The following is a 72,089-nucleotide window of genomic DNA, read 5'->3' on the forward strand; positions in this document are numbered from 1 at the left end:
GTTAGCACTACCCATGACACTCTCCTCACTTTTGGGGACTGCTGTGAGTCTCAGATGACTCGTCATCCTGCTGTGGGGGCCAGAGCCCCTGCTTTGGGGTCATATCCCTGCTTGAAGTGTGCCTCTGGCATATACACGCTGAGGGACACTGGAAGATGTCTGAACCCCCCTGAGTCTCTGGTTTTTCTTTTGGAAAGTGGAGCCGGTACTCTGCGTGATGAAGAGCCGTGGGGAGATCACACCTAACATGTGCAAAGCGCTCCGCATGGCACCTGGCACGCAGTAGGTGTTTTCAGCACAGGACAGTGTGAATTATGAGAGCGCCGTTTGGTGCATAGCAAATGCTCAGGAAATGGTGACAAAGTTGGATTGGACGGAAGGAGCCGAAGTGCCTTCTGGAGTCAGAGTCCCAGGGATGCTGTGAGTGTTTAGGGCAGGCTCCCTGAGGGGTGTTTTCCAGAGAGCCCTGTACTTGGCCCTTCTCGTGCCGCGAGCTCAAGCGGGGATGGGAGACCAGGCCCTTTGGACGGCTGGAGCCACGGGCCCTGGGTGCACCCCTGCATGCCCGTCTCAGGCAGCATCCCAGGACTCTGGCGGTGCAGTATGAGGCGGCCAGGACTTTCTCATCACAACGGATTGTGTCCTCTGGGCCGGCTGAGCCGCTAACGTGTCACCGCAGGCTGGGGCCTTGGGCGCGCGGCCGGTCGCTTCGCTTTGGAGCAGCGTGGCAGAAGGAGTGGCCTCTTAAATATTGAATCACCCCTCCCTGGCTCCACTCCTGCTGATTTGACTAAGGGCTCCAAGCCTTAAGTTTGTTTAATAACCTCCTGACACTAAACAAACAACCTTGCAAAAGGAGTAATTTGCGAGGCAGAAAGAAAACAAATAAGTTGCAAGGACACGGGAGCGCGGCGGCCAGGCTGATTACATTCCGGGGGCCACCTAAGTCCAACAGCAACCGAGAGCGTATAGATCTTGGCTCCTCTCCACTCTGGGAAGTCTTCAAAAACACGGGCAGGGGAAACTTTGCATTAGGCCTACGGAGACGGCGCGTCATTAGAATTCTGGGGGCATATTAAATGCCATCTAGTTGCTAACACGATGCATCATTTTCTGCTAAATAATTGATCACGGTGCAGAGATTGTGTTTGTGGAGTTTAAAAAAGTGATTAGAGCAGGGAACATTTCTGGGAAGCAAGTTGCATCTGTAACCTGGAGCCTGCTCTGTGCACCTTCGCGGGGAGAGGGGGGCTCGGGCATTGGGGATTCTTGCCACACCGGAGCTGGGGTGCTGACACAGCGGGATGGGGGCGGCGGTGGGCAGTGGGGATGGCTCGGTGGAAGACTGGCTAGGATGGGGTGGGAGCAGAGCCCTTACAGTGGCCCAGGGGGCTTTGCCAACCTTTGACCCTGGTGGAGGCACCGGAGGAAGGCAAGAAGCCTGCTCAGGGAGAACGCACCCCTTCCACAGCCCACGCCCGTGCAGTGTCTCCCCAGGTGCCGAAGGCCAGGTCTGGTCCTGAGAACAGCTTGTCTCAGGACACACCGTGTTTTCCCCTTCTGCCCTCCTCTCCCCCAGAGGTAATAATCTCTTTCTCCTTCCCCTTCTCCTGGGCAAGATTTTGGGACTCTCCACTCTCACCCCTGAGTAAAGGTGTGCTGTCGGGCTTAGGATGCGTATGAAAAGACTTTGGTTTTGATGGGTGGGAGGGCATTGCAGAAGCTGTTGGCGGGGAGAAGTTTTAGGAGTGGGCTGTGGGTGCATTTGGGAGGGGGGGATGGTGGGGCTTTAGCACGTCATCGAAGTAGCTCGAAAATGGAAAGATCTGGTACACTGTAAAGCACAACAGTATTTTTCAAATGAATGACACAGCCCTGAATGAAGAGTCTGGGTTCACACATTACCGACTGGCTGCGTACCCTTGAGCAGATCTGTGATCCTCAGTTTCCCTACTTGAAAATACATGCCTCTGTGTGTGTGTGTGTGTGTGTTTTTGGGGGGGGGGGCAGGTAATTTTTAAGGGCCCTCTGGCCTTTATTCTGTGCTTCTAAATCAGTTATTCTTATCCCTGGCTGCACATTAGAATCTCCTGGGGACATTTAAAAATACAGATGCTGGGGCCCGACCCCTAGAGGTTCTGATTCAGTTGGTCCGGGGCAGGGGCAGGTACTCTTAAGACCTTCCCCAGTGACTCTGACATGCAGCCAGGGATAAGAACTCTTATCTCGAGACGGGAGTGAGTGAGATAGGAAAGGCAGGCACAGACCTGGGCCAGCTTCCCCTGGCCATGTGTGAAGGTCCCTAACTATGGACCAAGAAAGGAAAGGTTGGCTGCTGTGGAAATGGCTTCAAATACCCAGCTGTTATGGGGTGCGGGACAGATGAAAACCACTGCCCTTCAGCAGATGCGAACCGCAGGGTTCAGTGGGCAGTCCCCCCGGGGACTGGTTGAGAACACTGGGGAAGGGGCTGCAGGGAGGCCGCCTTCAGTGCTTTTTGTAAAGGAAAAGCTTTTTCTGCGGAGAGGCTGGGTCGAAGCTGCAGGGAGAAACCATTTTCCTGGCTCACGTCCCATATGGTCCTAGAATGGTTCATCCTTTCTTCCTAATGGCCCAGAGCATACGCAGAGGGCTTTGAGATGGTCCCACCAGTCAAGTGTTTGTCCTCGGCTCTGTGTCTTTGTCCCTAAGTGACCCCTTTTCCCCCAAGCTGACCAAGAGCTCCCCGGCCCGGGGCAAGGGTTCCAAATACCCCTGTGCTGAGTTCTCACCACACACGTACAAGGGAGGTTGAGCTGTCCACAGGTCCCTCCCCAACAGCGGGGGGAGCTCCCTGAAGGCCCAGACCAGTTCTCTCACCTTCTTAGCATGACAAAATGTTAGATGCTCTTGTGAGTTCATTCAGACTCACGGGTCACGGTACTGGCTTCCAACCCAGCTCGGCCACCACTCCCGCCATGTACCCCAGGCAAGTTTCCTTCCCTGCTTCCAACTGCTATTTCCTCATCTGAAAACAGAATGGGCCAGGCCCCTACCGACTGATGGCAGCGGCTTCTGGAACTCTGAGGGGTAGACAGAGATGACCACTGCTAGCTCTATTTTACCAGCGGGATAACTGAGCCTTAGAAACGACTTGACTTCATCAAAGGCATTCAGCCAGTAGGTGGGGAAGCCATGGCCCCTGAATGCCAGGCCAAGATGGTCTACAACTGTAGAAAGAAATATGGAGTTCAAGATCATGGGGACCTTCCCCAATCCCCAGTCTGAGGAGGAAATTAGTTTCTCTTAGAAGACAAGCACTTACTTTGAGATGAGCCTTCTCATTCTCTCCACACAATCTGATTCATTCCCTGCCACTGTCTGGACGTTTCTGGGCTTTGTCTGGGCCTTTGACCTGTCAGCTGCCTCGCGCCCCTGAGGGCGATGGCCTGAGCCACACCTCCAGTCCTGCTTTGCCCTGTCATGCATTGCCCTTGTCAGTGGGGCTGAGCCACCCGCAGAGTGTCTGAGGGAGATTGGTTTTTAGCTAAAGGTCACAGCAAATTGCCCAAGGATCCCTGGGGAGGTTCCTGTGGCTGCTCATGCTGGCCCTGCCCACGAGGGGGCGAGCGAGGCCTCGTGTCCTGGGCCACAAGGGCAGGATGAGGGGTGACGGTTGGTGTCGAGGCAGGGTCAGAAGGCATGCCCGGTACGCCTAGGCACGGAGGGTGCCTCTGACGACTTCCAGCTGCCACCCCAATTTGCTCCCATAGCGTGTGGGGTGTTGGTTAAGCATCAAAGGCCAAGCCTGCAGAGCACAGCAGGGTGACTTTGGGAGAATTATCCTCGGACGCCTATCAGTTTGAGATGGAGAATTGTGGACTGGGAGAAGGGATATGGGGACTCCTCTCCTTTCCTCCCTTCTGCCCATCGGAGCCAAAGTCCTCTAACCTGGTCTTTCCTATGTCCCTTATGTTCTAGTCTCTTCCTCAAAGGCAATGTGCTTCAACCCAGCACACCAACATCTGTGAGCAGCAGAATCACTGGGGACCTGCTGAAACACCGATCCGTGGGCCCCACCCTTGGGGTTTCGATACAGGTGCTCTGGGGACCACACTTTAAGGATCATGGGTCTAGCCTCCTCCCACTCAGTTCCTGGCCTCCCTGGAGGGGTTTCCTGGAAGTGGGGGCATTGACTATCGATTCAGACAGACTTAGTTAGGCTCCTGACTCTGCTGCCGTCTGGCTGTGTGACTCTGGGTGAGTCTCTTGCCCTCTATGAACCAAGATTTCTTGAAATGTAAGGAAAGCAATGCTCAGGCATTGGGTGAGGTCTGGGTGAGGTCTGAACGGGATGACTGAACGTTTGGGAGGCCTCTGTTACAGACAGGCACTCCAAAAATATTCCTTTCTAGAAGGGGAATTGTGGCAGAAGCGGGAAGTGCAGAGATCCAGCTGGAGCCAGGATGGGGACATCTGCCAGTGTTTGTCCCCCCTCCAGCCAGGGGGAGGCCACGGCCCACAGCCCAGGGGGCAGCGCTGCCCCTCAGTCACCTGAGCAAATGTTGGTGTTAAAAGCTGCTTCTCCCCACCACCCCCCACCCTTCTCCCACCCCCAGCACCCTGTGCAGGCTGTCACTCACCAAGGCCGCTGAGTCACCACTTTACTGACAGGCCACCTCCTCCCTCCTCCCTCCTGACAACCTCCTGCCTTCACTGGTTCTGCTGGGGCCGGGAGCAGGTGAGACGTGGGGTTCAGGGCTTACTCCCCACTTTCTGCAGGTGCACAGAGGCTAGACAGGGACGTTCATGCAGGAGTGGACCACCCGCGTCTCTGTGCACACATCCTGTAGCTCTCTGTTGCCTGTGGCCGCATTTCCTGTATGTCTTAGACGTGGACCATCCCCTCATGCCTCCCCTACCTCCAACATCTAGAGGAGGCCTGTTTGGACTCCCCTCAAGGTGCCCCCGGAGCAGGGGCCACTGGCTGCCTCTCTGTCTTTATTTCCCACAACACCCTGTCAGGCCCCGGTCTCAAGGTGAGTTCTGGTCCCTTAGAAAGAGAAGTCCTTCTGTATCTTCTAACCTCAGTTTGCTCATCTGTGAAATGGGAGGCCACAGGAGCCCTCGCGCATCTCTCCTCCTCAGAAGCCCTGTCCTGATGGCTGATCACACGAGCACGGGTTGGAGCCCAGGACCCTCGCTTGGAGAGAAGGGAGGTGGCCTCTAGGAGGGCCATATGTACACGTTTGGGGCTAAGTTCTACCTGACTTCCTTCTCCTGATACAGATCAGAATAGCCTGACTGGACGAACAGTCCTCCTCATCATTCCTCTGTGCCTTTGCTCACAGACCCCCTCGTCCTGGCTCCCGCTCACCCTGGCGAGCTCCTGCTCGCATCTCAAGACGAGCGGGTCTCCTCTCTGAAGTGGTTCCTCTGGTGACCCTCCCACCCAGCATCACCCCTCATTTGTTTACTTGTCTCTCTCTGCTAAACTGGGCGCCCCGAGGGCAGGGCCTGTGACTAGGGGCCGATGATGTTCCCCAGAGTTCCATCACGGGTAGGGCCAGGGTAGGCGCCCAGCACAGGCGCTTAGTGAGCCTGCACCCCGGGAGAGGATGTCTGGCTTTTCTTCCTCCCGGGGCTTCTCGTCAGAGAGGAGCTCAGCAAGCGTGCCTCTGTGTGCTCAATGAAGGGACTCTCTGTCCCAGGGGCCTCTCGTATCTTCCGTCTTGCATCATTTATTAAGGTGGAGAGAGGTTGGGGGGGGCAACGAACCCAGATATCCAACTTTTGGAGACAAGGGTTTCTGTTTGAGGTACGAGCCGAGGTAGAGACAGGACTTGTTCGCCCCAACCCCAAGTGCTCACCTCCCACCCACTCATCCTCCTTGCCCTGGCCCCGGACACTTCCCAGGGGCACCCACCATCTACGCACATGCACGAGGGAGAGCTGTTACACCCATGGGCGTGTGCCGAGTCTTTCCAGCGTGCCCTCCGTTAGTCCCCTCCAAGAAGGACCCTGGGTTATGCCTTTGCCAGTCTCCATCATCCTTATTCCAGCCTTCAGCTCTTCGAATCCTCCAAAGACCCTCCAGTGTTTAGCTCAAAGGAACCCTTTGATGTCCTAAATGACAAAGTCGGGCATCATGGAGGCTGCGTGGCGACAGCTCCCTGCAGACACCCGGGAGGGGCAGCTGCCGGCTGTCAGCGCTTCTGGCCGTCGTCTGAAGTGTTCCGTTTCAGCCCCACACGGCCGTCTTTGTTGTCAGAGCAGCCTCTGCGCGGCCGCTTTTGGGTTTCCTTGGGGAAGGGTACAGCCTGCCGGGCCAGCCTGGCCCAGCTGTGCACGTGGAGAGACCTGGCTTGGGTCTGCCCCTGCTGTGCCCCGGGAAGCGGGAGCCCTGCTTTGCCCAAGGCTGCCCCGGGCTCCCCGTCACCCTGCCTGCCTTCTCTGCTACTCAGCCACCTGATTACCGAGGCGGCCAGGGGGGTTGCTTCCAGGACCTTTGCACACGCTGGTTCTCATCTCACCCTGTGGGCAAGTCTCCGTTTTCTCATCTGTACGTGGGGATGATAAAATGAATACCTACCCCGGAAGACTGGATGGCACACACACCCTGGCAAAGCCCCAGGCACTTGTGGGCTCTCAATAAATACCAACCCCCATCTCCTTTCTTCTCCGTTCTGTTTTATAACTTACTGGTTCTAGTTATTCATTTAAACGGCGTGAGGGGCATTTCCAATGTACCAATGCCCAATCTCCACCCCCCACTAAGGACAGGGGAGCGCCAAGGGTGAGGCTTGCTTCTTTACTTTTGAAACACTCCCCAGATGATTCTAAGAATCAGGCAAGGGACACAACTCCAGACCCCGCTCTGACCAGATCCCAGCCCTCCTGACATGCATGTCCAAGAGGGTAGTCACGAAACGCATGCAACTATTTAAATGGAAATTCATTAAACTGACCTGAAATTAAAACTTCACTTCCTCAATCACACTAACCAATTTTTGAGTGACAACACGGGTCTAGGACATTTCCTGCATTTCAGGGAGTTCTTCCGGAGACAGCCACAACACCGGAGCTGTCCCATGGAAATACAGTGTAAGCCACATGTGTAATTTATGTAATTAAAATTCTTCTAATAGGGGCGTCTGGGTGGCTCAGTTAGTTGAGCATTCGGCTCTTGGTTTCGGCTCAGGTCATGATCTCACAGTTCATGAGTTCGAGCCTCTTCGTCGGGCTCTGTGCTGATGCTCCGAGCCTCCCTGGAACTGTCTCTCTCCCTTTCTCTCTACCCCTCCCTAGCTCATGCTGTCTCTGTCTCTGTCTCTCTCAAAATAAATACATAAAAACTTAGTACACCTTGTATGCTATTGTTGTAGTTCCTGCGTCAGTGAGTATCTGCGCCTGGACAAGTGCAGTTGTGTTGGCCAAATAAACTGGTCATCAGCTGGGGACATCCCTATTCCTGTTTTGCCCACCTTACCTGTGATGTTTCCTTCACCAGCCCACCAGTCCATGGAGAAGACGTAACTTGAATGGAGCTCGAGGGTTTCTTCCACTCGAACACATGGGGCCAGAGGGTTCCATCACCATTCACTCTTTCCTGCTAAAGAATCTATCCACCATCGCCCCCAATATACCGTGATGTGTTTCCAGGGAAGGTTTATGCAGCCACCTATGTTGATTAGTCACGCTGGTTCATAGTAGAGCATGGCCAATCATGAATGGGACAGATGACAGCTCAATTATGATAAAAGGATGTGGAACAAAGGGCCGGGAGCACAGAGCTCTATCCAGGATGAGAGAAGGAGTCAGTGATAGGGCAGGCGAGGAAGTCAGGGGCCAAGGCAGAGAGCTCTGGCAGCAGGAGATGGGCGAGGGCAGAAAGCCACGCCCACTCGGACAATGTCAGTGGGGAGCCCCACCTCAGCTCCCGCAGAGGTGTGGCCCTGGTGGCTGGTGCTGAAGGGGACTGGGTGAAAGTCACATCAGAGCCTTCAGTGGGTATGCGAGGTGGGGTCCTGCTCTTTTCAGATTTTCATCTTACAGGTTTCAGCTTCCTGTGGGAGTCCAGCAGATAGTGAAGCTCTCAGGGTCTCAGGGGTCCAGCTCCTGGCCTTGAATGAGCCCAACTCTCGGCGGTTCCTGTAAGCGGTGAGACCATCCCTGAGGTATACAGCTGGCACCACACAGGAGCTGATCTCTGATACCTTCACTTTCCCTGTGTTTCCTCTGATCTGCTTTCCCAGCCCCTCTCCCCAACCTGCCCCTGACCGTCCCGGGCTCATGTGACTTACTTTCAAATTACTTCCCACTGGAGGCCCCATACTAACCCTTGGAGAGGTGCACCCTGATATGTCTCTGGTCTCTAACCTTTTCTCTTATGCTCAGGCCCCACCCCCACCTCCCCACCATGATCCCCAGCTCTAGCCTCTCTATACCACCACCCTCGGGGTGCAGACCTTGGCCCAGCCCACTTGGATGTCAGCCCCTCTAGCTTCTCCCAGACCCCACTGGTGGGACAAGAAGACTGGACTCTAGGTCTCTCCTCTAATTACTTTAGCCAGAGTGATCCTGGCAGGGATAGTGATGTATTGCAGGCACATGGCACCTAGTCAAATCCAGAGACAGCGTCCTGGGCCGAGCTGTTTTTTGTTGTTCATCCTACAAACGCTCGCTGTGCACCAAATCCAGACCCCATCCTACCCGAGGGCCTCCCATCTGACTGGCTGTGCCTGCACGGATTGGCTTTGGATAATGGATTAATGAGTCAGGATCATCCAAATGGTTTTCTCTTGCACCACGGTGTCCCCATGCCAGGCAGCTCTGTTCATGGACTCGGCGGGTAATGATCCCTCCCAGAAAATCATAATCCATCAATCTCTCCTCTCAAGACCATCAATCAATGTTCCAGAATCCACGGCTGCGTTCTCATTCCAGGAGTTTTCAATCACTTCCCTTTTCCCTCGTGTGTGCAGAACAATGCAGTGACACTAGGAAATTGTGTTTTGACATGAAATCATTACGTGTTTTAAAACCTCTCCTTCAATGTTGGTCTTTTGCTGCCTCCTGCTCTCCCCGGGCCCATCTCCTGTTATGAACTGCAGCGCCAGCCCCGTTCCTTTGTTCCGTTATCCGGCACAGGTGAGGGATGCAGTCCAAAAGGAAGAAACATGGCAAAGAAAGAAGCTGCCCGTTTCATTCCAGCACTACCACACTGTAATTAAATTGTCTCCTCCAATCGGAGCCCTTCCAGTCTATTTCCTCCCGCAGAGGTGTTGGAGGGGCTGGTGTGTGCATGTGCAGGGGTGGGGGTGGGGGGACTGGGGCAGGTGTGTGTGGAGTGAAGTAGCATCATAATCAGGTGCATTTAACGTGAAGTTTAACTATATGTGTTCAGCCGTCAATCAATCAGTCAGGGGGTGCAGTAGGTGCAGGGGGAGTGCAGGGACTAACCCAGCTGTTCATGGCCTGGCGATTCTGCCCATCGACCCCCCCCCCCCCCAACTCACAGCAGCCCGGAGTGAAGGCGAGACAGGAGGTACGTGCAGGCTGCTCCCTAACTGTGTCCCCGTCCCTGCTCGCCTCCCGCGGTAGGAGCATCTCTCTTTGCTGATGCTGATTCCAGTGTTTAGAGACATGTATTTTTTGTACAATGAGCCCCTAAGGGCATGCCAATTACCTATCTGGTGCTCAGCCAAAGACGAGCGCTGGAGGAGAAATGGACAGCGTCGGACTTTCCAGGAAAGCGGGGCACATCTACCCCGTCTCTTTCCCAACGCCTTCTCACGGGATATTTTGATTCTTTGCAATTCTCAATAGGCCTGCTAGCTCTAGACCCTAAGCCCCCTAAGGTTGGGCTCCAGCCATATTTGGGACGCTTAGCACAGCAGCAAGACGTTAGTCGTCCAGTCTGTGGGGACACAGGCTTAACGCGCACCCTACCCAGCAGTGTCTTCTTGAGCAGGTGGCGGAACCGGTCTGAGCCTCAGTGTTCTCATCTGGAAGTGGGGGGCAGTGATATCTTCCTTGCAGGGGTCTGACGTGCGAGTTAAAGATAAAATATGCTTCCCTAGGACCTGGCGGGTGTGTAGCATATGGTGGGTCTCAGTATCATTACGGATAAATGAGTTCCTGCTGAGGGACGCTGAGCTGCTGGTGTCACCGAGGTGCTTCATTTAAAAAAGAAACGACATTGTTAAGTTAGTTTCTGCAGAACGACAATAACTTACGCCGTAAATAATTGATGCGGTGAGCAGACTTCCCGGGTTCACATCCAGGTAAGGTTTAGGAAGGATGGCTCCACATTCTAAATCCCTCATCTTTCCTTTCTTGAATAAATGGAGTCTCTGTTGGAGGTCAGAATAAAAGTCACACAAGTGTGACTTCCAAAGAAAACGCCACGGGGGGAGGCTGCGGCTTGCTCCCACATTACTGGGCAGGGAAACCCCCGGCTGCCCCTCCATGCAGTTATGAGGCCGGCACGATTTGAATCCAGCACTCAAAGCCTCCCCTTTCGGGGGCCCTCCCTTCCTCCTGACCTCTGCTATTGCAAGGGTTTTCAAGCTGCTTCTCGGTGTCGTGTCCGTGTCGCCTGCCCTTTTTTTTTAAATGTCCTCCCTTTCTTGTTGGGATGAGCACTGGGTGTTATATGGAAGCCAGTTTGACAATAAATTATATTAAAAAAAATGCCCTCCCTTCAAAGCTGCCTGTCCTGGGTCCCAACCCCTTGCGGGGCCTGACTTTGGCTAGGACCACCCCAATGGTCCCTTGGCCATTTCAGGCGGATTTGGGCATTTGGGAATGCTCGCTGTTGGATCTGGAAGTGGTTCCCTGAAGGCTGCCCCACCCCCATTTTTCAGCCAAGCCTGTTGAGGTTCCCCACCAGGAAGTGGCTTGTCAAGGCTTTATAACAACTTTGATGCTAATTCATCCATACTCAGCTCTGAGCTGTGCTGGGACCTCCATGCCAGGCAGGTGAGGAGCTGGGACTCTGAAACTGGCCATGTCACTCGCCTGTGGATGGTGGTGGCGTAAACCGAGATTCAAATACCTGTGCTGACCGGGGAAGCTGTGGACTGACTTCTCCATTTGGGGGCTGGCCTCTCTCTCAGGGAGTCTGCTTTGCGGGGGCAGGGTGGCAACAGGTGCCTGGGGGTGGAGGTGACAGGCTCAGTCAGGTGGGAGGTTGGTCCATGGTGGTGGAGACTGAGGGTCCCCCCTAAGCATCAGTGAGCCCCTCCAAATACTGAACATCGAAGAGGTGCCAGGCACACTGTTCTAAGGCTTTCCCTGTGTTAACTCTTCCGGCCCCACAAGGAACCTTGGAGGCAGGTACTGACGATTACAGATAAGTCAGCGACGTCCTGGAATGCCGTCACTTGTCCAAGATCACACATCTAGAGGGACAGCCAGGACTCTGACCCAGCTCTGCTCCTCTTTGGAGTCCCAGCCTCTCAAGTGCTCACTGTATGGCTCCAGGTCAACAGGAAGAGAGATGACAGACGGTGGAGGGGGGTGGGGGGATAGGGCAGAAGCCCCACTGAGAAGATAAGGCCAAGATGGGGTGCCTGGTGGGGGGTGGGGTGAGGTAGCCCAAGCAAGCCGGATGAGGGCCCTTGTGCAGGTGGGGGAAGGCTAGCACAGCACGTTTCCCTTGCGCGCAGAGGGGTGAGGTCAAGGGCGGATGCCACGCCAGGGGGTTTGCTTCCCAAAGTCAGGAGCTGCGACACTGCACTTAAACAGGGGGCTCCCGGAGATGCAGAGAAGGAGGCTCATGGTGAGTTTCAGGTACCCTGGCGGCTCGGCTCGCTGGCGGAACGTTCTCTGTGGGGTCCTCTGACTTACACCTCCCCCCACTGGCTGACAAAAAGACCAGCCTGAGGGAGGCCCGGCCGCCTCTCTGTTACAGGAACTGCCTGCCCCTGCATTTTAGTCAAACCGCCTGTAGGGCCACCTGCTTTCTAGTTCAATGAGGCCCCCTGGGGAAGGAACTTTAAAAAGATTTCAAATCATAACAATGCTCTCCTCTGCTCAAATCGACAAATGTTTTCCTCCCCTCCATCACAGCAAGGGCACACACAGAGAAGGATAACATTGAGAAAATGCTTTTTCTGGCTGTCAGACCAAGCAGGGACAATTAACCCTTACTTAGTCCATTTCTTCCTGCCGGGAGGAGGCATCCTTTGATAAGTGTGCCCAGAGATGATTTACGTTTCCTCCTCCCTGGCAACACCAGGTTCGCCATCCCAGGAGCCTATTTATTTTCCCTCCATCGTGTTTGTCATATCCACATCTTGCGCTGTAATCCCCAGGCGGTGACCTTGACTGCTCCCCGTCCTCCCCGCTGGATTTCTGCAGAGGCCTTGTAATGGGATTTCCCTTTCTACCCTATGCCTCCCTCCTGTAAGCTCCACTCGGCCTCAGAGTGATCTTCCTGAAGTTCAATGTCATGCAGGCTATAGTTTGCCTTCACCGGGCACCCTTTGCCACCGGGTGGGGCTGTTAATCACCGTGCCCTCCCTCAGGACGGGCACTAGGGCCCTCGATCACAGTGGCTCATCCCTCAGGCCGTGGTGCGGGACCCAAGGAGTGAGCTGGTCACAACCCTCCCTTGGAATTGGAGCTGTGCAGGCGGATGGAATCTTCTAAGAAGCGAGGTGCTACAGGCACCTGCTTCTCGGGGGCTGCTACGGCAGTGCCCTGGCTTCCAGGCCCAGTACCTGCGTGCCAGGTGACACACAGCTGCAGGGGGTTGTCCCCAGAACAGTTTTGTGGTGTGGCTGGGTGTTTGTCCCCATCCCTCTGTTCTTGCCTTAGCAGCATTCAAGTTCTGCTCTGAGACTCCGTGGAAGGTGTTGAGAGCTAACCTAATTTATTTCGGCAAACTCCTTTATACCAAACCAGCTGGAGGGGGTTCTGACTGCAACTCAGAATCCTGACCAGCACACAGAGTGACAAAGAGCGACCCCATTGGCAGCACTCGGGCCTCTAGATGCCGTTGGGTTTGTCGCCGGACGCCCCCGATCCTTCCCAGCTCCGTGAGCCAGTAAGTTCCTCCACTTTCTCATGTGTGTTTCTGACACTTGTAACCAAACGGGTCCTAAATAATATCGCCGTCCTGACACGCGGTATCATGTCACATCCCTGCTCAAGCACGGTGACTCCCATGGCACCAAGGTCAAGGGCCACTCACCGTCCACTTCGGGTCCTCCCCAGTTTCCAGGATGCTCTCCTACACGAGGCACTCTCCTCGCCGTTCCTCAAACCCACATTTCGCATTTCGTTCCCTCCTCTTGCCTCTGCCCAGGCAGCGCCCCCTGCTGGAAGGCGTTCACTCCTCCCTCCGGACTCCAAGCAACAAGGCTGGGCATTATTCCGGGGGACCGCAGGACTATCTCTGTTTTCTGAAACGCTAAAGCGTATGCAAGGCAAGCGTGCTCACGTATTCCCTTGTCAAGCTGCAGGGTAGCATATTGGACGTCGGGGTGTGACAAGGTGTGAGTGAGTGGGGGAAGAGTCGTTGGGCCACCTTCTCATCAATGCTTACAACTCACAAGGAGGAGGCATCAGCGTTGTCATTTTGTGACTGGGGACACGGAGGTCCTGGGAGGTTAGGGTACCTCCCCAAGGTCACAGAACTCTTTCAGGGCTTCCTCCCTAGATGGCTGTGTCCCTGAGTTGTGATCCTTGCTCTAAAAGGGGCAGCATTCACAACTGAGACGCAGGGCACTGTCTTAAATAGGAAAAGGGCTATTGTACTCGAGTTAGCAAACACCACTACTATATGTGACTGTGTGAGACATACAGACCGCTACTCCATGAGACTGTTGGGCTGAGGGGCAAGAGAACTGAAATAAGATTCAGTCCCTGACCTCAGGCAGTGCAGGAGAAGGGGCAGGCATTCAAGGTAACTCAGCTGGGGGGCAATAAACAGCAGCCAGAGGAGGGAAAGACTGTGACTTTGAACCGCGGACACTTTTAGCTGGGCCCCCAAGACCACTCAAGGTTAGGCAAACAGTGAAGATGATCCACCATCCATGCTGCAGGAGCTCAGGCAGGAAGCTACAATGGCCATGGGCTGGGTAGTCAGGGAGAGCTTCCTGAGGGAGGTGGGCTTTGCCTTGAGCCTCTAAGACTGGGGAGGATTGCAATAATTATACATGTTGCCCCATTCCTTCTCCCTTATGGGTATAAATGGTATGAAAAGGACCTGATAATGTTGAAAAAATTCTGCATGAAAACTCCTTCGCATTGAATGGTTCTTCTCAAGGTTCAAGTTTCTGCTCTGTGAAATGGGACTGATAAGCTAGATTGCAGGGCAGGGGTAACAATAAGGCACAGAGCCGTTTGGCATGTGAGCAGTTGCTCTGCGGATGGCAGATGATGTGGCCCCAAGTGGAAGGAAGAGAGGAACTTTCAGCTACAGATGAGGAAACTGAGGTTCCGGGAGGTCACAGGACTTTCTGGGCCTTTTGGCTTCTCACAGCAGGAGAGGGCCCTCAGGCTGGAGCTCCCCACGCTCTTCTCTCCAGACCAGGCTCTCTGGCCTTAGCAGTCAGGCTCTGTTTGAGCCAAGAAGGTGTCTGTTGAGGTCATTGGCCTGGTGATGGGGGACTCGCCTTACTGACCCCCTTTCTAGAGAAGGTTCTCAGCCTGGTGGCCCTGCAGCCTCGATGTGGGCCTAGCTGGCTGGCTGTGACTTTGCCGGTGTCATCCTGCCAGAAACTCAAGCCTGAGTCCGCTGTGTGAGGCCAGTGGTCCTGGGGGGGGGCAGATGTGGATGGCAGGGGGCCTGGTGTGGGCGCTGGGGAAGGCCTGGGGGACGGTAGTTCTCCGTCCCCTCCCAGGATGGGTGTCTGGGTCCTGTCGACAAAATGGCATGGTGCAGGGGTGTGGGGGGACGGTCTCCACAGTGAGGTTCCATGAGAGGAGGGGCGATGGGTGTCCCAGGGCGCCAGCCTTCTCCTCAAATCAGAAGGGTCATTTGGCCCTGCGGTGCACACCACAGTTATGGGGGGGGGGGGGAGGGGGGCGGGGGGGGGCGCTCAGGAAGGAAGCAAGAGCAACATTAAAAATGGCATCACCAGCAGGGGGCACTAGAGCAGAGCCTCCTTCACCCTTCTGTGTGGACCCCTGTCCAAAGGATGCCAGACCCGGAAGCGAGACGAATGATGGGCACCACAGAGAAGCTAGGAGCACCCGTCACGGGGATGCTCCTGTGGCCCCTCTGGTGACTTCCAGAAATAATGAGGGAGACTCGGGGGCTAGGCTGGAGGTCTTGGAGCAGCGGCTGCAAGAAAACCTAACCACAAAGTCCGCCTAGCGTGGTGCTGGGTGCACAGTAAGTCCCCCCAAAACACTTTGCGGTTCATGCGTTAAGTGGGGGCTCTCTCGTTGGCTGGGGCGCGCGTGCTCACTGTTCTCCGCATCCCGGCCAAATGGAAACCTGGGTGAAATGACGATCCGGGCTTCCAAGGAGGTGATGCAGGTGGCTGTGCCTCTGAACCTCCTGCAGGAGCTACTGTGCCTGCTTCCTCGGCAACCTGGGGGCGGCAGCTGCCCTCCCAGGTCCGAGCGTGGCAGCCCCTGGTTTTCTTTGCCTCCGGAGGCTCAGCTCCAGGTGAGGGCCCCCCCTCCCCCACCCCCCAGGCCCCCGCCCCGTAAGAGCGCGTGGGGCCCAGAGGGGAGACCAGGCCTCAGCAGTGTCAAGGGCTCTCTCTCTTGTTTGGTCTCCCCAAATAAAAACTTACAACAAATCCTGGGGGTGGCCTCCCCTTCCCAACGCGCCTGGTCCCCTCCACAGACGGCGGGGGCAGAGTGGGGTGGGGAGCAGAGAAGCACAGCAGGACAAAGGGACAGAGAGGAGCAGTGGGTGGTGACGGGTGAGCGGGTCCTCTCCCCTTCGCTGGGCAGGACTGCCTTTCCATCCGCTCAATTCCAGTACATTTGATTCTGAGCCACAAGTGGCTTGTTCCTCTCCAAAGAAGCATTTGAATTTTAAAAGAGAACCCCAGAGAGGAAACACTTAACCCAAAGGAATGAATATTTAATGCTGGCATTTCAGGTTCTGTCGAGGAGAGGTCTTGGAGGGGGCCGGTCCCAGTGTTCCGCAGAACACCCCCAGCTGCCTGCCTCTTCTGCTCAGGCGCAAGGCCAGCCTGCCAGGAGACCCTCAGGAGAGGCTGGGGAGAGAACAAGGCACTGGGCCGGTCTCAGATTCCAGTTAAGTCTGTGCGTCCCGGCTGCCTCCATTGCTGGGGCTTTCAAATCGGGGCTGCGCTTATTTTTAATTGGACCCGCAGGGGTGCTTCGGGTGGGGCCCGTGCTCTCCAGCTCACCAGGGTCCCTGCCATGTCTTCGTCTTCTCGTCTAGTACCCCACCCTGCCTGACTCATTGTGCCTGCTGTCCTCTTGGCGTATTTGAGTTTGAGGCCCCTGTCCTATTCATAAGTTTGTCATGGGGACCTGGGGCAAGAAGTAAGGTGCACTAGGCATGGCCGAGAGAGAGATGCCCGTTTTGATTTCGGTCTCCTGATCCTGAAACTGGGCCGGCGACCTGACACAGACCTTCGCACTTGGTTTATCCACAGCTGAGAGGACCCAGAGCCCTCCCGTGAGGGTGGAACCAGGCCCTGAATGTCACCTCCAAGCCTACCCTCTTCCTCTCACATGCAGCCCCTGAACCTTCCCTAAGACAATGACTCAAGCCCACTGGTGAGTCAGCTGATAGGGGTGAGCGGGAGCTCCTGGGTGATGCTGCTATGTGGGGAGCACCATCGGATGTGTGGCATGGCCCGACATGTGCTCTCCATGGGGTGGAGAAGGGCAAGATGGAGCCTTGACTTTTCTTTGTCCTCAGTCGGGAATTCCAAGTGCAGGGAAGGAATGCCCCCCGTTTCTGGAGAGAGGGGCCGTCATTCAATATACTCCTCGGGTCCTTCCCGATGGGGGCTTGGAAGAGGGATTCAGTATCATTTATGCCTGTTACTGTCCACTGGGGCAACAGGACTCCTCTGCACTATTTTTTAAAGTCTATTTATTTATTTTGAGACAGACAGGAGAGAGAGAGAGAAGGAGAGAACAAGTGGGGGAGGGGCAGGGAGAGACAGGGAGAGAGGACTAGAGGCGGGCTCTATGATGACAGCAGAGAGCCTGATGCGGGGCTTGAACTCACGAGCCACAAGATCATGACCTGAGTTGAAGTCAGACTGAGCCACCCAGGCGCCCCAACAGGACCCCTTTGCAAATGCCTGGCTTGCCCAAAAGTCACAGCAGTGGCTGTAGCCATGTCAGGGTTCCCAGGCTTGCAGAACTGCCCCTTTGGGTAGAAGCCCCCGACCCCACCTCCATCTACCCTGAGGAAGGGGCAACTGTAAGAGCAGTGACTTTGGTCCTGTGAGGTCTCTTCCTTTTCACTGTTTGGCCTTGGTCCCCTTCTTTTTCCTAGGGATTGTGGCTCTGGCCCTTAAGCCCTCTCCCCCTGCCTCAGACCCCGATGCCCACAACTCTATCTACTCTGCAGACGGTCTCATCAGATAGCGCTCATGGCCAGCCTGGGCTCTGTAGTCAGACCCCTGCAGGTTCAATCCTGGTTCCCTGCTTTGCCTTGTTAAACTGGGCAATGACTTCATCTCCCTGAGATGTCATTTTCTTACTTGCAAAATGGGATGATGCCTCACAATGTGTTTAGGCAGATTAAGTGTATAAAAAGATATTTTACTATATGATATGTAGATATAAATGTATTTTTATATATTACATATATATGTGTGTAATATATATAGTCGCTCTACAACTGGTGATCGTTCTACCTTGATTTTTCCTACCTTAACAGTGTATCTTGGACTATTCCATATTAGTCCATAAAGAGCCTCATCAATATTTTTATGTGTGCCTGGTATTCCTTTGTAAGGACGGACCATAATTTATTTAGCAGTTCTCTTCTGATAGACATTTAGGTTGTTTGCAATATTTTTCTATTATAAATAAGGTTGGGATAACACTTTGTATATTCATCATCTCGTACATATGCCTCTGTGGTTATGAATAGGCTGTTCCTTTTCTTAGGCATTTCCTCTCGTTGTCCTGTCTATCTGATCAGGGCACTGCTCTGATCCTTCCTCCCCACTCATCCCTTGGAGGGGGGCAGCATCAATGCTGCCTCCCCCAGGAAGTCCTCCCCGACTTTTTCCAGAGAGTCACATTGCCCTTCCCCAGCGCCTGGCTGTCCTCTCTCACATCTCTGCGACAGACTCCCGTTCTCACATTTGAATCATTTATTTGGATGTCTGTCTCCCCTAAATTGTGAACTTCTTGATGATAAGGACTGTATGCCTCTGAGAGCAGAGGCTGCAAATGTCTCTCTAGTGCCCAGCCCGGTGCTTTTCACACAGTAGGAGCTTGATAACTTTGTGTTGCATAAATGAATAAATAAACCACAGTCTCTGCCCTCAGGGAACTTATGGTCCAATGAAGGAGATAAAGTCATGCACAAAGATAATTATAATTACAATGCAAGGCAGAAAGCATTAAACGCCACCGGAGGTACAGATTAGCTATTCTATTCAGTGGTCCTCAGCCATGACTACAAATGAGAGTCACCTGGGAGCTTTTTAAAAGTACTGTGCTGGGGCCCCATCCTCAGAGAGTCTGGTTTATTTGGTCTTGTGTGGAGCCCAGCAACTGGTAATTTAGAAAGCTCTCCGAGTGATTCGACTGGTAGCCAGGGTGAGGACACAGTACTGCTCTAGTCAGTGAATCTCCTGGGGATCTTGCTAAAATGCAAATTCTGATTTAGCAGACCCAGGGCGGGGCGTGAGGTTCTACATTTCTAACGAGAGCCTGTGATGCCCCGGCTGCTGGTTTTAGGACCATACTTTGAGGAACAGTGTGCATTGGCATCCCCATTCTTGGGCTGGTCTCCAGACCACTTAAGTCAGCGTCTCAGTGAACTCAGGTGCTATAACAGAATACGACCGATTGCATAGCTTAAACAATAAACACTTGCTTCTCACCGTTCTGGGGGCTGGAAGTTCAAGCTCGGGGTGTCAGTGTGGTTGAGTTCCTGGTGAGGGTCCACTTCCCGGTAATGTCCTCACATGGCTTTTCTTGATGCGTGTTTGTAGAAAGAGCTGAGATAGACAGAGACAGAGGAGGGAGGGAGCGAGGGAGGGAGGGGGAGAGAGATTTCTAGTGTCTCCTCAGATCAGAGCACTAATCCCATTATGAAGGCTCTATCCTCGTGACCTCATCTAAACTTAACTACCTGGCAAAGGCCCCACCTCCAAATACCACTGCATTGGGGATTAGGGCTTCAACATATGGATGGGGAAGGGGATAATAACATTCAGTCCACAGTAGTCATAATCTCTGGGGTCTGGAACCTAAGTGTTAGCATTTTTTAAAGCTTCCCGGCGATTCCTATGTGGATGAAGCAGCTCTTTCTACCTGTGTGGAAAGACACATTTCTTGGAAGAGATGTCACTTGCTGAAGTGGGAAAGAGGGCATTTCACGGGAGGGAACCCGCTTCAATGACCTCCAATTGCTCTTGTGGTTCAAATATCCTATGATACCCATGGTTAGGTTGGAGGCTAGAAGACCTGGGACCCAGTTCTGGGGAAATAGCAATGAACAAGGCAGGACTGATCTCTACTCTCATGGTGCTCAGTGGATAGCAGTGAGTTCGAGCAATTCAACTAGTAATTATCATAGAGTATGATTAATGTTATGATAGGGAAAGCATAGGACAACGCTCCAGGTTCCGAGCTGATCAGATAGATGGGAGATAATGAAGTTTTCCATTTCTACTTCACAGGGCGTGATGAGCGTCAAATGGAACAATGGGTTTGGGGAAGCTGTGCAAGATTGTATAAGGTTTGAAGGAAGGTGACACTTGGGAGCTCAGAGTGTGTTTCTAATGGGACAGAGTGGATCCACTTGACAGGCAGACATCCCAACGAGGCCTTAGCCACCAGCACATGTTTTTCTGAATTGCTTTGGGTTTTTGTCAGGCAACCTGGCCTTAACCCCAGTGCTCTCCATGGCCACCAACGCCCACAGAGGCACTTAGTGGAGTGTGGTTTTCAATGGGGTTGGTTTTATATAGAATCTGCATTTATCACAGCCCTCGAGATGACAGAGTTCTTCTGGAAGAGTGACCCTGGAAGAGCAGCGGAGAGAGATGTGGGCCACCCCACCTGCCAGCTGCTTGGGACCCTCCCACCACCTTCAGCACTCTTAGCTGGAGCTGCACTCAGCTGGAGGTGCATCTGGAACCCCAGGTGGTCCTAGACCCAAGATGCTTTGTGAAGTGACACGCAGTTGACAGCCTCAGTGTTCAGGTGAAAAAGGGTGACCTCTGTCATTTCTCTTCATCTTCCAAAGCATCTGACATCCCTTCCAGCTAGAATGCCCCACTGGAGACCACGAGATGCTGTGGGAAAGGGAATGAGAAAAATGTAGCCTTCCTCAGGGGAGATTTTGGCTGTTTGTTCTTTGTTATTCTCGATTTGGCCAACTTGACTGGTCTATGGCATTGGTCTGCCCACTGTGGATGTTTCTCATCGCTTCTCCACTGCCATCTCCTGAACCTAGGACCCCCATCCCCTCAGTTCTGACTCCAATGAGGAGCCTTCTGGCTCGTGTACCTGCCTCCAGGATTAGCGCTCCCATTGGCCTTCCATGTTGCTGACGGGATGTTTCCAAAGCACACACTTTAATTCCATGCATCTTGGTAATTCCCTGTTTTCTACTGTGTCAATCCCAAACTGCCCTGCCTGCTTCTGAAACCCTCCACCATCTCTTCCCCCTTAAACCTTAGCTCAAAATGTCTGGCAAAATACATCCCTGTTGTAGACTGTCAGTGCCTTCCTTTCTCCATCCACCCTCTCTATCTTCAGCCACACATGCACCCACATGCATGCACACACACCATCACAAACACAATCTTGCACATATTTGTGGACATGGAGAATGCTATTGTCTTACTCAGAATATTTTACCTTCCCTTCTCCTTATCTAAATTTTATTTACTCTTCAAGGATCACTTTCCTCTCACCATGTACACATTTACTGCACTTGTATTGCTCACATAAAGTATGGTATCACTTGCTCATTATCCGTGTCACGTGTCACACGTCTTCCCAGAAGACTGTGCATTCCTTGAGAGCAGGAAGTGTGGCAGTCATCTTTGGGCCTGCTTCCATTTGGCATGGTGCTGGGCATACAGGAGGGTCAATGAATTAACTGATTAGTAAATCCTTACTAATAGACCAATGAGATCAGCCAACGGGGCCAGTGCTCCATGCAGGGATGACAGAAACCTGGATAGGAAAAAGAGAACACCTATAGAAGTCAAGCAATAGCAGGGTGAGACAAGCTCCTAGTGTGTTATTAAAGTGAGAAGAAAAATTAATCCATAGAACAGGCATTTAATGAGCACCTACTATAGTCAGGATAAATAATAGCTACCCCCTGCTCCAAAGGAACTCAAGGCTTAGCTAGAGAGGGAAATGTACAAGCAGCCAAGTATAACACACTGTGATACCCTCATAATATGACCTAGAGCTGTAGGAGCATCAAATAGCAAAAACAATAAACAACCCTCACCTGGATGGCCTTGGTGGTTGATTAGGTGAAACAGTTTACTAGCAGGAGAAGGTGTTCTATGTCAGAAATTAGGGAACTGAAAGTGGGTTGAAGACACAAGACACATCATGACATTATCATTATTTTTTAATGTTTATTAATTTTTGAAAGACAGAGGGAGATGGAGAAAGAGGGAGAGAGAGAGTGAGCAGGGGGTGGGGGGCGGGTGGCAGGAGCAGAGAGGGAGAGGGAGACATAGAATCCGAAGCAAGCTCCAGGCTCTGAGCTGCGAGCACAGAGCCTGACTTGGGGCTTGAACTCACGAACTGTGAGATCATGACCTGAGCCGAAGTTGGACGCTTAATCGACTGAGCCACCCAGGTGCCCTGGACAACATGACAGTATAGGAGATGGCATAGTGTTGCAGAAAGAGCATGGAAATTAGCAAGACTTGGGTTTGAACTCCAGCTCCAACTCAGCAAGCACCATTTTCCTCATATATACAAGGGGGATAATATCTGTTTTCCAGGTAGTAAGGAAAGGTGAGATGATGCAGGCAATGTATTTAGCAGTCCTGGACATGCTTTTGGATTTGAGCTGCCATTTCCAAGGACAAAGCCTTTCTGATGTTGGAGCCAGAAGGCCTGAGCCCAGATTTTCGGCACCTGGGACAGCGCTAAAGGAAGCTCTGTCTCCTGTTGGTTAAATTAGGGTCTGGTTCAGAAAAATAATAGTAGCTAACAATTATGTGGCAGTTTTGTGCTAAAAATCTTGCATATATTAAGTCAATTAATCCTCGCAGAACAAATGTATTGCTTTTGTCCCCATTTTAACACATGAAGAAACCAAGGCACAGCAGTTAGTTAATTGTCCAAAGTCACACAGGTAGTAAATGGTGGAAGCAAGACTTGACCTCAGACAGATTGGCTCCACAGCTCATGATCTTTGCCACTAAGTTATGTTGTTCCAGACCTTCAAGATGATGTGCTCGGAGGTGGGGTGGGTGGGAGTGAGGGACTTTCATCACCTCACAACTTATTCTCCAGAGCTTCTCCTTATTTGGTTTGGTCCTAGAGACAGAACCTCAGCCAAGCATTATTCTGTTCCTTTCATCACCATCCCAGAATATCTGTGTCTAGTTCTCCTCCTCCTTTCCCCCTGGGTCTCTGTTCTTACATAGTCTTCTCTACCCCCACCCAGTCTCCTACCTACTCTCTCATCTCTTCCCTAAGGGCTAAAGTTAGAAGAGGTAGGAGAGAGGAATGGGGGAGAGGGAGAGAGATGAAGAGAGAGGGAGAGAAAGAGAGAGGGAGGGAGGGATGAGGTAAAGGAGGGAAAGAAGATATACACAGAGCGATGGAGAGAGAGAGAGAGGTGAAGAAAGAGTGAGCAGGATGGTGAGGGTTCTGGTAATAGGAAACCAGTATGCTAGGAGTGAACAGGAAGTTGAAGAAAAGAGTAGGGGAGAGAATGGGTGGGAATGAAGAGGGAGATGAGTTGGAAGAAAGCAAATATAGAAGGTGGAAGGAAAATGATAGGAGGTGAGGGATCAGTGGAAAGAAGTAAATGGGAAGAATATAGAAGTAGAAGAAAAGGATATAAAAACTCTGGAAAAGACACATGGTGATGTGGAGAGAAGGAGAATGAGGAAGGGAAAGTGAGGAACCAGGCAGGAAAAGGTGTCAAAGAAAGTCCAGGTTCTTTGAACCAGTAAGCTAACAACATTCCTCTCCCAAATGGAGCTGACATATTGTCCCTACCTTGCTCACTCCTTCCCGCAGGTCTTGAGGTACAACAAGATCAGGGGAAAGAGCGGGAAACAGCCTACTACAAAATTATGAATTCCTGCAAGTTCAAAGGAGCCCCCAGTGCTCCTTTATGTGGTTACGTATGCTCTTCTCTGCTCAGCCATACTCACTTTTTCACCCTCCATTTGGTCAGCTGATAATTTGGCATGGGCATGAAGTGAGGAGTATGCATGGTATCACCCAAGTCCTCTCTTCTTTTAAACTAGCTGCAATGAATTCTGCTGCTATCAAGGATTGGGGAGCATTTATGGAACATTATATGTGCTTGACATTGTGCCAAGTGCTTTTATATGCAGTGTCTTGTGTAATTCTCACAAAGATGCTCAGAAGTAGTCATTATTAATCTTAACTTTGCAGATAAGAAGCTATGGCTGGGAGAGGTTAAATAACTTATGCAAGACCATGCAGCTAGTAAATGTTAGAGCTGGGAACCTACTTATTCAGTCTCCAAAGCCTGTATTCTTTCTATAATGAGGTAAAATCATGTTATAATATTGTTTTCAAAAGGGAGGATACTTTTGCCAGGGAATTGGAAACTCGAACATAAAGTGGCTGAGATTAGGGTTAGAAAGGCCTTGCCTATAAGAAATGCTTCATTCTCTTAATGGAGGCACAAGATTTCCTGGACCTGGTCTCTTGTGTGATGCTTTGGGGCCCTGGACAATTGCTCCTTGTTCTGTGTCTAAATTCCCTCCTTCCCCATCCCCATAAGCAAAATCCAACAGGTTTACAGAACATGGATGTCTAATCTACGCTGATCTCCATGAGGGTTCAAGTGTCCCAGACTAAACATGTAGATTCACCCTTACCCTTGTGCTCTCTTTCATAACTCATTCTTTGGAGATCCTCCCTAAATTCCCCAGAATAATATTTTTAATCTGACAGTATCACATGCACTATAAACTCATAAATAACAATGCTCTGTCACCAAGAGAAAAAGTCAAAGGCAGATAGAAAACTTACCTACGTAAAGCACAATAGTCAGGAATGGTCTTCCCTTGAGGGCTACTAATTACTCTCGTGCAGGTTGGAAACTACACTAAACTCTTAGACCCAGAAGTTCTGGGTGAGTGTTGAGACTCAGCCTGGACTCTCTTCTCCAATTCATGGGGTGTCAGCCCTGAAGAAGAGGGATCTATTGTTAATTGCTCTGCCCAGAGGAGGATCTCTTTTGTATTCCACCATGCAGGGGAGAAAATTTGTCTGTTTTTCACAAAGGCTCCCAACAATGTTTTAACTCTAGTCCTGTCCTTTCTTTCTTCATCTTCATTTTCAGAATTCGTTTTACAGACTTTCATTTCCAGAAATAGTTCTAGCCATGACAAAGTAACTGATTTTAGTTTTACCTTACCACATAGAGCAACTATAAAACAGGACAAAATGTACAAGGCAACTCTTTTCAGACATTGGACAAAAGGAATCACAGGACTATGAATTTTGAAAAAAGGAAAACAGGTAAATTGTGCCCCACGGTTTGCCTTGATTTTCTGCCTTGGATCACTTTGCTGACTTTGGTACAGGAAAGTGGAGCCGATGAAAAGAATGCAAGTGTTGGCCTCACTGATTTAAGAAGGTAGAGATTGGGGTTTAGGGTCATCAAAATGCCTGAAATTTGCAATGAAGGTTATCAGAGGAGAGAAAGTTGCATAGGAATATGTGTGGTCAGAGGTCTACATGGGGTTTTCCCTCAGGCTTTTGACTGAGGTCTGTGTTGCATATATGCAAGATGAGATGCTACAGCATAGGCTTATTAGGGAGTTGCTGCTAAAGAATGTTTACTGGAGGTACCTGGGTTTATGTAGTGCTGGGAGATATTGAAAATGCATTTTAATCTAAGTGGAGACAGCTCACTGAGAACACTGAGTTACGCTTTAGGAGGAAGGAACATGCTCTATAGTAAGATCCATACCCTAAGACTAAGGTAAAAATAGAAATAGATCCATTTGGAAAGCATAATAAACCTGACAATATCAAGAGGATTCACCAGTTCAACTGACAGAACCCTTAAAAGAAGACAACAGAATACAAGATGCCCTATAATATAGTATCGCAATGTCCAGCATACAATAAAAAATCACTAAACATTCAAAGAATCAGAAAATTGTGACCCATAATTAAAAGAAAAAGCAGTCAATAAAAACATACCTTCAAATGATCCAGATTTTGTAATTAGCAGACAACACTTTAAAATAGCTATAATCAATTTACTCAGGGATTTAAAAGAAAACCTGGATATAATGAGCAAACAAATTGGGAATATCAATAGGGCAAAAAATATTTTTAAAGAACAGATGGAAAGTCTATAACTATAAGGTACAATATCTGGAATAAAATATTCACTAGAGATCAGATACTACAAAAGAAAAGGTTCAGTGAACTTGAAGATGAATGAATAGCAGTTAGACTAATTGGTAAAAGATAAGAAAAAGAACTCAGTGGCCTATGGGACAATATTAAGAAATCTAAAATAAATGTAATTGGAATTCCAGAAGGACAAAAGAGAGAGTGAAGAAGAAATCATGTTTGAATAAATACTAATCGAAAATTCCTCAGTTTAGTAAAAACATCCAGCTATAAGAAGTTCAAAGATCCACAAATGACAAAAATTAAAAACAAAACATACCTAAGCCCATCATAATCAAACTGCTTAAAATAAAAGATAAAGAAAAAACATTGAAAGCAGCAGTAAAAAAAAGACATGTTACATATAAGGCAACACTGATAATAATTAGAGCTGCCTTCTTAATAGAAAAACAATGGAAGCCAGAAGATAATGGAATATTTTTAAAGAATTGGAAGAAAAGTTGAGCAGACACTGGACAACAGGCCATATGTACATTTTTAATTAATTTTTTATTGTAGTAAAATATATATAACATAAAATTTACCATTGTAGCCATTTTAAGTGTGCAGTTCAGCAATGTTAAGCACATACGCACTGTCGTGCAACCATTATCATTATTTATCTCTAGAACTTTTTCATCGTTCCACACCGAAACTGTACCCAATAAGAAATGGCTTTCTATTCCCTCCTCTCAAATTTGCAAATATTTTCAAATATTTTTTCTCATTCCATGGATTGCTTTTTTACTCTGTTGATAGTGTCCTTTGATGCACAAAAGTTTTTAATTTTGAAGAAGTCCAGTTTACCTAGTGTTTCTTTTGTTGTCTGTGCAGTTGGTTTTATTTGATTTGTATTTGATTCCAAGGAATCGTTGCCAATCCAATTTCATGAAACTTTTCGCTATGTTTTCTTTGAAGAGTTCTATAGTTTTAGTCTTACGTTAGGTCTTTGATTCACTTTGAGTTAATTTGTGTATGGTATCAGGTAAGGGTCTTTATTCTTTTCCGTGTGAACATCTAGTTTCCAGCACCATTTGTGAAAGACCGTCCTTTCCCCCACTGAGAGAGGTCTTGGCACACTTGTCAAAAAAAAAAAAGTTTGATCACGTATGATGGTTTATTTCTGGGCTCTCTGTTCCATTCTTTATGCCAACACCACACTGTTTGCATTACTATAGCTTTGTAGTAAAATCTGAATCAGAAAGTGTGAGTTCTCAAATTTTGTTCTTTTTCAAGATTGTTTCGGCTATTTGTATGATGTTAGCTGTGGGGTTTTTGTATATGGCCTTTATTATGCTGAGATACTTTCCTTCTATTCCTATCTATTCACAGATACTTTCCTTCTATTCACCTTTTTATCACAAAAAGGTGTTGAATTTTGTCAAATGTTTTTTTCTGTATCAATTGGGATAATCACATGCTTTGTTTCCCTTTATTCTGCTAATGTGGTATGTTATGTGGATCCATGTTCATATGTTGAACCATCCTTGCATTCCAGGAATAAATTCCAATTGGTCCTAGTGTATAATCCTTTGAATACACTGCTGAATTCAATTTCCTAACATTCTATTGAAAAATTTTGCATAAATGTTTATAAGGGATATCGGTGTGTAGTTTTTTTTTTTTTTTGTAGTGCCTTTGGACAAGGATCTTTCTATTCAAGGAAAGTATCCTTTAAAAGTAAAAATGAGAAATAAATAATAAGATAATCCATTGACAAAATACTTGCACTACCTCAAATTTTATTTAATTTTTAAATTTTTTAAACTTTTATATTTTTTCTAATTTGAGAGAGAGAGAGAGAGCATGCAAGCAAGGGGAAGGGGCAGAGAAAAAGAGAGAATCTTAATCAGGTTCCATGCTCAGCACAGAGCCCCATGCAGGGCACAATACCATGACCCTGGGATCATGACCTGAGCTGAGCATCAAGGGTTAGACATTCAACTGACTGAGCCACCCAGGCACCCACACTACACCAAATTTTAAAGTAAATTCTTTAGGTTGAAAGGAAATAATGTCAGATGAAAACAAAAATCTACAGGAATTAATACAAACATTGGGAATTGTAAAAATGTAAATAAATACAAAGCCCATCATCTTATTTTTCTTCATTCCTTTAAGCAAGTTGAAAGCAAAAATAACTGCATTGTGGGATTTTTGCCATATATAATAATAATATATGACAGAAAAAGTGTAAAATAGGGTATAAATGGAAATACATATCTGTAAGGGTTATATATTTTGCCTGAAATGGTACTTAGTAGACTGCGAGTTAAAAATATACACTATAGGGGCGCCTGGGTGGCTCAGTCGGTTAAGCCGCCGACTTCGGCTCGGGTCATGATTTCGTGGTCTGCGAGTTCGAGCCCCGCGTCGGGGTCTGTGCTGACAGCTCAGAGCCTGGAGCCTGTTTCAGATTCTGTGTCTCCCTCTCTCTGACCCTCCCCCGTTCGTGCTCTGTCTCTGTCTCAAAAATAAATAAACGTTAAAAAAAATAAAAAAATAATACACTATAATCCTTAGAGAAATCACTGAAAACAGTGTAAAGAGGTATAGCTTAAAGGTCAATATAAGAAATAAGATGAAAAAAATACTATATTAGCATAAATAAGGCAACAAAGCAGTAGCAGAGGAACAAAAAAAGTGATAAAAGAAAGAAAATCAATGGGGAAACAGCAGACTTAAACTCACTATATTAGTAATTACATTAAATATAGTTTAACTCCAATGGAAATGCAGAGATTTTAGACCAGATTTAAAAAAAAAATTTTTAAGTTTGTTTATTTTTGAGAAAGAGAGAGAGAGAGAGCACATGTGAGCAGGCGAGGGGCGGAGAGAGAGGGAGACACAGAATCTGAAAGACAGCCCAGTGTGGGACTCAAACTCACAGACTGCGAGATCATGACTTGAGTGGAAGTTGGATGCTTAACCAACTGAGCTCCCCAGGCACACAAGACCAGATTTTTTAAAAACCCAATTATATGATAGCTACAAAACCCTCTGTATTTTAAATATAAAGACACAGATACGTTGAAAGCAGAAGGATATAAAATTATATAACACGAATGTAAGCAAAAGAAAGCTGGCATGTGGCTATTTTAATATCAAAGTAAATTACAAGATAAGAGGTTTTAGCTACAGATGAAGAGAGACTTCCCTATGATTAAAAAAAAAAGGCTAGTCTAGCAGTCAAACATTGTGTCTGCACTTAATAACAGACATTTATACTTATAATAACTTGCACGTAATAACAGAATATATATGAAGCAAAAGCTGATGGAAACAAAGGAAATATTCAAACTGTACTACGAGATTTTAACACCCTCCCCTCAGTAACTGATAGAACAGGTAGACAAATGAATCAGCAAGAACATAAGATCTGAACACTAGCAACCAACTTGACCAAGTTGACATTGATACAGCACTCTCTCCAACAACTATAGAATACTCACTCTTTTTGTGTGAATGGCCAACAATGACCAAGACAGAGCTCACACTGGCCATAAAATAAGTGGCAATCAATTTCAGAATACTGAAATCTTACATATGTTTTCTCATGTTGAAAAGGAGTTGTATCTGAAATCACAAGAAATAAGACCTCTAGCAATGTTCCAGGCATTTGAAAACCAAATGGCCTTTAAGCTAGACCTCTTTACAGTGTATTTCTAATAACCCATGAGTGAAAGAGGAAATCACAAGAAAATGACCAAACATTTCATATGGGACAATAAGAAAGATCACAGTATTTTAAAATGTGTGCGATAGAGCAAAAGTGGTGCTTAGAGGAAAATTTATACCTTTAAATATTTATATTAGAGCAGAAAAAAAATCATGCATAAATTTTCCACCTTAAGGACCAAAAAAAAAAGAAAAAGATATAAAAGAAAGTAAAATAAATATAGGGACAGAAAATAATGAGATACAAAGCAAACAGTAGAGAATAGTGATAAGTCCCAAATTTGGTCCTTTGAAAATATTAATAAAATTGGTAAGCCCTCAGAAAGGCAGATCGAGAGAAAGGAGAAGACACGAGGTACCAGCCTTAGAAATGAGCAACGAGATATCACCACAGATCTGACAAATACTAAAAGAGTGATGAGAGAATATTGGCAAGTTTATGCCAATCAATTAAACAACTTAGATGGAAAAGGTGAACTGATTGAAAAAGACAACTTGAAAAAAAGACACAAGATGGAGGAGGGTGTCTGGATGGCCCTGTATCTGCCAACTAAATGGAATTTGTTTTCAAAATCCTTTCCAAGGGGGAAAAAAAAACCCTCCAGACTCAGGTAAATTCATAGGTCACTTCTAGCAAACACTTAGGAAATAGTGTCAGTCTTACACAAACTCTTTCAGAAAGTAGAGGAATAGGCTTCACTTTCCAATTTATTTTCTGAGGCCAGTATTACTCTGCATTACCAAAACCAGACAGAGCTATTGGAAGAAAAGAAAACTTCAGGTCAGCATTTCGCATGAACATACACATAAAAATGCTTAACAATAGTTTAGCAAGTTGAATCTGGTTATAGGTACAAAATAGCATATACCAAGTGGAGTTGAAACTCAAGAATACAAAAATCCATCCGTGTAATTTATTACATTAATAGGAGTAAAAGAAAAAAACACTTGATTATTTCAAATGCAGAAAAAAATGGATAATATTCAACATCCATTCAGGTTAAAGCCTCTCAATGAAGTAGGCATAAAAGGGAATTTTCCCATCTGATGAAGAGTTTTTCAAAAATCCTACAGCTAACATCCTCCTTATGGGGAAAAAAACTGAAGACATTTCCCCCCAAACTGGGAACAAAAACAAGGATGTCTGCTCTCAGCATACATATTCAATATTTTACTGGAGGTCATAACCAGTACAATAGACAAAAAAATGATATAAAAGTTATAATGATTGAAAAGGAAGAAGTAATTGGTCTTTATTAGCAGATAACATGATTGTCTACGTTCTGCGTTCATGGATCAAAAGAATCAGTACTGTTAAGATATCAGTCCTCCTCAAATTAATATGTGGATTCAAAGCTATCTAGTCAAATTCCCGTCAGGTCCTCCTGTAGAAATTGACAAGCTGATTAAAAAGTTCATAAGGAAGTGCAAAGAACCTGGTGTATTAAAAACAATCTTGAAAATAAAGCTGAGGAACACAGTTGGAAGACCTATGCTAGTCAATTTCAAGACTTACCGTAAAAATACATTATCAAGACAATGCAGTATTGGCATTGGCATATACTAAACAAAATGAAAATTGATGAAACTGAAAGGAATATCCAGAATCAAACCCACCTGCATAAAATCAATTGATTTTCAGTAAAGTCACCAAACAATTTAATGAGTGGAAAGAAAAGTTTTTTGGACAAATAATGTTGGGGGAAGAAACCAGTAGAAAATATATTTTAAACATTTAAAAAAATTTTTTTTTAAATTTTTGAGAGAGAGAGAGAGAGAGAGAGAGAGCAGATTGTGAGTGGGGGAGGAGCAGAGAGAGGGGAGACACCGAATCCCAAGCGAGCTCCAGACTCCGAGCTGACGCGGGGCTCGAACTCACAAGCGGCGAGATCATGACCTGAGCTGAAGTCGAACTCAACTGACCAAGCCTCCCAGGCGGCCCACCAGTATAAAATGTATTTAAAAAACCCTTACCCATGTGGAGAAACGGGAACCCTCTTGCACTGTTGGTGGGAATGCAAATTGGTGCAGCCACTCTGGAAAGCAGTGTGGAGGTTCCTCAGAAAATTAAAAATAGACCTACCCGATGACCCAGCAATAGCACTGCTAGGAATTTACCCACGGGATACAGGAGTACTGATGCATAGGGGCACTTGTACCCCAATGTTTATAGCAGCACTCTCAACAATAGCCAAATTATGGAAAGAGCCTAAATGTCCATCAACTGATGAATGGGTAAAGAAATTGTGGTTTATATACACAATGGAGTACTACGTGGCAATGAGAAAGAACGAAATATGGCCCTTTGTAGCAACGTGGATGGAACTGGAGAGTGTGATGCTAAGTGAAATAAGCCATACAGAGAAAGACAGATACCATATGTTTTCACTCTTATGTGGATCCTGAGAAACTTAACAGAAACCCATGGAGGAGGGGAAGGAAAAAAAAAAAAAGAGGTTAGAGTGGGAGAGAGCCAAAGCATAAGAGACTCTTAAAAACTGAGAACAAACTGAGGGTTGATGGGGGGTGGGAGGGAGGGGAGGGTGGGGGATGGGTATTGAGGAGGGCACCTTTTGGGATGAGCACTGGGTGTTGTATGGAAACCAATTTGACAATAAATTTCATATATTGAAAAAAAAAAACCTTACCCTTCCCTTTTCACACCGTTCTAAAAATGTTAATGAGGTTGATTAGAGACTGCAACATCAAAACTAACATTAAAAAGTTTCTAGGGAAGAAACCAACCAAACGACAACACACAACAACAGCAAAACTTTGAAGCCTGGAGGCAGACAGAGTGTTTTTAGAGAGGCCACAAGATGCGCTATCCATAAAAGAAAAAAGTTGACAGAATAGGTTTCATCAAAATTAGTAACTTCTGTTAATCAAGAGCTACCGTTAAGAAAATACAGAGCTGACTGAGAACAATGCCACGTCACATTATATGACAGCTATCTTGATTCCGGAATATAGAAATAACTCCTACCGATCAAGAATAAAAACACAAGCGTTTCAATAAAAATGGAAAATCCTTGAATAGGCACTTTAGGAAAGTGTAGGATGTACAGGGTTCAAATCCAGGTCTTCCTTTTTACTCCCGAGAGCCCATGCTTTTAAACCCTTCTATGTTTGGGACTTGGCCCTGAGCTTTGAACAAAGTCTGGCGTCCATCATTCCATCCATCCATTCACCTAGCCATCCATCCATATCTAATCAACATTCAAACACTGCCGGGGAGGTCCTCAAGTACCTCACAGTTGGAAACAGGAACAGAGGGGTCAGCAAGTGAAATTCCAGAGATGCCTACTGGAATAAAGGCAGGCCCTGGGGGGGTCTGAGGGCACAGAGGAGTGCTCCCACCTGTGGGTCGTTCCTGGGAAGCTTTCAGTGGAGACGTTCCCCTTGAGATTGTTCCCCTCCGTCGTCTTGGGTCCCCATGACGTCAGGGCTAGACATCGTGATCTCCCCCGAGGAGGGAACGGTTACACAATTTCTGGGTGGGCAGGTGGACCAGACGGGACAAACTGGGGCTGCTCTCCTTCCCCCTCTCTATGTCCTATTCCGTCATCCAGAAGCCAATGTGTATTCTCCAGAAGACATTGCCCTTCCTTCCCACTGAACGATGAACAGAAGAACTGAGAAATTGATCCCAGATACCTCAGGAGCAATCCATCGGTTTCTCCACCTCTCCTGCCTGCTCCGTCCGCAGCTGAGCCATGTGGGAGGTACAGAGAGGACCACAGGGGACCCCCTCCGAGATCCTCTGCTTCAGCACAGGAACCAAGGCATATGCTTGTGAACACTATTGAGGAGGAATAGTGTTGGATGAGAATCAATAGAAGCAAACAGGGAGGAAGGGGGGTTCGAGGCAGGCAGATGCAGTTTGGAGGGCATCCTGGAGGAGGTGGGGCTTGAAAAGAAAGAGGGGGAGGATTTGGATGGGAGGAGGGGCATGGGGGGCATTCTGTCACATGTCAGACACACTCATGTCAGAAATAATTACTAATAACAAACTGTTACTAACATTTGCGGAGCGCTTCTGAATTTTTTTCCCCAGTCATTGATGGAGGTAGGTGCCTTACATGATGCCCATCGTATCATCATGGGGCGGGGGCGGATAGAGGGGTCAACCGAGCAAAGGCATTTTGTGCTCTATAGCAGCTCAAGGTGGTCCCCAGCACTGGCCCCACCAGCACATACACACACACAGGCGTGCCCATGGTCTAAGTCCAAGGTCGAGTCTCCTGTAATTCCTTAGCCCCGATCCCGTTCATCAGTGCGAATTGGTAAGTAGGCAGGCCTGTTGGGCAGCATCTATTTACTTGAGCCTACAAAGGAAAGGGTGCAGGAGGGGCAAGCTGGTGGAGAAGCCCTGCCACCTCTCTGGCACCTGCTGGGGCCCAGCACCAAGCTTGCAAAATACCTAAAAGGGCTGACCTACTCCCCATGACCTTGCTGGGAGACACAGCTCGCACAGACGAACCACTTGAACAGCTGGTATGAGTCCCCATAGCACGTTGATGTGACACAATGCTCACCGCGTCGCGTGGACCTTGTGTGCCTCAAATGGTGAGCTGGGAGCCCTGGGCTGCTGCAGAGGGACCGTGGGGCCACCCGGGGGTGTGGCAGGATGGCCGAGCAGCTGGGGCCCCGGCCCTCTTCCCTGCTTCAGCCAGATCTGTTTCGCATATAATGCACTTCAGGTAAGATTTCATTCCAACTTACTCTATCGTGTAAGAAAATATTGCTGGCATGGGAATGCAAGCTGGTGCACCCACTCTGGAAAACAGTGTGGAGGTTCCTCAAAAAACTAAAATCAGAACTACCCCACGACCCAGCGATTGCACTACGAGGCATTTATCCACAGGATACAGGTGTGCTGTTTCGAAGGGACACATGCACCCCATGTTTATAGCAGCGCTATCAGCAATAGCCAAAGTATGGAAAGAGCCCAAATGTCCACTGATGGATGAATGGATAAAGAAGATGTCCCCCAGGGAGGGGGACAAAACAGAAGAGGCTCATAAATATGGAGAACAAACTGAGGGTTACTGGAGGGGCTGTTGGAGGGGGGATGGGCTAAATGGGGAAGGGGCACTAAGGAATCTACTCCTGAAATCATTGTTGCACTATGCTAACTCTTTGGATGTCAATTACAAAAACAAAAACAAACAAACAAACAAAAGCCAAAAACCTAAAATGGTCAGAAAAGAAAGAAAAAAAAGAAAAAGAAAAAATATTGTTGGTACAGTTCATCGGAAGTGCTGGCGTCGATCTGTGTTACTGGCTGTGGGGCTCCAGCAGGTGCTCAAGGAATTGGGGACCTGAGAACATGGCACCGTGGGGAGCTGTCATTGCAGATGGTGCCCCAGAGGACGGGCCCGGCTAAGGGAGCCATCAAGTGCCCTCACGGCCAGCTCAAGAAGCGCCAACTCCCATCAAAAACGCTGCACTCTCACCCCCGCCCCCCGGGAAAAAGTCCTAACCGAATTGTCACGTGGAGGCGCCTTCCCTTGTGACGGTCCTGGGTGCCGGGAGCTGAGGCTTTGGGGGAAAGCCCAGAAGTGCTCACAGAACTGAAGGTCTCACCTTTTTTTTGCCCAGACGGGAACCAAGATAACGGGCCTGGACTGAGGGCCAGCCTCGATCCAGACGGAAATCGCCCTGCTCTGTTCCTTAGTCAGGAACCCCCCTGCCTAAACGGAGCCCTGGTCCCCGCTTCCCCCCAGGGGCACTGTCGGAAGCACCTGCCGCCTCACTCCCTGTCACTTGTCAACTTCAGAGCAATCAGTCTGCTACTTAACACTTAACAGGCAAAGCACTCGGGCGGCTGCCTCCGATTTGTCTTTGTTAGCGCTAACAGGAGGTGGGTGCAGAGGTCTCATTGTACCGGGCTCCCCGCCGATGCCGCACCTGGGGCCACGGTGCAATCACTCAGGCCCTCCGCAATCACCCAGCAGATTCTCACCTGGCAAGGAAATTCAGCTCTAAGGAGCCGGCATGCCAGGGAACCTCCGGGAAGAAACCCCTCGCTGCTGCTGCTGTCTCCCCAACGTGCCGACCGTGGGCACACATATAGATTAGTGAGTTCGCTTAATAAACACTGGCTGTGCTCAGAGCTGGGGATGCTGTGGGCAACAGACCATGACCCTACCGTCAGCGCCTGGTCGACGAGAGGCAGACACATCCGCAGATAATCCCCAGCAATGTTGGAGGTGCTGGAATAGAGGTGGGCACTCAGCCTTGTTACAGAGGAGATCTCATCTCCCCCTGCCTGGGGTGGTCAGAAAGAGTCTCCAGGATTGGGACTTGGGAGGGTAGCCCAGGCCGTCAAAGGGCAAGAGGTGGGGCACAAAGGTTGCAGAAGGGACACTAGCTAAGGAAGCAGAGTGTGCAAAGGCCCAGGGGTGAGGAAGAGCGGGCTGAGCCGGGGGAACCGCAGGCGGATTGGCCTGGCTGGAATATCACTGAATGTACCATGTAGCCATTAGGTAACTCATTACGTGCTTCCCTTGTTCTCTCTTACGGATCACCCACACTTTCCTTGACATCCATCCGATGACCTATTATTTACGTATCATCCATCCACCCATCCATCCATCCACCCATCCATCTCTAGAAGTCTTCCTGTCATGATGCAAAGCAGAATTGCCTCCAGAGAACTCTCTTGGCTCGTGGAGTAGCAGATGCTTCACTCTTAGAGGGACGTGCTCCTGCCTTGGGTACAAAGGTCTCCCAGCATTTCTAACAAGCACACAGCCCAGGGAGAGACAAAAGAGATCACAAACACTGCAGCCTATGATTTTATTAAATCACAGATCTGTTTCACGGTCAGGTCCCGGGACTGGACATGAAAAGGGTGGAACCAACTTCAGAGGGCCAGGCCCGTTACTGAGAATTTGCTGTTGATGTGATCATGACCTTGGGACTAGCCTTCTCCTAACTGTAAGCTCCATGGAGGCAGGAGGGGTCTGTCCATCTATTACAGTTAGGGTCCATATTGCAAACTCAGTGAACGCATTAGGATGAATGAATGTATAAGGAGCCGTGGGCAAGCTACTGAGCACCTTTGTTCCAGGCCTGCCCCGCCCGGGACGCTGGTGCTGCCCTTAGAAACCACGCAGGGCCTGGGTCTCACTGACAGGTCACATGTGTTCATACAGGTCCGGCCTTAGAGAAGAGCTGAGCCACATACAATCGGCACGATGTGGGCAGGATCCGTAACTTCTCTGGGGCTCAGTTTTTTCAACTGTAAAATGGGATCAATCATATGTGTCTGTGGGAGAAATGATATTGTGGAGTTTCGGGAATTACAAAGTTCCACACTGACAATAGTGATTGTTAGTACATTTTATACGTGGATACAGCATTTCTACATATATTATGTATATTTGCTTCTGTCAAGGAGGAGGAAAAGTTTCAGAACCTATCAGGCACTTGTGACCTCACTCCTTTCAGAATTGTCTCCTTAGAATACTGGGAAAATCTATGTTTTTTATTTTTGTTTTTATTTATTTTTAATTTTTTAAAATGTTTATTTTTTTGAGAGAGACAGAGTGTGAGTGGGGGAGGAGTGGAGAGAGAGGGAGACACAGAATCCAAAGGAGGCTCCAGGCTCTGAGCTGTCAGCACAGAGCCCGACGTGGGGCTTGAACCCACGAACCGTGAGATCATGACCTGAGCTGAAGTCGGACGCTTACCGACTGAGCCACCCAGATGCCCCTATGTTTTTTATTTAAAGAGCATTTCCTTTATAACCTACAGAGCAAAATATTTCCAGAACAGTGCCCAGAATTTCGCCATCAAAGATTAACTTTTTAGGCAAAACCCTTAAGAAAGCTTTTTCAGTCTGATGCAAGTATCCTTCTTGGAGGGCTGCCTGTTGGGTTTTATAAGCTAACAACTGGGAGTGCATGTGTATGTGTCATAAGAGGTGAGGGGAAGGTGCGAGGGAGAGACAGCCAAAAGTCAGCTAGAAGAACGGTGTCCTGCGAAAATGGATTCATTTCACCACTAAAGTGCATGTCTTTTTTTTTCGTTTTTAAAAATTAAAAAACGATTTTTTTTTTAGAGACAGAACAGAGCTCAAGCAGGGGAGGGGCAGAGAGAGAGGGAGACACAGAATCCGAAGCAGGTTTCAGGCTCTGACCTATCAGCACAGAGCCTGACACGGGGCTCAAACTCACAAACTGCGAGATCATGACCTGAGCTGAAGTCGGACCCTTAACTGACTGAGCCACCCAGGCGCCCCCCCCTTTTTTTGTTAAATGTTTATTTATTTATTTTGAGAGAGAGAGAGAGAGAGAGAGAGAGAGAGAGAGCGAGCGGGGGGGGGGCAGAGAGAGAGGAAGAGAGAGAATCCCAAGCAGACCCCCCACTCTTAGTGCAGAGCCAGATATGGGGCTCGATCCCACGAACTTCGAGATCATGACCTGAGGAGTCCGACACTTATGGACTGAGCCAACCAGGCGTCCCTAAAAGGCATTGTCTGATGAGCAAAGCAGATTAAGCAGTTCAAACACCTTCAGTGGATTCTTCACAACCTATTCCCCATGCCCGCCTTGGGATCTAAAGAATTCCCATAAGGAAGCTCAGGTAGGCAAAGGCCTTCAAAGGAGCTGGTAGGAGCCATTCTAGGTCCCGGACACCTGGATTAAATCAGGTGGGGCATGGGCGTGGCCGTTGCTCCTTGGAGTTTGAGGCGGTGCCTGCATTAACTCCCTGGAGAAGCAGCCAGAAATGGAAGGAACAGAGCTGGCCCTCCCCCTGCCCCTGCCCCCCACTGTGGGGAGACCCCTATGCAAATTGCAAGATCCCCAGTGAGGGCCAGCCGTGTGTGCCAGAGGCCATCTGTAACCCCTCGCTCATGGGGGGGGTGTCTTTCTACACAATCTGGAACCCCCAAGAACAAATAAAAAATCAAAAGCCCCCCCCACCCCCAGCCCCGGTCCCTGCGGCCCCTCGGAAGCTGACTTTCCATCTCTGGTTCCTCTTTGAGGCCCTGGCTTCTTCATCTCAGTGGTGTGGGGAATGACACTGTTGGTAACTGTCATTGATGGGGCCATGCCCACCCCCAACATAATGGTCATTGTCTGGATAAAACCCAGTGACACCAACTTTCTTAAACAAATGGGACAAACCGTGTCGTCTTTTTACTCCTTATTCAATTAGTCTGGTGGTCTGAAATCCAATCTGCTTGTGAGTATCGTGGTAAAGGGGCATCTGAATTATGTTGCCTGAAACCACCCCCCCTCCAACTCCCTCAGAGATTCTGATTTAATGTCCCGAGAGCCGCCAGAAGCTTCAAAAAGCTTCCCGGATAATTCTTATGTGCAGCCAGGGCTGAGAACCATGGAGTTAGCCCAACACACACACACACACACACACACACACACACACACACACACACACGCACTCTGCTGTCTACAAAGCTTCAGACACACAAGCTATTTAGCTGGAATGGCTGTTCCTCTCTATTTCTTTCCTCTTGACTCCCTACATCTGAAGAATATTCCATTTTTTTGCATCTGTTATCTTATTTGATCCCCACCAGTGAGTTAGGAGGGAGACGCGTTTTAGCTGTAGAATGGACACTTCCTCATAGGACTTTGGTCTTTCAGGATCATCTTTGAGCATGATCCCCTTGGCCTGGATAAGGGGAAAAGCAGGGTAAGCCCGGAGGCCCTGTGCCCCCCACCCTGCCCCCAGCCCCAGCGCTGACAGTTCAAATTGGGCGACTCATACCACTGTCAAACTTCAACATATCTTTGTACCCAGCTCATCAGAAAGCAAACACTCAGGCACTTGAATAAGATAAGCAATTTGTGGCTTTGTAAAAAGTCAATGCAATTCAATTTAGACCTCTTTAAGGAGCACTACTGCCTCTCACATTTATTGTTTCCTTGTATAACCTGCTGCAAGAAGGGACTGCAGATTCGTCTTCTGTTTGCGAAGTGGGATGAAGTCGCTGCGATGAGTGACCTTCAAGAGCCACACAAAACTTACAAATGAAGCTGTCGCCGAGAAACCTCATTCTTGCCTCAGCTCGCAGCTTTCTTTCTTTATATAGCCTTGATGTTCCAAATGGCAGATTATAAAACTAGCTATTTTTTTCTTCCTAAATACAATGCTTTAATTTCTTGTCTTTTTTTTTTTTTCCTTTTTAACCAAGAGTGATGTTTCGAAAATGCAATCCCCGCTCTAATCTTTACCACTCCTGAAAGGGTCCGTTTTTTTTTTTTAACCCACGAAAGCATCTTTGGTGCCCAAGATGGGGTCCCTGGAATGTGCTTCTGTCTTCTTGGGCCGGATGTGGATTTCTTTTTCTGTTTTGTTTTTTTCACTTTGTCACAGAACAAACTGCTCTTGGCTTCTCTTTACTTGCTCGTTTGTTGGTTTATTTAGAAGATGGGACCAGTTTAGTCCCACCTTGTCAGACAAGTCCAGGGCAAGTGTGAATAATAATAATAATTATTAATAATAACAATGTTGTTGTTAATGATAGAGTATCTGCTCTGGGCCAGGCACTGTACTTGTTGTTCTGTATATGCTTTTTTTTTTTAAAAAAAAATCTGTTTATTTATTTTTGAGAGATAGAGCACGGGTGGGGAAGGGGCAGAGAGGGAGACACGGAATCCGAAGCAGGCTCCAGGCTCCGAGCTGTCAGCACAGAGCCTGACGCGGGACCTGAACTTATGAACCACAAGATCGTGACCTGAGCCAAAGTCAGACACTTAACTAACTGAGCCACCCAGGTGCCCCACAGCATAAGCTTTTTTGTTTAATCCTTGCAACAACCCCATGAGGTAGGTATTACCAGCCGCATTTTATTGATGAGGCTCAGAGAGATTATGTAACCTTCCCAAGGTTGCACAGCCAGTAAATGCCAAGGCCAGAGGTCAAGCCTATGCCTGGCTGAATCCTAAGCAAGACTTCATGGCTTCCGGGCCCCCGTGCTTCACATACATTACTTCCTCCTTCAATTCCTCACTCCTCAATTGTGAGAGCTTCTCAGGTGGGACTTTCTCCTATTAGAGTCTCTTCCTGGCCCATATCCCTGTGTCTTCAAAGCCACCCTATCTTGAAGGACTTCCTCTTGGGAGAGGAAGGTGACACTTTTGAAGCTTTCCCTTTGTCTGCATTGTCCTTCCTATCTTAATTATAGGTTCCTGCAGGATTCTTAGTATCATAAGTTAATTGACGCGGTTTCACCCATATCAGAAGCTTCCTTTCCTCTCTTTTGTCACCTTCGTGGAAACCCCATCAACAGCTCCCTTGCCCCTGGCCACTCTGGCTCACTCTTGGCCCTAAGAAAACCATGGGGGTTGTAGGCACACGCCAATGCAGTCCCTGGGGACCAGATGAGTCTGTGGCCATATGTTTCCTTTTCTCCTTTTTGACTCAATCATCCTGGAATTGGCTCCAACATGACAGAGGCGAAAAGGTCCCCCCGCCATCTTCCCAGAACACCAGGATATTCAAAGACTGAAGCACCCCAGATTCACAAGGAGTTCAGTGCGTTAGAATACGATTACCAGTGAGGAGAAGCACAGAAAATGCTGGATTGTGGACTTCTGTCTGCTCTTTCTTCTCGTATCTTTTGTTTGGACTGAACATAGACCCACGTACCTCTGACTCAGCTGCAGAACTGAACCTCACTCTTTATCCACATCCTCACTCATGGGGGCCACCGCTCCCCGCCCCGTTGGGGGGCTGACACCTCCTTCCATTTTCTTCACAGCTTCCCCCCACCCCACCCCTGCTCTCCCCAAATCCTATTTATCATGAGCGTCTAGTTGCCATTGTTTTGTTTTCATTGCATTTATTTTCAAGGTTACTTTCTGTTTAGGGAAGATAATGTTTGTTTTCCATAAAGGATAGTGATCTAAAGTTTTAATTTTTAAAAATCGTACTTAGGCAAGAATAGGCAGTCCTATTAAAAAATATGAAGATATTCTTATGCAGGTATTAGGAGGAAATGAAAAAAGTAGGGCAGAGGGTACAGAACTGAGGGTGGTGGCAGTCGGGGCCAGGTGGATGTGCTGGGGTCGGATGAGCAGGGAGTTAGAGGGAGGAATCTTGGGGATAAACTCTTTCCCTGGGAGCCTGGCTGGCTGGCATGTGACTCCAACCCAGCCCCGGGCACAGATGTGGGAAACTGTCATGTATGCGGCACCTCTGAATTCTGGAGCCGGGATGGCTCCTGGCCGTTTGGAGGGCTCCTCCTCAAGACAGACATCGGACTTGGTGCCTTCCCTGGGGTTTACAATGACAGGGGCCTTGAGTATGGGTTGTATGGGGCTCTGGGAAGCCCGAGTGGCCTCTGTCTTTTTGCCCTTCAGAGCCCATGACTGAACTGCTATGGGGTTCGTTGACGTGGGGTCTGTGATGGTTGTCGCACGGGGGAGCAGGCCATAGGAAGAAGGAAGGGAAGGCCAGGCTCTCCTCCAGAACCTCACACTTGAAAGGCTCACATGTTGAGCTGATGAACTGGAAGGAGAAATTTCAAGAAGGAAAAGTAAATCAGTGTGAGAGGGGCATTCGAAGTAGAGCCAGGATACAAACAGAGGGGCGTACAGAGGCTGTGTTTATCTCATGTGGGTCCATAACAACTTGTCAGTTTTGGGCCAATCAAAATAACCATCACCCTGGGAAAATCAGTTTGCCTGATGTTGATAAAGTAGTTGTTGTCTGGACAGGCCAAGTGCGGAGGGAGGCTGCGTCGGCAGCAGGTGGGTGAGAGGACAGCTGAGTGGAGTAGCTGGAGGAGGTAAGAGGGACAAGCGAGGAGATGAGAGAAGCTCATAGACGGTGGGCATCTATGCCCACATAGAGGGAGGGGGCCTTGCCCCAGTCCCTGGGTCAGACACCATCCACCGTCTTCCTAATGCCTGTTGCTGTCTCTTCCTGGCTAACAGAATCCGAATCTAATTTTGATCAGCGGTTTGCTCAGGCAACGCAACACGACTGGCATGTGCCAGTCACGACAATTCTATGTGCCACTTTCCTAGATGCTCCTCTAGCTGGGGGAGGGACCTACCACGGAGTGGTGGCTCTGAAGAAGCTTTACTCCCCTGGCGAAAAGTTCAGATGCGGCTGGCATTCTTTCAACCTTCTGTCTTTTTTCTGCCTTGAGCCCGGCTGTGGTTCCTAGACATTGTGTGGCCCTGACGTGGCAAGGCAAGCACCTCCAGGGATGGCAGAGCGGAACGGTAGAACGAGATTGGGATGATGTCACTGGGCAGCTGCCCCAAACCCAGAGCAGCTCACCTCTGGACTTCTCCTTATGTGAGATGGTAGCCAGCGGTTACTGTCTTTACTGCTGAAGCTTGTCAAATGTTGTATTACTTGCAGCAGAGACAGCGAGCCCCACTGAGGGGTCCCAAGCTGCCCAAAGTCACAGTGTTGATCATAGGTCTCCTTCAACAGATTTCAGGCTGTTTCTTGACACCCTCCACCCCTCACTGCAGGACAAGCCCTCACCGCCAGCCTAGTCTAGGCCTGTCCCACTAGCCCCCTTCTCAATTTCAGTGCTCCCCCCTAGTTGGTTCTGTCTAGTATAGCTTTCCCAAATCCAGTTTTTCTGCACATCATCTCCCCACCCCCACCCTCATCATGGACCACAGTAGAGGCAGATTTGAAGGCAATGCCCTCTGCTTGAAGTCACCGTCCTCTCCCTAACTGGGTGTGCCCCGTTTGTCTCCTCACTGCACCAACCCCCATGATGACTATCCTTCTATCAGGTTTGGGCACCTCCATCTTCTGCCTTGATTCTTCCCCGCCTCTTCCATTTTCACTGGTGCTCATTCTATGAGTCCCGCTTCCTCCTCGAGGCCCACTCTGATGGCCCGTGGTCCTAACTCTCAGGATTAGACATTTGGACATGAATTCTTTGTCTTAGCCCTTTATCTTATATTGTCTTTTAAATTTTTTTATTAGCACTTCTCTGGGAGGAAGGCCTGGTCTTCTGCATCTTTGGACTGCTTTACAATTGCTAAGTCATGACACAGAGTTGGTGCTCAAAAGTACTTGGAAATTACACGATTTTATAGCATGTTCTAAAGGAACGTGTTAACGTTCAAGTGGCACATTAGTTAATTTGTAAAATTTGGAAAAGTTAAACAAAACTTCCAAACTGTAATATCAACACCCATGGAAATCTCTATTGGCATTTGGGCCTATTTCTTCTTAGCAGTTATTCTTCCAAAAATTGAAATAATATGAACACACTGATTTATTGGTAAATCTCTACTGTGGGAAGAAGTAAAACTATGTGCAGATGGCACAATCTCGTACATAGAAAATACTAAGGAATCCACAAAACGACTGTGAGAGCTGGTGAACAAGTCCACAAGGTTGCAGGTTAGGAGATCAATATACAAAAATCAATTGTAATTCTATACGCCAGCAACAAACAATTGGCAAAGGCCATTAAGAACCAATTCCATGTGCAAAAGCATCAAGAATAAAATACTTGAGAATAAATTGAACAAAGTGCAAGACTTGTACTCTGAATACTACAAAATACTTTGTAAAGAAATTAAAGAAGACTTAAGTGGAAAGATGTCCCATGTTTATGGATAGGAAGGCTCCATATTTCTTAGATGGCTATATTCCCCAAGCTGATCTGTAGGTTGAAGGTAAACAATTCAACCTACGGATCAGAATCTGTATCAGAATCCCAACTGGCTTTTTTTTTTTGAAGAAATTAGAGTGCTGATTCTCAAATTCATATGAGAATGTAAGAAACCCAAGCTAACTAAAAACTATCTTGAAGAACAGATTTGGAGGACTCACCACTTTTTGGTTTCAAAACCTACTACTAAGCCATATAATCAAGAGAATGTGGTATTGGCATAAATACGGACATATAGAGCAGTGGAATAAAACTGAGATGGAAAAAAAAAACCTTCACACTTATGGTCATTTGCTTTTCAACAAGGACACCAAGATAGTTCAGTTGGAAAAGATTTTTCAACAAATGGTGTTGGAACAACTGGAAAGCTACTTGCAAAAGAAAGAATGAAGTTGGGTTCCTTCCTTATACACAAAATTCAATATGGATCAGATATCTCAATTTAAGAGCCAAAATTATAAAACTTGCTGAAGGAAAAACATAGGAGTAAGTCTTCACAATCTTCTCTAAGAAGAGAAAGCCTTCTTAGATACAACATGTAAAGCACAAGCGAGAAAAAGAAAAAATAGATTAATCTGACTGAATCAGAGTTAAGGACTTTTGTGCTGCAAATGATATCACAAAAAGGAAAAGGCACCCCACAGAATGGGAAATTTGCAAAGCATGTATCTGATAAGTGGCTTGTATCCAGAATATATAAAGAATTCTTTTAATTCAACAGTATAAAGAGAAATAAACGAATTTAAAAGTGGGCAAAGGATCCGAAAAGACATTCCTCCAAAGAAAATCTACAAATGGGCAACAAGCACATGAAAACATGTTCAATATCATTAACCATCAGGAAAATGCAAATCAAAACCACAATGAGATATCACTTCACAGCCAGTAGGATGGCTATAATCAAAAACACAAGTAGTAATACGTGTTGACAAAGGTGTGGAGAAATTGGAGTCCTCCAATGCTGCTGGTGAGAATGTCAAATGATGCATCTGAGTTCGAAGACAGTTTGGCAGGTTTTCAAACAGTTAAGTGCAGAGTTGCCATATCAGCTAAGAATTCTACTCTTACTTGTATACACAAGAGAAATGAACACTTACAGCCAAACAAATGTGAATATCAACATTATTCACCTTAGCCAAAAAGTGGAAACAACTCAAGTGTCTATTAATAGATAAATGGATGAATAAAATGTGGCATAGTCGTACAGTAGAATATTAGCAGTAAAAAGTCTTAATGTATGCTGTAACATGGAGGAACCTTGAGAACATCGTGTTAAATGAAAGATACTAGTTGTTAAAAGAGTGCACATTGTATGATTCCACTGATATGGAATGTTTAGGATAGGCAAACCTGTAGAGACAGAAAATAGGTTAGGGGTGGCCCAGAGCTGGGGGTTAGGTGGAAGAATGAGAGTAATTCCTAATGGGTTCCGGCTTCTCTTTGAGGCAGTGAAAATGTTCTACAATTGACTGTTGCATAACTCTGTGGACATGCTAAAAAAAAAAATCTTTGAAGTGTAGATTTCAAATGGATGAATTAGATCATATGTAAAATAGATCCCAATGCAATACCTGCTAAAAGTATATTGCGGATAAGTTTCTTTGGTCGGTAAATACTCATTCAAAATGTACTTATGATGGCCACATAATATTTCATTACGCAAGGAAACCATATTTAGTTTAGTCAGAACTTTATTGACGGGCATTTAAATTGTTTTACTCCAGTGGTCAATACCGAGATGAACATTCTGGCATATAAACACTGTGTCCATTGATGGTTATTTTCTTAGGATAGATTCCTGACAAAGTTAAAGCTCTTTTCATAAATTGACAAATTATCCCAGAAATGGTTTACCAGCCACTGTGCCTAGGTCACCAGACCTCCTTCAACATGGAGTATTACCGGACAGACATGCCTGTGCCGGTCCTGTGTGGGGAAATGGTAAGTCACTGAAGTTGATGTTTTGGTGTGTTTGCTGACTTACTAATTAGTGACATTACCCATTTTCTCAAACATATACTGTTTAAATTTTTCTATTTTTTCCTTTGTGAATTGACTGATCATGCCCTCTGCTCACTTATTTCTTGTTAATTTATAAGAACATTTTATGGTTTTAGGTATTAAAACTTTGTCATCATCATGGAAGTAGTCTTCTCAATTTGTCCATTTCCCTCTTAATTCTGTTTTGGTGTTTCTTGTCCCTGGGTGGCTCAGTCAGTTGAGCATCCGACTCTTGATTTTGGCTCAGATCATGATCCCAGGGTTGTGGGATCAAACTCTGTGTCAAGCTCCCCGCTGAGAATGTGGAGCTTCTGGGGATTCTCTCTCTCCCTCTGCCCTTCTCCCCCACCCTTGCTCTCTAAAATAAAAAAATAAAACAATAAAAATAAAGTGCAGAGGTTCCTCATTTTATGTAGTCAAATGTACTGATTTTATTTTGAGGTTCTTGCTTTCTTTTTATCCTTAGGAAGTCCTCACATCCTCTATGTTTTCTTCTATTTCTGTGGCTTTGTATTTGCAACTAACTTTTTATTCATCTGGAGTTTGTGTTGGTGTATGATGTTCACTAAAGATCCATCATATCTCCCTAATTGTTACCAAATTATCCCAACTTAAAAAAAAAATAAATTCTCTTTATTTTGCCTCTATGAGTTTGCAACGATACTTTTCTTACATAACACACGTATATGTATGTTTCTGGCCTTTGCAGACAGTTGGGAGTTTTATAAATATAGTCCCCAATTGGAGTGGTTTGCTAGTCTCTTGCTGTATTAGTATTAATCTGTTACCCTTTTTATAGCTTTACAATGTGCTTAATAAATGGTGAGATAAATTTATCCACATATACTTCTTTATCAGATTTGTTTGGTTATCCTCACTCTTTTAATGTTCTCAGTGAAATTTATTTTTAACCTTTTTAACATTATTTTTGAGAGACAGCATGAGCAGGGTGGGGGGCAGAGAGAGAAGGAGACACAGAATCTGAAGCAGGTTCTAGTCTCTGAGCTGTCAGCACAGAGCCCGACGTGGGGCTCGAACCGACAAACTGTGAGATCATGACCTGAGCTGAAGTCGGACGCTCAACCAACTGAGCCACCCAGGCGCCCCATCTTCTCAGTGAAATTTAGAGGGACTTTTCAAGTTCCCTGATCCCTACCCCTTTACCTACTTACTCCCTATAGCATCCTTTGTGACTAAGTGAACTATTTCTTATATGATCTACGTAATATGAAAAAAAATGTGAAATTTTTATCGCATCTTAAGTAGACACATTTTGGGATGCCTTAGCAGCCTATGCATTTTTCTTCTCTGATAACTGCACCCTTCCATGACCGAGTCTCCACAGTCAAATGTGACCCCAGCACTTCCTCATCACAGCCAATTGGACAGGGGTGGACACCTGACCCAAGCTGAGCAAATCAAAACCATTCTTTCTGGGAATTTACATTTGGATCCCTGGAATGGGGGGATTGGGTGGCCATTTCCTGCCAGGGCCTGGAGTGAGCAAAAGCTGGTGTGCAGAAAGAGAGGCTGTTTGTGTCAGCAGTACAAGGGGAAGAAGCCCTTTACATAGATGGATTTACTACCTTCGTTAGGAAGTTTCTCAGTTCCTGCTGCCATGGCCCCCCAGATTTTCTGAGATATCTCTGCTTCTTCCTGATAAAATTACCTTCTTTGCTGAATACTAATTTGAATTGTTGAGTGGTAGTTAGGAAACTCCAGGTCCCAGATCAACACACGAGTTGATGGCCCCTTTGGGATCAGGACAGAATGAATTATTTGCAAGAGCCATGCTCTATGCTAAGCACACTAATGTGTGTTGATGTGTTTCATCCTCAAAGTCCTACAAACCACATGGCTAAAGAGGCTTCCAGAACCATCCTGGACCATATAAGTATAAAGTCCTCCTCTAAGATAAAGCAAAGCTCTCAATTTATTCCTAAGGAGGCTAATAGAATACCTCTCTTAGTCTGCTTTTTTTTAAAATTTATTTTTAAGTTAGTTAACATACAATGTAGTCTTGGTTTCAGGAGTAGAACCCAGTAATGCATCTCTTACATAAGACACCCAGTGTTCATTCTGAAAAGTGCCCTCCTCAATGCCCATGACCCATTTAACCTGCCCCCCCACCACCACCACACCCCACTCCAGCAATCCTCGGTTTGTTCTCTGTATTTAAGAGTTTCTTATGGTTTGCCTCCCTCTTTGTCTTTTATTTTCCCTTCCCCTCCCCCATGTTTACCTGTTGAGTTTCTCAAATTCCACATAGGAGTGAAATCATATGGTATCTGTCTTTCTCTGACTGACTTATTTCGCTTAGCATAATACCCTCCAGTTTTATCCATGTTGTTGCAAGTGGCAAGATTTCACTCTTTTTCATTGCCAAGTAGTATTCCATTGTGTATATATACCACATCTTCATTCATCCATTGATGGCTTTTTCCATAATTTGGCTATTATTGATAGTGCTGCTATAAACATTAGGGTGCATGTGCCCCTTTGAATCAGCACTCCCGTATCCTTTGGATAAATTCCTAGTAGTGCAATTGCTGGGTCGTAGGGTAGTCCTATTTTTAACTTTTTGAGGAACCTCCATACTGTTTTCCAGAGTGGCTGCACCAGTCTGCATTCCCACCAACAGTGCAAAAGGGTTCCCCTTTCTCCACATCCTTGTCAACATCTGTTGTTTTCAGAGTTGTTTATTTTAGCCACTTCAACCAGTGTGAAGTGGTATCTCATTGTAGTTTTGATTTGTATTTCCCTGATGTTAAGTGATGTTGAGTATCTTTCCATGTGTCTCTTCGCCATCTGGATGTCTTCTTTGGAAAAGTGTCTATTCATGTCTTTTGCCCATGTCTTCACTGGATTATTTGTGTTTTGGGTGTTGAGTTTGGTAAGTTCCTTATAGATTTTGGATACTAACCCTTTATCTGATATGTTATTTGCAAATATCTTCTCCCAATCTGTCAGTTGCCTTTTAATTTTGTTGACTGTTTCTTTCACTGTGCAAAGGTTTTTATGTTGATTAGGTCCCAATAGTTCATTTTTGCTTTTATTTCCCTTGCCTCTGGAGACATGTCAAGTATGAAGTTGCTGCAGCCTAGGTCAAGGAGGTTGCTGCCTGTTTTCTCCTGTAGGATTTTAATGGCTTCCTGTCTCATACTTAAGTCTTTTATCCATTTTGAGTTTATTTTTGTGTATGGTGTAGGAAAGTGGTCCAGTTTCATTCTTCTGCATGTTGCTATCCGGTTCTTCCAGCACCATTTGCTAAAGTCAGTCTCCTATTTCTTGACCAAAGATGTTGTTCTTCCCTGTCTCCCTAGAAACCTTCCAAGACCTGGCACAGCCAGCAACTACTCTCATCCTCCAGTGGTTCATGAACAACTAGAATTAAAGCCTAGATCACTGTAGGCCAGCAATGGTTTTTGAGTAATATACCCTGGCATGACCAACTGATCGTGTTCCATTTTAGAGGTTACAACCCACATGTGGTTCCAAGGGAATGCTATTGACCACTGGCTCTTAAAATTTTGTATGTCATTCCTTTTGAGACCCTGAAGAAATTTGAGACTCTGAAAAAAAAATCAGAGAATGAGTATGTACATATATGTACACACACACACATACAATTGTACACCTACAATTTGGGGAGAGAGGTTCATAGACTTCCTAATGACCACATATGGTCCCCAAAGTAAAGACCTCTTCCCCAGGTGAAGTTGGATTTTACCTGGTCATGCAACAAATCTCTAATTTCATTTTTTGAAGGCAGGACCTGGATGGCTTTAGAGCTGGTGGAAAAGCCATTCTCAAAGAAATTTGATTAACAAATGGCTGCTATTAAGGAGGGACGTCTAAGTGGGGAAATACAAGGTTCTGCTCTTGGCCTTGTCCTATGCAACATATTTATGTATTTATAATTTTATTTTCATTTATTATTTTATTTATTTATTAATGTTTATTCACTTTTGAAAGAGAGAGAGAGAGGCAGAAAGAGAGAGAGAGAGAGAGAGCAGGGGAGAAGCAGAGAAAGAGGGAGACACAGAATCCGAAGCAGTCTCCAGGCTCCGAGCTGTCAGCACAGAGCCCGACATGGGGCTGGAACCCACAACTATGAGATCATGACCTGAGCCCAAGTCAGACACCCAATCAACTGAGCCACCCAGACACCCCTGCAACATATCTTTTTTTAAATCAGTGATTTAATATGAGGTAGATTTAGTCAACCTGAAATTGACACAGACTTTCTAGGGATAGCTAATAATCTGTATGGCAAGATTGAGATTCGCAGTATGGCAGCGGATTGGATGACAGGAAATTAAAGCAAAGTGGAAATCATAGCAAATATGTGACAGAACATAGTCAGGTTTTAAGTCAATTTCCCAAGTACAGATGGGGGGAATCTTGGTTTTTTGGAAAAGGTGGAGGGAGTTGTGTGGATTGTGGTCTCGGTGTGAGTTGCCTGAGACAGAAGGTGTCCACAGCTGCAGGGACCTCAGGATGTGTGGATGGTTGGAGTGTGTCTTCATTATCCCATGGGGGAGCACAGCCCCGCCCACTGGGCAGCCGTTTCAAGTAGTACCTGTAGATCTCCGAGCTGCACTTGGCAGTGGGGGTTGAGGACTGGGATTACAGGCATGCCTTGTTTTACTGTGCTTTGCAGATACTGCTTTTTTTTTTTTTTTAACAAATTGAAGTTTTGTGGCAACCATGCACCAGACAAGTCTATCGGCACCATTTTTCCAACAGCGGTTGTCACTTCATGTCTCTGTGCTACCTTTTGGTGATTCTAACAATATTTAAAATTTTTTCAGCCACTGGGTGGTTCAGTCTGTTAAACATCCAATTTTGGCTCAGGTCATGATCTCACGGTTCATGAATTTGAGCCCTGCGTTGGGCTCTGTGCTGACAGCTCAGAACCTGGAGCCTGCTTGGGATTCTGTGTCTCTCTCTCTGCCACTCCCCTGCTCATGCTCTCTCTCTCTCTCTCTCTCTCTCTCTCTCAAAAATAAATCAACATTAAAAATTTTTTTTCGTCATTCTACTTGATATGGTGGTCGGTGATCGATGATCTTTGATGTTACTATTGCCATTGTTTTGGAGACGCCACAAACCGTGCCCATACAAGATGGCAAACCGAATGGGTAATGTGTGTGTTCTGATTTCTCCCCAGACCAGCCATTCCCCATCTCTCCCTCTCCCCAATATTCCCTGAGACACAATATTGGACTTAGTTAGGCCAATTGATAACCTACCATGACCTCTACGTGTACAAGTGAAAGGAAGAGTCACATATTTCTCACTTCCAATCAAAAGCTAGAAATGACAGCGTTTAGTGAGGAAGGCATGTGAAAAGCTAACACAGGCTAAAAGCTAGGTCTCTTGTACCAGTTAGCCAAGTCGTGAATGCAGAGGAAATGTTCTTTTTATTTGTCTGTCTGTTTGTTTGTTTCTATGGAAGTATAGTTGACACACAGTGTTCCATTAGTTTCAGGTATGCAACACAGTGATCCTACAAGAGTATATGTTATGCTGTGCTCACCACAGCATAGCTACTGTCTGTCACTGTACAATACCATTGACTACATTCCCGTTGTTGTATACCGTTCATCCCCACGACTTACCCATTTTCTAACTAGAATCCTGTACCTCCCACTCCCCAGGAAAAGTTCCTGAAAGGAAAGGAAAAGTGCTACTCCAGTGAACACACAAATGATACAAAAGTGAAACAGCCTTGGGAAGATGGAGAAAGTTTGAGTGGTATGGACAGAAGATCAAACCAGCCACAACATCCCCTTAACCAAAGCCTAATTCGGAGCAAGGTCCTAACCTTCTTCAGTTCTGTGAAGGCTGAGAGAGGTGAGGATGCTAGTGAAGTCAGCAGAGGTTGGTTCATGAGGTTTTAAGAAACAGAGCCATTGACATGACGTAAAAAGTGCAAGATGAAGCCATAAGTGCTGATGTAGAAGCTGCAGCCAGTTATCCAGAAGGTCTAGCAAGAGAATTAATGAAGGTGGCTGCCCTTAAACCACAGACTTTCAGTGTATATGAAACAGGCTTCTATTGGGAGAAGATGCCATGTAGGACTTCCATAGCTGGAGAGGAGAAGTCAATGTCTGGCTTCAAGGGACAGGTTGACTCTCTTGTTAGAGGCTAATGCAGCCAGTGCCTTTAAGTTGAAGCCAAAGCTCACCGGTCATTCTGAACATCCTAGGCTCCTTAAGAATTATGTTCAACCTACTCTGCCCATGGTCTATAAATAAAACAGCAAAGCTGAGAACACACGCTTACTGAATATTTTAAGCCCACTGTTGAGACTTACTACTCAGAAAAAGATACTTTTCAAAATGTTACTGCTCATTCACAATGCACTTGGTCACCCAAGGACTTTGATGAAAATGGACAATGAGATTAATGTTGTTTTCATGCCTGCTAACACAACATCCATTCTGCAGCCCACATGCCAGAGTCATTTTGACTTTTGAGTTTTTTGTAAGGCAATTGCTGCCATACATGGTGATTCCTCTGATGGATCTGGGCAAAGGAAATTGAAAACCTACTACCAAGCTAGATGCCATTAAGGGCATTTGTGATTCATGGAAGCAGGTAAAAATATCAGTATTCAGGAATTTGAAAGAAGTTGATTCCAACCCCAATGGATGGTTTTGAGGATTCAAGACTTCAAGACTTCAGGAGGAAGTAACTGCAGCTATGGTGAAAACAGCAAGAAAACTAGAATGAGAAGTGAAGCCTGAAGATGGGAAGAATTGTTGAAATCTCGTGGTAAAACTTGGACAGACAAGGAATGGCTTCTTGTGATGAACAAAGAAAGTGGTTTCTTGAGACAGAATCTACTCCTGGTGAAGATGCTGTGATGATTGTTGACATGACAACAAAGGATTGAAAATATCACATAAACTTAGTTGATGAGGCAGCAGCAGGGTTTGAGAGCACTGACTCCAATTTTGAAAGAAGTTCTACCATGGGTAAAATGCTATCAAACAGCATCACATGCTGCAGAGAATTGATTTGTGAAAAGAAGAGTTAACTGATGTGACAAAGGTCACTGTTGTCTAATTTAAAGAAATTGCCACAGCCATCCCAGTCTTCAGCAGCCTCCACTCTGATCAGTCACCCTCCATCAGCATCAAGGCAAGACCCTCCACCAGCAAAATGATTACAATTCACTGAAAGCTGAGATGATGGTTAGCATTTTTTTTAGCAAAGTATTTTTTAATTAAGCTATGCACATTGTGGTTTTTTTTAGACATAATGCTATTGCACACTTAATAGACTACAGTATAGTGTAAACATAACTTTTATATGTACTGGGAAACTGAAGAAAATTCATTTGACTTGTTTTATTGCAATATTCACTTTATTGTGGTGGTCTGGAACTGAACCAACAATAACTCTGAGGTATGCCGGTATATCCAGAGAAAGGGAACTAGGAGGTCCAGGGGCCATGGATCCATATGGTGTGAAGAAAGTTGGAAAGAACCAAGATTCTTTACCCTGGAGAGGAGTGCATGGGGAGAAGGGTAGGGGCTGAAAATGGCCATCAATTATCTGCTAAGCTTCATATGGAAGAATGACTAGATCATTTAGTGACTCTCAGAACTTTCTGATAATGAGAATCGCTCACCAACAGCATGGGCTGTCATATGGAGAGGTGAGCCCCTAATCACTGGAAATATTTGAGGAAAGACTTCCTGTTCACCTGTTGGGTGACATAACTCAGGAGACACGGGTCTCTGCCCTGAATCGAGGTTGAATTTGATCTGGGAAGATAAGTCTAGTAGACTGGTAGTGACTGGCTAGACAGAGGGATAAGTAAGTTTAGGAAGCCACCTCCGGGCTCAGCAAGTCAGTGGGTGAGATATGTGGGTACAGGGCTGGGAGGCAACAGTACTCAGACTGTTTATCGGTCAACCCTTCACAAAGATTCCTTATTGCTCTAAGACTCTGTAATCCTCCTTTCTGTACCCGGCAAACTTCTTTTGGTACCTGTCCGTGCATCCACACACAATTTGCGTGCATTTCATATAGATGTGTGTGTGTGTCTTCCTCAGGGTGACTTGGTCAGCTGTTAACGTGGGAGAAGAGCCCTCAGCAAGCCCTCCAGGGTGAGCTATGATGCTCACCTGTCTGTCTAACCTTACCCTCCCCTCTGGATGGCTTTCGCCTCTCCTCCAGCTTACGGGCTCCTCATGGTCCTATGCACAGACAACACTCATTTCTACCTCTGCAACTTGGCTCAAGGTTCTCTCTCCTGAAATGGCCCTCCTCTTCCTCCCTAGACCCCCATCCAAGTCCAGGCCCATGCAAGTGCCTAACCCTCCATGAAGGTGCCCTGATTGTCCCAGACCAGCTGGTCCTGCTGCTATGAGAGCTTCAGCACTCGGAGGCTGTGCTCGGCAGTGCACCGCTGAGCTGTGGGCTGTGCCTCTAAGGAAACGAGGACAAACTTCCTGAATGGTTGATGGAAATTAGCTTCTTTAGGTGTCTAGATTGCTTGTGCTGAAATTATAGCCAAAGACGAGACATGGATGTAGGAAGTGTATGTGGGAGGTGATCCCAAGGGAAACTAGGGTAAGGGAGTTGGGGAGTGGGGATGGAGGAAAAGCCAACGGAAATGTGGGTTATTGAGGCACTGGGGGCTTGATTCTCTGGGACCTCTGTGAACTATACAGAGCACCTCCCAGAACCCTCCACTGAGGACAGAGATTGGGGCACTTATCCATTTACTCCCCACCCCATAGTTTGGGGGTTGCCATGGGAACTTGAACTCCCAGAATTGCTGCTCTTGCCCACGGGCTGGGTAGACTCCCCTGCAGAGCAGGCCCTGAGGCAGGAAAAGGGAGGGCAGAGCCGCTTGGCACGAGCCTTGCCAGCTTGAGCCGGGGCTCCCCCGCGAGGGACCCCCAGCTGAGGGGAAATGACAGACGACATCGAAACCATGTGCTGCTGTGGTAGGTCCAGCTGGTCCAGTGCAACCTCGTATTTTCCACTATGGTTCCACTCTACGCTTACCTAGCAATCCTTTATTGAGCACCACTGTATACCCAGTTACAGGTACCAAGATACGAAAAGTTCCAAGTCTGTTTCTTGTCTCCTCCCCTTTACATTGAAAGCTGTTTGGTGCAGGGAACACGATACCTTAGACATACAGCGGGCATCCCAACAGGTTTGTTGATGGATTGATTAATTCGTTGATTGAACAATTTACTACGCTAAGCCTTCGTGGTTTCTATATTAAAAGTCATTCCTTATCATAGGAGATATCAAAAGTTTACTTCCAGCCCCCTGGGCATTGTAACCTATGGTGTATGCCGTGCACATTCCAATGATAAAGTCCTTAATAACTACAGGATGAGTTGGCAGAATGATTTAGATCTAAGGTCCAGAGCAAGGCAATTACATCTGGCTCCCAGCTTTAAAAAATTGAAATAATCTTTATCTGAATTTTTTTAAAGTGTGTTAAAATTATAACATCAAATGTCAAATGTGGCGATGACTTATCCTACCCACATGAGAGTGACACAGAGGGAGGCAGAACCTTAATATGCACGTTACCACCACCTAAAGGTTAAAAACATCTGATGCGATCTGGCACGCTAATTGGACTTTTATCGATCACATTGGGAATCTGAATAGCATCAGGGAAATGAAATTCTCAAAACCAGCCTTCCTGCCATAGACTTTCCTCATCTCCCCTGGACAAATGAGACATTTGGAGAAGGAATTCGTCTCCGGGGGCTTGCTGTCCTGCTAAATTATTTTCTATTTCTCATTAATTCTTGTCTTCCTCTTGCCCGCACCACCCACCCCCTCCTGGCCTCCCTTGCCCGTCCAAGCCACATCAAGCTGTCAGACCCACCTGCTCTGGGCTCTCTCTCGCTGCTTCAGTGGGCTCCTTTCCCTCAGAACCAGAGGCAGTTGGGGCTTAATGATGTCCTTCCCGTGTTACTTGCTAGTTACCTCATCTAGGACGCTCTTGGCTCTGTGGGAGATATGGCCTTTTGGCATAAAGGGCATGTTTTAAGTCATGGTAAGAAAATATAAGCTGGTGTCTGCGACACCTCCTTTGAGATTGCCAAAGGAGCTTTCGGAAGGTAAATTCAAAGCCTGGAGCCAAGGTGGAGAATCTTGGCCTCCTTTCTCTGAGGGCAGGCGAGCCAGGGACTAAGACAGGCCCTCCGGATGGGGGCCAAGGTGCAGCAGAGCAGGGCAGGAAAAGCCACAGGCACACATCACAACCTACAAAGTCACGTGGATGAGTCTCACAGACCTGATGCGAGAGACGGAAGCCAGACGCGGGGGAACACACACTGGATGGTTCCAGTAACGTGATGTTCAAGACAAGGCAAAGCTCTTCTGAGTGCTGGGGACCAGGACTGGGGCTACTTCTCCGCGTGTGGGTTGGGGGGAATGGTCCACACCTTGATGCAGGTAAGCATCCACCGAGGGTACACAGTCCCTTCGTAAACATAACAACAACAATAATAAAAGTAATTATATGACAGTGGATGTTGGTGGAGCCTCCCTTAGGTGGCGCCTGGGCCAGGTACTGTGCTCACTACTTCACATAGGTGCTACCCCACAGCACATGGGTGCTACCACATGGGAGCACATGGGCGCTCACGGACACTCCTCAGCGCACGCAGCCCCACCTTCACTTTCCAGGTGGGGAAACCAAGGCTCAGAGGGGTTTAATACGTCCAAGCGCACCTGAGTTACAAACTGCTCCCACTGTGAACCCAAAGTGGCAGAATTCTGAAAAGTCCAAGGCCCTACCTGCAGTCAGTCCCAGGGGCTGGTTATCTCCAAGCTGCAGACACGCCCCTTCCCATGCTGTCTGAGCAGGATCTGTGGAGGACCGGGAGAGGGCAGGATTCAGAGGTCATAGCGCAGAGGCACATTGGGGACTAGGGAAGAAGGCTGGGTGCCCAGAGCTCAGACCCCTTAGATGCTGAACTTTTTTTTTTTAAGTTTATTTTTTAATTTTGAGACAGAGAGAGGGAGCGCGTGTGAGCAGGGGAGAGAGAGAGAATCCCAAGCAGGTTCCACCCTGAGAGTGCAGAGCCCGATACGGGGCTCTGACTCAGGAACCACGAGATCATGACCTGAGCCAAAGTCAGACGCTTAACTGACTGAGCCGCCCAGGCGCCCCAGCACTGATCTTTTTATATCTCCCCAGCTGGAGGGGGACGGACGCCACACCCGATGCCTCTTGGATCCCCCCACACTAAAAGCGCTTGTTGATTATTTATCAGGGGCACAGTGGTTGTTCTCACATTTGTGTGGAAGGGAATTCTGTTGTTTTCCTTCCCTCCCTCCCTTCCTCTATCCTTTCTTTCAACCCATATTTGTGGAGCATTCACCATGAGCCAGGCACTGGGGATTCTGCAGTGCATACAACAGGGAGTCCCTGCCATCAAGGAGGTTGCAGTCTGTAGGAAAGACCAATATTGAGCAACCAAACAAATAAGCAAAACAGCTTAGTATATGGTATGTCACACGATGTCAAGTTCAAGGAGGAAAAATACAGTAGCTGAGAGCGGTGCGTGCCGGGGTGGGTATGGTACAGAGAGGGTGTAGATGTGGAATGACCTCTCCGAGGGGGCCTGAAGTGAACAGGCTGTTCATGCCTCAGGGGGGCAGTGTGCCAGGCAGGGGTCCAGCTGCAAAGGCCCTGAGGGGGGAAGGAAGCACTTGCGTCTGAGGAGCAACCGAAGGCCAGGTTGGTTGGGTGAAAAAAATCAGAGGTGTAGGTGAAATCAGAGGAATAGGACCTATGGTAGGAAGTTTTCTTTTCATCCTTCCCTGAAGGGAACCAGATATCCAACCTTATAACAGGGGTTCCCAAAGGGGAATGCATCCGTCCCAAGAATGTGCAAGAGATAAAAGAGAACACTTGTGCGTATAGCTGCTTCCTGTCTCGTCGATCTCTAGATTATGCGGTCTGTGCCTATCATGTGCATAGCACATGAGCAAGACTGTACGTGTACTCGGGGCACCTGGGTGGCTCAGTCGGTTAAGCGTCCAACTCTTGATTTCGGCTCAGGTTGTGATCTCACGGTTCACGAGGTTGGGCCTGAGTCAGGCTCTGCAATGACAGCAGGGAGCCTGCTTGGGATTCCCTCTCCCTCTCTCTCTGCCCCTTCCCCCGCTCACATGCTTGCACATGCTCTCTCCCTCTCTCAAAGTAAATAAATAAACTTAAAAAAAGACGGTACATGTACTCAGTTTATAAATATGTGTATTGCAGAATGTTAATAAAATATACTGGGGGTAGAGGGGGCAACAACAACAAGAATATTTGGAGTTCATTGGCCTACTGGTAAATCCAAACCCCACAACATGGCTTCCTATTCTCCTCACTCTTCCCTTATCCCCACATCCTCATGTTGCAGAACCATCTCCCGATCACCTGGTGTTCATTGGGAGAAATTAATGAGAAATTGTCCGTTGGCTTTCAAAACTCAGCCTTTCCTAAACCATCTCCCTGACCCCACATGCTACCATCAGGCCCTGAACATATTTTTAGCACAGCACCTGAAATGCTTTACTGCTCCTATTTATTTCGAGTTTGTATGTCTTACTTTGGTTGTGATCACCTTGGGACAGGGGTTGTGATTTATTTGTCTTTGGATCTCAGGGTTGCCAGAATTGGCATATAAAAATACAAGGTGCCCAATTAATACATTTTGTGGGACATAAATTTGGGACCTAGTTACACTATGAAATTATTTGTTGTGTATGTGAAATTCACATTTAACTGCGATTCTCTCTATATATTTTTTAACGTTTATTCATTTTTGAGAGAGAGACAGGGAGACACAGAATCTGAAGTAGGTTCCAGGCTTGGAGCTGTCAGCACAGAGCCCGACATGGGGCTCGAACCCACGAGCTGCAAAATCATGACCTGAGCTGAAGTCAGACGCTTAACCGACTGAGCCACCCAGGCACCCCTGGGATTCTGTATTTTAACTGGCACATCCCCAGGGCCTAGCTGAAGTGCTCTCATGGTGGAAGATGTTTGATTATTACTTTTTGAGTGACCATTTGAATACATAGGTCAGGTAGCAGCTATAAAGAATCCCGCCCCCCCCCACCCGACCAAACCAAAACAGAGAAATGTAAGGACTGATCTTTTCTCTTTTTAATAAATATGTTATTAAGGGGAAATTTGGCACCATTAAGTGGGTGCGCATGCGTGTGTGTGTGTGTGTGTGTGTGTGTGTTTCCAGCTCTGTCTACCGACTGGGTCTAGAGGCAATCAGCGGTGACTCCCTGATAGCCTCGAACACCCTAGCACCCATATCTTGGTTTCTAAATACCATTGCTTTCTAACAGTGATACAGAGAAAATAGCTGGAAAGCACAAGAGCGGCCTGGAACGCTTCGCTTGGTCAGAAAGACAAAGGAGAGCTTAAAGATTAATTGGGTCGTTTATAAAGGGCACAGGACTCAGCCAGAAGGGGCTTCAATGCACCACGGTGACAATTTGAACATCGAAAAAGATAATGTCGGTAATGAATATTAGCACATTGAAAAAAATGAATCCATTTATAGGTGTGTGTGTGTGTGAGGAAGAGCGAGAGAAAGAGAGAGAGAGAGAATGAAAGGGTGATTCGTTAGCATTCTCTCTTTCCAGGAGAATGCAAGCTAATAAATATGGAAGGAACAGTAGAATTAGAAAAACCACCATTTTGTAACCAGCAAAACAGTAACTCATTTGGGTGAATATAATCAAGGATGACAAAGGAACTTGATTTGAGAAGAAAGCATCAGACAACATAATATTCACATAAACCTAAACGATCACCCCACACAGATTGTTTATGATTCCAGGGTGCGGGGGTGGGGTGGGGGGTTGGGGTGTGCCAATGGTTACACAGGCAGGGGTCTGGAAGCCACGGCTCTCACGCAATCAAATATCACCTGTGAGGAACCTGAAGTTATGTATCTTCTGATGTGAAACAATGAGAAACATCAGTAACACTTACATAAACATTCTTGGCAAAACTGCCTAACCAAGTCTAATGGGGAGGAACCAACCAGACAAATCCAGATGTGGGAGATTCTATAGGACAACGGGCTTGAAATCGTTGCAGATATCGGTGTCATAAAAGACAAAGACCGGTGGGAGAGTTTTCCAGAATAAATGATGTTAAAGGGGCTTAGCAACAAAAGGACGTGGTGAGGGGGATGTCTGGATGGGCTGGGGTGGGTGGGGGGGGAAGCTACAAAAGACATTTGGGGAACACTAGAAAAAATGGCAACGATGTTATTGAACTAATGTTCATTTTCCTACATGTGAGTGCTGTGTAGTGGTCGTGTAGAAGAATATTATTATTTTTTTAAATATTTTTAATGTTTATTTATTATTGAGAGACAGAGAGAGTGCCTGAGCAGGGGAGGGGCAGAGAGCGAGGGAGACACAGAATCCGAAGCAGGGTCCAGGCTCTGAGCCATCAGCACAGAGCCCCATGCGGGGCTCCAACTCACAAACGCGAGATCATGACCTGCGCCCAAGTCGGACGCTTAAGCGAGCGAGCCACTCACGAGCCCCAGAATATTCTTACTCTTCGAGACTCATGCCTAAGGATTGGGGGTGAATATGGGGATGTCTGTAACTTAATTTCAAATGGTTCTCAGAGAGGGAATGAATCTAGGTGAAGGGTTTTAAAACATTACAAACAAGGCCCAGAAAAAGGTGGGGCAGGGGGATATTTGGAGAAGAAAAGCTCCAGAAACTGGAGAAAGGCTGGCATGGAGAAAGGGAGGGCAGAGCGTTTGGGAACTGGCAAGCAGCCTATGGGGAGACAATGGTCTTACACTCTCTCCCTCCTTCTCCAGGACATCCCCCCTCCCCTGTCCCAGCATAGCCCTCACTTCTGGAACCAAGCACTTGATGAAAGTAAAGCACCTGCGATCAACGTGGCCCTTCCAATCAGACGCAGTATTTCCAAGCATCGCATTGCCCTTTAATATCTTTGTGAAAACACGTATACCACACCCAAACATGCAAGCATAATCCAACACCCCCCTGCCTCTCCCCTCCCTCTTAGCGACTGCCGGGCCCATCAGAGATGATGGAATGCACCATCTGAGCAATGATTTCTTTCAAGACAATAATTACAAAACACTTAGCGGTATTTCCAAATGATGATACGTTTTATTTAAATATTTATCTTTCTGAAATTTGGCTTATAATCTATAAGTAATTAGTTATCAGCCCAGCTACCAGGGTGACAGGCAGGTTCCTTAATTTCCTATGCAGTCTACGGGTTTTAGCTCTGAAATTATTCTAGTCACAGCACACTTCAAAGGTCTAAATGAAAAAAAAAAAAGTTAAATGCCTTAATATCTTTGAGATTTGCAGAGATATTTGAGGATTTGCTGAGGGATTCGGTGTAGGATGAAGAAAGTGTTTTGTTAGCAGGGAGACTAACTTGCATGTCCAATTTGAAAGAAAATGTGAAATCCAAATGCACAAAGATTATTTAGATGAGAGCGCACTGAACATTGTTCTCCCTCGGCATTCTGAGCGGACGGGGGGGGGGGGGGGGGTGGGAGGGAGGGCATGCCTTTCCACTTTTGCAAGGGTAACCACGTTTCCAGAAGCCTGACATGCAAACTGGCAACCCCTGATTATAAGCTGTGTAAACTCTAATGGAAGCTCACGCTCCCTCCTGGACACACACACCCTCAACGCACATTTGCAATCCTGCTGGTATGCTGGCCTGAGTCACCCTTTGACCTTCCCGCTCCGCCTGGCACCGCCTGTCCTGTGTGAGGGTTCCAGGGTCTGTCCCCTCTCCCTCCTCACCGGCGCTGTCCCCTGCCACACTCAGCACATGTCCTGTGCTCCTCTGTCTCACAGCTCAGCTCCTCAAGGCGCAAAGCTCACGCTTCTCGCCGGTTCCCCATGACTCGGTCCCCTGGAAGGTCTGGCCCAATGCCAAAGGTGCAGGAAGTCCTGAACGCAGATTTAACTTGTCGACTGCATTCAGTGTGGCTGATGGTCTTGGGAAATTACCTTTTGGCCAACATCCAGTTCTTTGCGGCCATGTGTTACCATCTTGTAAAAGCCAAATATAGTTGACCCTTGAACAACTCGGCTTTCATCTGCCTGGGTCCATTTATAAGTGGATTTTTTAAAATAAATACAGCATAGTACTGTCAATGTCTTTCCTCTTACGATTTTCCTTTTTTTTTTTTTAATTTTAGAGAGAGAGTGCACACGAGTAGGGGAGAGGGCAGAGGAGAGAGAGAGAGAGAGAGAGAGAGAGAGAGAGAATCTTAAGCAGGCTCCATACTCAGCAAGGAGCCTGATGTGGGGCTCGATCCCACGACTGTGAGATCATGACCTAAGCCAAAGTTGGATGCTAAACCAGCTGAGCCACCCAGGCGCCCCTCTTATGATTTTCTTAATAACATTTTCCTTTCTCTAGCTTTCTTTATTCCCAGAATATAGCATATAATACACATAATGTATAAAATATATGTTAATTGACTAGTTTATTGGTAAGGCTTTCGGTCAACAGTAGGCTATTAGTAGTTCAGTTTTGGGGAACCAAAGTTATATGGGGAAATTTGACTGCATAGGGGGCTGGTGCCTCGGACCTCTGTGTTGTACAAGGGTCAACTCTACTAAAAAACGGTTCTTTCTGGGAAATTTGGAATGATGCTCAGCCAACCCTGTCACCCTCCTGAGCACCTGACCTGGCACCTGACAACGGGGACTCTGTTGTCCCCTTCAGACAGGCACCTGGAGGGAGCTGGGGCTTCAAGTGAGCTGACTTTTCTGGTCAGTCCCGGCTGCAGCATTCTGTTCCACCATGGGGACATGGGGATAGGACTTTCTGGCTGTTGGCTCATGGCCTGCCCCAAGCACTCGCATTACAGTTCTAACAGAGTCCTTAGGAGAAAACTTCCACAGGGCTTTCCTATGAATCCAATCATCACAAGAAGATGTTTTAAAGTCCCAGTTCAGTCAGGAGAAGGAAATGGCTTTAGGGGCCCAAGGGTCAGTGTTTTTCTTCACCACGTCTGCCTTCAACACCCACCCCCCGTGTTTCCTCCATTGCTCTACCAAAAGGACAAATTGAAATGCCTCTCAGGGGGCGCCTGGGTGGCTCAGTAGGTTAAGCGTCTGACTTCGGCTCAGGTCGTGATCTCGCAGTCCGTGGGTTTGAGCCCCGTGTCGGGCTCTGTGCTGACAGCTCAGAGCCTGGACCCTGTTTCGGATTCTGTGTCTCCCTCTTTCTCTGACCCTCCCCTGTTCATGCTCTCTCTCTCTCTGTCTCAAAAATAAATAAACGTTAAAAAAAATGAAAAAAAAAATGAAATGCCTCTCAGAAGTGCACTGGGTTTTCTATTATTTCATCCAGGAGCCCGGGACCTTGAGAGCAGAGGGTGGGAGGGAATGGAGGGCCTCAAGTCATGTAGTTGGTGTCCATGAATCAGAGGGTGGTAAAGGGTCCCGAAGCGTTCCGGGGACACAGAGGCAGAAGTTCGGTTCCCCATGAGCCCTTTTGGCCAGCTTGCCCCGAGAGGTGGGTCACGGGAACCACATGCCTGAGAGGCTTGGCTTGAATGCAGCCCCATCACGCAGGATGCTCAGGGTGAGCACTGAACAGTCCTCTCTCCCCTCTTCTCCAGAGTGGGCCTGCTGCAGCCACCCCATAATGTCCGCCCTCTACCCGCAGCCTACCAACCTCTCCCTCCTGCTCTTGAACATACTGGCAAACCCCAGCGTGCAGCATTGGCTCTCTGTGACCCCGCCTCACGCTTTAATCTTGTGGTCCTGGTCACTGTTCCTCAGGACATCTTTTCACACCTGTATTTTCCAAACTTTGTAGGATGGGCACTTATACCTCAGACTAGTCCAGGCCTCGGCAAAGCTGTGACCTCAGGGGACTGCGTCTTCCTTGACTCAGGCTCTTCCTTTTCTACCTAGAGCTCCTCCCCCACCCTACTCCGCCTTCTTTTCTCACTTAAATCAACCCCTCCTTCTTATTCCCCTACTGAAACTGTTCTCTGGAGAGGTGCCGATACCCCTCATCTATACTCCAGTGTGAGCCTGTGTCACCTGTCCTGGGGACTGGCTCTAAATCTGGTCTCTAACTGCAGAATCGAGCTGTGGGTCCCAAGGAGTGGGAGGGGGGCCGGTTGTGGTCTGGCCAATCACCCTCTGGGTGGGTGGGCCTCGCGCAGTCAAAGCAGGAGTGAAATGAAAAGCTCTTAACAGCTAAGTGAAGGCTTGGTCCTCCTGGGAATCAGCAGGCAGATTAAGAGGCAGGACTCCCCAGTGTCTGCCATTAGCTGTCCGATTTGCAAGGTTGACTGAGCTACGATATTTGTTAATTCATTTAACAAATATCTGTTGAGAACCAACTATGTGCCACGCAGTGTCTAGGCTTAGGGAAGACGGCAGTGAACAAGCACGGAACATCTCTGTCCCCGTACGGTTTGTATTCTAGTGAGGTAGACAGTCAATCAGCAAGGAAGACAATTAAAAATGTGCTCATGCCGAAGTGGTAAGTGCTAGGAAGAACGAAATAAAGTGGGAAGGGGGATGAAGCGTCAGGGTGGAGTTGAATTCCAAATCAGAGGGCTAGGAAAGACCTCGCTTACAAGAGGAACTTTGAGTAAATATCTGAAGCAAGCAAGGAGGGCTGTGGAGTAGCTGTCTGGGGGAGAAACATTCCAGAAAGATGTAACAGCCAGTGCAAAGTCACAACAGGTGTGAATGTCCCGGCACAGCGAAGAGCCCAGAGGCCAACACAGAAGGGAGAGAGGGATCAGATGGGCATGCTGGCTGGGGACTTGATTTTGATTCTAAGATGGGAGCTATGGGAGGGTTCTGAGCAGGGCTTCTGAGAGGGTTCTGCTCGGACCCACACTTTAACAGAGGTGCTCTGGACGCTGTGTTGAGAAGAGACGGCAGAGGGTAAGAGCGGTTAGGAGGCTACCGCCGTGATCCAGGTGAAAGACGGTGTTACCCTGGACCAAGGCGGGCAGTGGCGAAGGTGACCAGTGCTCAAATTCTGGATGTAAGGTAAAGGTAGAGCACGTAGGATTTGCTGGCAGACCAGATACAGGCTATGAGAGAAAGAAAGTAGTCAAGAATGACGCCAGGAACTCTGGTCTGAGAACCAGAAAAATGGAGTCTTACTGCCTTAGATGAGGGAAGTTTCAGGAGGGGCAGATTTAGGGGTAGCTGTGAGTGAGCTGGGGGTACCATTTGGTTTTGTGTTCATCTACTCACCAGCTACTTATTGGGCGAGGCCGTGTGCCAGGGCTGTGGGAGAAGGCAAATGATGAGAGACATGGTCCTTCAACTCATGACCGTCATGGCCCAGTTGGGATGAGGAGTCGTAACCCAATAATCATACAACAAAGGCATAAATATTGGCTACTGAGAGGTCTACCCAGAAGAATGCAGAATTTGGAGGGTATGTGGTAGGAAATCTAACTTAGTCTGGGGAGGGGGATGCTAGTTAGTGGAGGTGGAGATCGAGGGGTGATATGGAGGATGAGTGAAAGTTAACCTGGTGATAGGACCGATGTGGGAAGAATGTTCCAGTAAGAACAGAGTGTACAAAAGCCCGGTGATTAAAGGAAGTGTGGGGCACAGGACATCTGGGGAAGAGTAGGGTTTGCATGGTGTCTGGACCACAGCAGGCAAGAGAGGGCATGGTGGGAGAAGGTGCTGGAGAGGCTGATGGGGCCAAGCCACTCAGAGGCTCGCAGGCCACATGCAGGCAATTTGTCATTATTTTAAAGGCAATGAGAGGTCATTAAAGCGCCTTAAACAGAGGGAGAAGCTGGTCCAATTTGCATTTTGGAAGATCACCCTGGCTACAGAGCAGAGAATAGACCGGGGAGGACCAGACTGGAAATGGGAGAACCAGGAGGAGGGGATTGTGTAACCCAGGAGAGAGGTGATGGAAAAGTGGAGGGAAACAGCCAGATTGGCAAGATATTTCGGAAGATATGAAAATCCACAGTACCTTGTTAGCCTGGTAGGGGGGATGGAGACAGAAAATAGCAGGGTTGTGTTTTTTAACTGTGAGTATAAAAAGAATGCAGGGGATGACATTCAGGGTCTTTTAATATTATTAAACAAATAGCTGCATGTTCTTAGTGAGAAATGGACCACGTTTCAAACATCTGTGTTGCCTGCTACTGGTTCCTGGAATAAAACCCCTGGGCCTAAAACCCTATATATCATGCTTGGGATATCTTGAATAGAGGCATCTAAGTCCAGTGTCAGAGCCAAGAAAGGGGTGGGATGGAGGGAGGAGGTATGAAATGTACAGTGTATAAGAGGCAGACGTGCCTGGGTCTGCATCTCAATACAGCCATATGCTAAATGTATGATGTTGGCAATACTCATCTAGTCTGAGCCTCAGTGCCCTTGCCTATAGTATAACTAAGGCACTAACCTGATAAGGTTGTTGGTGATGATTACATAAAATAGCACATGCAAAATGAATACCCAGTACTTGACACATAATAGATTTAAAAAAAGGGTAACTGTTATTATTATTCATAAATATGCTGTTTATAAGAGCACTTTAGTACCTCGGTTTACAATCTACTTGTATCAGTTAGCTAATGCTGTGTAACAAACGACCCAAAAAACTCTGTGCCTAAAAACAACCGTCACTCACTCCTACTCTTGTTTCTGTGGGTTAGCTAGGATCCTGCTGATCCAAGTTGGGCTCAACAGGGTGACTGTAAGATCTGGGTCCAGATCTTGCTGGACTAAGCCCTGTGATTCTTATCACCACTGCAGAAGCACAAGCCCAAATGTGCAAGCATATTTCAAGCCTCTGCTCGCATCAAGTTCACTAATTAATGTCTCTTTGGAGAAGCAAGTCACATGGCCAAACCCAAATTCCAGGAGTACAGAAATATATTTCACCTCTAATGGGAGCACAACCACATGAAAAAGGTGTAGATATAGGGAGAAGAAGAATTAGGGCTAATTACTCAGTGTGTCACATCACTCTTCCATGCCTCCTGCCTGTCCGTGAAGAATCATTTGCATCATCGAGGCATAGAAAAATGGCTACTGGAACCCAACTCCCTTTTCCAGTCTAGTTTCCAGGGGGCTTTGCATCACTGTGTCTTTTTGCTCAGAATTCAAAGTCCTGGCAGAGAGAGACTCATCTTTTGGTTAGGGCAGGGAGGGCATCATAGTTTACAGCTTGCCAAGACTGTCCATGATAAGGAAAAGTGAAGTTAGGAGAACAGAATGGGATGACCAAAAACAATCAGTGTCCTCTTTGCCAGGATTCACAGCAAGGAGCAGAAAGATCCGTGGAGTATAGGCAGCAGGCCAGATTCTACCCTCTGCTCTGCCCCAACTTGCTTAGAATACTGAATCCAAGTTCTTTAATAAACACTTGTATGGCACTTACAGTGTCCCAGACACTGTTCTAAGAGCTTGTCCAGTATTAACTCAGCAGCCTGACTTCAAGGTGTCATAAGGGAGGGTGACAGCATGCCTGACCTCACAGCTTAGTTGTAGAATTAAATGAACAGCATGTGTAAAACATCTGGCACAACTCTGGCATGCAGGAAATGCTCAGTAAGTGTGAATTCCCTTCCCTGAGCCATCTCCCACTTTCACCCTTCCAGAGAGCTCTATGAGAGAGGAGGATGCCTGAGGGTTTAGGAAGCACTCTGAGCTTCTGATCTTGACATTAGGAACAGTGGCCCCTCCAACAGCACAGCCCAACCGCTCACCAGAGCCCAAGAGGAGGTATGGGATGTTGTAAGATGCTGGGGCATCTTCAGAGCGGACTGGTGTGTGTGACCTCAAGATACCTTGTTTTCGCTGACTTTGGTATTTCTGATGCCACGGAGATCTTGGTCTCATTTTCTATGTCTGTAGGGGTGCTGTATATATCCCATTGTGATGATGGACATGATCTCTATCTATGCTGTCCAATATGGTAGTCAGTAGCCACATGTGACTGCTAAGTACCTGAAATATGGCTAGTTTTGCTGAAGAACTGAATTTATATTTAACTTTAATCATTTAAATTTAAATAGCCACTTGTAGCTAGTGGCTACCAAATGTACAATACAGCTAGAGTTTTCCATGCTATGGAGCTCCTTCAGGGACCCTGATACTCGGAGTGGGGTGGCAGGGTGGTGTTTTAGAGAAGATTCAGTGTCTCCCTTTCCATCCCTAGGAGGCAGCTCTGGAAGGGTCCCTGCCCTGACAATCTCTGCATCCTGCCTCCCGCTCCACCTCTCCACCCAGCTTTTCCTATTCCCCAGCGACAATCCCAGGGCAGCTGACTGATGCCTTGGGCAGGAATCATCTTGCTTCAATCCTGCTCAGGATTTTCACAATAAACAGACCCAAAGGTTAATGGAGGTGAGATAAATGGGAGACACTTGGAGAAGAATTAATTAATCTGGGGTTTCAGTTGCCCCAGAGTGACTCATCCCTTCAGAGTCACCTGTGTCCTGGCTGATTTCACAGGTTGCATTCCACAAAAGAACAACAAACATTCCGAATACACCAATAATAATATTTAGAATCACAGAATGTCAAAACTGGAGGGAACCTTCAAGAGCATTTGGCTCAACATCCTTTATTTTTGAATGAGGAAACTGAGGTCTAGGGTGGGCAACCTGAGAGGTTGGCTCTGGTCTTACAGGATGGGGTGTGGGAAAGGAGGCTGTTTCCCTCCTGCATCTGAGCTGATGAAGCCAGAGGATGGGCTCCACAGGATCCCAAAAGACTGAGCCGGGTGTAACCAGAGAAGTGTGTCCAAGGTGAGTCATGTGAGCAAGGTATGGGGAGCGAAGGTGGGAGGCCCAGGGAGAGGGATCTGGGGAAGAAGAGGTAAGCCACAGAAGCCATTCTGATCAACTAGCGGAACAATCTCCGGGGCTGTCCTGGTCCCTTCAGACAGCTGAAACAAAAATACCACATGCTAGGTGGCTCAAACGACAGACACCTGTTGCTCACAGTTCTGGAGGTTGGGAAGTCCAAGGTTAAGACAGCAATAGATTTGGTGCCTGGTGAAGGCTCACTTCCCAGCTCTCAGAAGGCAGTCTTTTCTCTGTGTCTTCACATGGTGGAAAGAGGCGAGGGAGCTCTCTGGGTCCCTTTTAGAAGAGCAGTATCCCATTCATGAGGCTCTACTCTCACGACCTAATTCCCTCCCACAGGTCCCCCCTCCAAACACCATCGCCTTGGGCAGGTAGTTTTCTCCCTATGAATGGTGGGGGGCACACACATTCAATCTATAAGGAGGACCCATAGCAAGACTTCTCTAGGTTGGTAAGGGTCCGTCTCTTGAGCAACCTGGACCCATTTTGGGAACCCAAGATGGAACACAGGATAAAACGTGGTAGGACTTTGCCCCATTTGCCTGTGGCAGTGCTGGGGCTCATTCCCAAATTTTCTGCCTATCCCAAGACCATGTCACCCTGGCAAAATAGGCCACATATTTTGAAACTGCTTCCCCATCTAAAGCTGTGTTTGACAGTATATGTAATTCTAATAAGAGCTGTTATTCACTGAGCACCTCTTACTAAGGGCAGGCATAGTGCTAATGGCTTCACAAGACATTATGCCACTTGATTTCCATGACAACCCTGTCAAGCAGAGTTTGTTCCACCCATGTTACAGATGAGCAAACAAGCTTAGGAAGCCCAAGCAACTTATCCCAGTTTACACAGCTAGCAGGTGGCAGACATAAAATTTGAGCTCAGGTCTGTCTGACTTCAAGAGCCCATCCCCCCGTAAGCCTATGAGCGTGGGAGGGCAGGCTTACTGGCTCCATTCGACAGACTTGAAAATTTAAAGGTTGCGTGACAGCCTGGGGGCACGGTGCTGGGTGGCAGCACAGAGGACTCAGTTCTGGGTTCTCTGTGCTTCCCTCAAAGACCACATTTTCCCCGGTCGGCAGTCGTTTTTCTCTTTCGACCAGGTGACTTCACAATTTATTTCATTTGTCAGGTAGGGAGGGGGATCTCCCCCACAGCTGTCTCCAGTGCCACCTGGACAGCGAATATTGATTTGGGGAGTCAGGAGCGTGGTCTCATTTCTGAGTCATTTCTGAAGGCCCACCACTTCCTGAGTGGCATCCCCAGCTAAATTATGGTGTCTTGTCCTTTTGGCCAGCTCCTCATGTGTGAAGGGAGGCGGGGCTCCCAGCAGACTGCAGGGAAAGGTTAGGAGCTCTACACAGCATCCTGGATGAATATTGGGGGACTGCTCCACCAAAGGCATGTCTGAGCAAAGAGCACTCCTGCCTGATTAATAGGCACACACTTGGCCTTGATGGGGGCTGGGCCCACAGAAGGGGTTGTGAATCATCTCAGTGCCTTCCATGAGAGCACCAGCTCCCAGGGGTGAGGCTGCTGTGTCTTAGACGCTCAGGGGTGCCATGCTTCAGCCTCCTGTCCAGGCTGCTCCCCAGTGCCCCTGTGAGGACTAGAAGAACCTTAGCTGGTGGCTTGTTCCCCTCCCCCATCACTGTGTGGCTCTTGCTGGTCCCTTCAGAGATGGCCGCTCAGCTATCATCCCTATGTGGTGTCTTCTGCCCCTGGGGTAGGGGAAGGAAGGGACAAGAGACGGAACTCTCGGGGGGCTGGAGTTCCCCTAAGGCCAGAAGACTTCATTCCCTTTTCCAAAAGAATCAAAAGAGATAATACTGCCTTTTTTTTTTAACGTTTATTCATTTTTGAGAGACAGAGAGAGACAGAGCACGAGTGGGGAAGGAGCAGAGAGAGGGAGACACAGAATCCGAAGCAGGCTCCGAGCTGTCAGCACAAGGTCCGACGCGGGGCTCGAACTCACGAACCGTGAGATCATGACCTGAGCTGGTCGGATGCTCAACCGACTGAGCCATCCAGGCACCCCAACCTTTTGTTTGCTTTCATTTTGTTTTGCTTTATTGTGGTAAAATACGTACAACATAAAATTTACCATTAGTGACATTTAGTCCATTCACAATGTTGGACAGCCGTGACCTCTGGTTCCAAGACGTTTTCATCACGCCAAAAGGGAAGACATCAACAGTCACTCCTCATTCCCTCCCATGCGCCCCCCACACCCCACCAGACCTTGAAACCAATGATCTGCTCTTTGTCTCTACGGATTTGTCTATTCTGGACATATCCTATGAATGGAATCCTACGACACATGGCCTTTCGTGTCCGGCCTCTTTCGCTTAGCATGATGTTTTCAAGCATCATCCATACCAGTGGTTCATTCCTGTGTTGCGGTTGAACACGATTCCATTGTGAGGATAAAGTAAATTTTATTTATCCATTCAGCTGTTAACAAAGCTTGGCTTCTTTCTACCTTTTAGCTTTTATAAATCATGTTTCTATGAACATTCGTGTAAAGAGATAATATCGTTTTATCTCTTTGAAACAAACCCATTGAGTTCTGTGCTGTAGCTGCTAGGCCCATGTGGATATTTAGATTCAAGCTGATTAAAATAGAATAAAATAAAACTTCAGCTCCCCAGTTGGACTGATCATATTTCAACTGCTCAAAGCCACACATGGCTGGTGGCTATCGTATTGAATGGCACAGATAATAGAACATTTCCACCATCACAGAAGGTTCTATCGGTAAACTTCTATCTAAACTTCTATCTAATAATTTAAGGGGCACCTGGGTGGCTCAGTTGGTTAAGTGTCCGACTCTTGATTTTAGCTCAGGTCATGATCTCGTGGCTTATGGGATCGAGTCCCTCATGGGGCTCTGTGCTGACAGCGGGGAGCCTGCTAGGGATTCTCTCTCTCCCTCTCTCTGCCCCTCCCCTGCATGGACATGGGCTCTCTTTCCCTCTTTCAAAATAAATACATGAACATTTTCAAAAAGGAAAAATAAAATGTCCAATTTAAAATGAATGAAGGAGGTCAAAAGGCACCCAGGTCCAGTTATAAAATAAACGAGCAATGGGGATGTAGTGTATCGCCTAGTGACCAGAGTTAATAATAGTGTATTTCCTATGTGACAGCCGCTAGGAGAGAGGATTCAGAAAGTT

The sequence above is a fragment of the Acinonyx jubatus genome, chromosome C1 (genome assembly GCF_027475565.1).
Source record: "Acinonyx jubatus isolate Ajub_Pintada_27869175 chromosome C1, VMU_Ajub_asm_v1.0, whole genome shotgun sequence".
In the NCBI taxonomy this organism is placed as follows: Eukaryota; Metazoa; Chordata; class Mammalia; order Carnivora; family Felidae; genus Acinonyx; species Acinonyx jubatus.